The 60,948-nt window shown below is 46.3% G+C and overlaps 1 protein-coding gene and 1 long non-coding RNA gene across 5 annotated transcripts in view; both read right to left on the bottom strand.

Annotated features, from left to right (window-relative positions):
* Window positions 1-627: 627 nt before the first annotated feature.
* ILKAP (ILK associated serine/threonine phosphatase) lies at window positions 628-33,468 on the bottom strand. 4 transcript variants are annotated; one of them, XM_030916416.1, is made up of 13 exons: window positions 33,219-33,468; window positions 25,756-25,821; window positions 25,606-25,653; window positions 25,225-25,281; window positions 20,530-20,649; window positions 18,798-18,924; window positions 16,084-16,190; window positions 14,303-14,396; window positions 13,934-14,021; window positions 12,365-12,486; window positions 3,704-3,823; window positions 1,168-1,249; window positions 628-901 (listed from the first exon to the last, which is right to left on the bottom strand). In XM_030916416.1, the coding sequence occupies exons 1-13, from the start codon at window positions 33,271-33,273 to the stop codon at window positions 761-763; spliced, it is 1,227 nt and encodes a 408-aa protein (XP_030772276.1). In that variant the 5' UTR covers window positions 33,274-33,468; the 3' UTR covers window positions 628-760. The 4 variants fall into 4 exon arrangements, with proteins under 4 accessions (XP_030772276.1, XP_030772278.1, XP_030772277.1 ...); XM_030916418.1 differs by lacking the exon at window positions 3,704-3,823; XM_030916417.1 differs by lacking the exon at window positions 25,606-25,653.
* A 23,240-nt stretch (window positions 33,469-56,708) lies between these two features.
* LOC115893164 overlaps window positions 56,709-60,948 on the bottom strand; it is a 6,682-nt gene continuing 2,442 nt past the window's right edge. The window contains exons 3-4 of the long non-coding RNA XR_004053106.1: window positions 59,259-59,373; window positions 56,709-58,207 (exon numbers count right to left, since the gene is read on the bottom strand). This is a non-coding gene — a long non-coding RNA (uncharacterized LOC115893164). The remainder of the gene's footprint in view (window positions 58,208-59,258; window positions 59,374-60,948) is intronic.

The raw sequence follows: 60,948 nt of genomic DNA, 5'->3' as shown, positions 1-60,948 counted from the left end.
ACTGCAAAGATTAACCTCTTTCCAGCACAGGGCCAACTCCCCACACCTACCTCATGTGGGAAGCAGAATTTCCGGGCCATGCTCAGCAGCAGGCTGCCTGCTCCAACAGGAAGGTGCACACCTACACCCAGGGGGTCCAGATGGAAGCCACTGAACCTAGTCCTCTACAGACTCCTTCTGCCAGACTGCAGTTCTCACCAATGGAATCAGAATCGCTAATTCTGTACTGTTTCTGGAGGGTCTGATGCACAAGTAACCTTGTGTATCAGTCTGTTTCCTGGCTGAGCCTGTACTTATGCAACATTTTCCAACACTATTTCCATAGGGAAAACTGAAAAGAGCTAGAGGGTTCCAAAAGCCCCAGTCTGGTCCTAGCCTTGTCTCTAACCAGTCATCTCCTCGGTCTCTTCACTGCAACATGCCACTTCCCCGACCAGCGTCATCATGAGTGAAAGCACAGCAAAATGCCTGTGAACTATAAAACATCACACAACCAGCAGCTTGCAGGCCACTCTGAGCCAGTCCAAGATGCCTATAATGGTTTTAACAAGGAAAGACAGCATATTCAAAAGCAAACACAATCGCTGAAGGGTCAACAGGTGCTCACAGTGTAATAACTCAAAAGACTAGGAAAAAAAAAAGAAACCTTTATTTACAACCATGGGAGTCCCACAGGAGTACACAAAACACACAATGTGCACACACACAAAATGAACCTTTTAAGTCAACACCATGCGTGCTCCTAGCCGCGCACCACCGCTCAGTGCCCTATCCGCACCACCATCACGGTGACGTTGTCAGCCGAGCCCCGCTGCACCGCCTTGTTGGCCAGCCTGTTGCAGGCTGCTTCGTAGCGGGCATCGACTGCGGACTTCCCTTCCCGGGTCTGGATCTTCTCATCCTACCAGATGAGAAAGGGAATGAGTGAATGGGGTGACCCTGCACCCTGTCACTTTCCTGAGACACTCCTGCCAGGAAGAGGAGCTGCTCTGGTCTCCATCAGGGCTGGCAGGACAAACGGACTAGTGAGTCAGCAGGCAGAGTTCACACTGGAAAAAGGCACAAGGGCTGCTCCACAATGGGAGGACACGGGGTCTCAGGACTTACACTTCTCTGAAAACTAAGACACAGTTGGGACAACCACCACTCCCATGTGAGATGTCTCACCTCGAGACAGGACAAGATGAAGTTCACGGCTTCTTCTGGGGTAAAGACCTTGAAGAGCCCATCACAGGCCAACAAAATGAACCTACAACAACAGGGAGAAATATAAATGGGTTTTAGGTCCAACCAAAAAAATATAAAAAAAATAAAGGCCTGGAGATGGAGATAAAATATTTGTCCAACTATTCAAGGGCTAAGGTTTTTTTTTTTTTTTTTTTTTTTTTTAGATCGAGTTTCACTCTTGTTGCCTAGGCTGGAGTGCAATGGCGCAATCTTGGCTCACTGCAACCTCCACTTTCCCAGTTTAAGCTATTCTCCTGCCTCAGTCTCCTGAGTAGCTGGGATTATAGGCACCCGCCACCACGCCCGGCTAATTTTTTGTATTTTTAGTAGACACGGTCTCACCATGTTGGCCAGGCTGGTCTCAAACTCCTGACCTCAGGTGATCCACCTGCCTTAGCCTCCCAAAGTGCTAGGATTACAGGTATGAGCCACTGCACCTGGCCAGGCTAAGATCTGTTTAAACCCACTTAATTTCTGAGACAAAGGTTTCAACTTCTGAGACAAAGGTTTAAACTACTTACAAGTATTTGTGGATAGGATGTTATACATCAAAACTGAGACTATCTTTCTCTTCACCAATTAACAGCATTATTACCTCAAACATTGGGTCCTATACTTTCTTAGACAAACACAAGAAAAATCACTGAATAAAAACATGGGTGTTATGGTAAATATACAAGAGTTTATAACACCATAGGCCTTCCACCACTTCCAGACATAAAGTTGAGAATGAGCCTGGCCTCGGTGAAACATCCTTGGGCGCACAATGCACACCCTGGGGGGCTGCATGCCAGTCCAAGGCCCAACAAGGGGTAGCTGTGTGTGTTTCTGTGTTTGAAAACCACATGTTCTCCCTTTCTGAATCAAGCCCCTCTAGACTGCCCCTGGAATCTTTCTGAACGCCAATGGATTCCATTTGACAGTTCTAGTTCTCCCAGTATTGGGGGTGGGGAATATGCTTCCCTATGGCTTTACGGTATAAGCCACGTTCCTTTTCTCACTGTAAATCTGTGTCTGTTTTCCTTTCTGTTGTTGTTGTTGTTGAGACGGACTTCACTCTTGTCGCCTAGACTAGAGTGCAGTGGCACGATCTCGACTCACTGTAACCTCTGCCTCCCGGGTTCAAGTGATTCTCCTGCCTCAGTCTTCTGAGTGGCTGGGATGACAGGCGCCCACCACCACGCCTGGGTAATTTTTGTATTTTTAGTAGAGATGGGGTTTTGCCATGTTGGCCAGGCTGGTCTTGAACTCCTGACCACAGGTGACCCACCCACCTCTGCCTCCCACAGTGTTGGCATTACAGGCGTGAGCCACCACACCCAGCCTGTTTTCCTCTTTTGACTAGGCTTTCACTCAGCCACTATTTGCTGAGCATGTTCTCCATGCTAAGAACACAGTGGGGCCTAGTCCTGGCAGGCTCCCGCCCCTTCCAGTGTCCTGAAAGTCAGACCCTGAATAACCAATCACACAGACCCACGATTACAACCCAGGAAGGGGAGCTAGGAAGCAAAGATAAGGTGCATCATTCAGAAAACCAGAGGAGGCGACTGCTGGAAAGGTGATGGAGGACCCCGGGGTATGTGAGAACATAACAAACACACTGAAGGCAGATGTGGAGAATGGGGCAGTGGCTTGAGACAAGGCCAAGCAGGCGAGTGCCAAAGCAAGGCACGTGCTCTTCATCCATAGCACTGGGGCAGGACTCAGAGAACCACCCCGCCACAGTGCCACTAGTCTCTCGCCTTCCCTCATCAACTCAGTGCTGTGAATCCTGCTTCCGGGAGCTTTCCTTGTCCACCTCCTGTTACTACCTTAGTTCCGCCCTCACCATCAGGCCAGGGCTGCTGCACCGCTGCTCCTGGGCCTCCCTAGCTCCAAAATAGCATCTTTAACCATCTTTAACTGTTGAGGCCTTGCCCTCGGCCAGCATGGTGCCATACATTTAGGCATAGAGAACAGGAGATGAACAAGTGAACAGTCTCTTTCTCAACCAATCCTGGCTGTGCAAAAACCTCCTATGATTCTCTACCAATGAACAATTAAAATTCAAACTCTCCAGCATGGGACTGAGGGCCTTCAGGATCTGCCCCTGAAGTACCCTGCTATCACTTTCCCACCACTCCCTCAGTCCTCCAAGCACTGGTCTGGCCAAGCTTTCACACTGTCATATGGTAATGCCTCAGTGTGTGTTCCCTCTGCCAGGAAGGCCCTTCTCCTCTCTCCGACAGGGATACCCCCCTTCCCCTACTGCTAAAGACCCCAGCACATGGCACATGCCTAGGACACACTGGACTGCAGCTGCCCATCCCCAAGTGTGTTCCCAGCAGAAACCACATTCTGTTTATCTCTGCACCCCCAGGGCCTAGCACCATGGACACCTTCCCTCCAACAAAGGCTTGATACAAATTGGAAGAAGTGAGGAAAAGAAATAAAGCCACGTGCACGCACACCTATGCCTCTGATAGGGTCCTTTTACCTGTCATTGGGGGTCAGCTGGCAGCGTCTGATGTCGGGTACAGACGTGACACCGCAGCGCTTGTACTGCCCATCCCCAATGGAGCGAGACACCTCTAGCACGCCCAAAACACGCCCATCCCTAAAATGAAAGGAAAAACATTTCAGACTCTACCTGACAGATTATGGGTCCACAGTACTTAGAATCTCATCTTAAAAGCAGAGAATGAAAGTGTGAAAGATACAGACTGTGGAATTCACATTATTAACCAGTACTGACATTTCTTGGTCTCCAATATGCAGGGGTGTCTAGGCCATTAACTATTGCCCTGGGGTAGGGACCCTGCCCAGCTGCACATGGGTGGGAACAGCACCTCCAGTGGCTGCCAAGCAGTACTGCCCAGCTTAACCTTCGACAGGACTCAGCAGTTCTCATCACGCATCTAGGTCCAAAGTCCAGAATTGGATTTGACTGGACTGGGTAGGGGAGCCTGGTAGTGTTTTTGTATCTTAAAGCTCCTTGAGTGTTTCCCACATGCAGCGAGGGTTAACAATAGCTAGAACAGAGGGATATTTTGCATTTCAATCTAATTAGATTTGGAAAATCCCTGAGAGTGGCTATTCCTGGACTGTGGAGCACATGTCCTTTGCATCAAAGTACAGGGATGGTTTAACGTTAATATAAATGAGAGTGTCCTGCACAGCACCATAGTTTCACCCACTCTATTTTTAGTAAGGGGATATGGGGGAGATGGGGCAGTGATGTACAAATGGGAAGAGACATCTAAGGGACAGTCCTATTGCCAAGGAAAAACCATTTGGGGGAGCCTATTGCCCCAAAGAACAATTCTGGTCTGGGCTGTAGCACTGTCGCCTTAAGCAGCTGCAAGCTCTCTACCCTTCAGGCCGTTGTTTGTAAAGGGAGGGAAGAGAACCATACTCAAAAGTGCGAGAGGGCACTCCACAAATGCCACAGCTGTGCGTGGGTGTTTAGGATCACCACGGGGCTCCATGGACCAAGCAAGTTCAGAAGATGCGGTGCAGATGGATGCACATGGTAGGAAATGCTTCCTGGGCTGCTGTCCTAAAGGCAGAATTCAGCCTGGCCCTTCTCTGGGCCCCAGTTACCCTCTCAGTGGCTCACAGTTCAGTATCCATAACAAACATATTTTTTCTTCTTCAAAGACTTCTGCTGGTATCTGCAAAAAGCCTAGTGATCTTCTAGGATACAAACTGTTAAAACAAACAGCAAGAGGAAACAGAGTGCACAGGGGAAGAGCTGTGGACTGAAGATGGATGGGGGCACTTGGCCTTAAGACTGCCAGTTCAGGAAGCAGCTCACAGTGAAGTACTATGAAAATCCAACAAAGCACCTCTCCCATGACCAGGTGAGAGGGTGGCTGGTGTGGATTCCCCGCATTCCAGTCATAAACCCATCCTGTTTCAACAAGATTAAGATTACAATAACCACCTCTGCCACGGCAGGTCCCAGAAGCCCAAGTAGCCACCAGCAACTTCTGGTACCGCACAACACAGTACAGAAAATGTGAAACAACTCCTAAGTCTAAAGAAGGAAAATATGAGCAGCACCAGAACTGCCATCTCTCATTCTCTACTTTTTTTAAGAGAGACAGTGTCTCCCTCTGTTGCCCAGGCTGGAGGGCAGTGGTGCAATCGCTCACTGGGCTCAAGTGATCCTCCCACCTCAGCCTCCTGAGTAGCTAGAACTACAGGTGCCACCAAGTCCAGGTAATTAAAAAAATCTTTTTTTTTGTACAGATGGGCTGTTGCCCAGGCTGGTCCTTAAACAACTGGCCTCAAGCAATCCTCCCACCTTAGCCTCCCAAAGTGCTGAGATTACAGGTATAATGTGGCCTCATTCTTGTTTTCAAATTTCCACATACAGAGTAGTAATCTTACATTCACTGAACTGCTAGAGTAACAGGAGAAAGCACATGGACAGAATGATGGATCCCAGGAAAAGCGTTTGGTAATGATGCAGCAAGCTGCCCTGGCACTATGCCTACACCCAATGCAATGTCCTACATAGATGTGCACATTCAAAACCTGTCAGTTCAACAAAGGCCAATCACAGAGTCCCAACTCTGAGATCGAGCATCACACAAGGGTAAAATCCATGCCACGTCTACTTTGGAAACTGTTAGTACAAGTTCAAAAGGATCACTACTGATGAGACTGGTCGGGACTCAGCCCCAGAGACACAGGCTTCAGTCCTTTCCAGTCTGCTTTATCCATTTCACCAGAACTCTTCTCTGTTTTGAAGAGAAAGGGTCCTGCAATGTTGCCCAGACTGGAGTGCAGTGGCTATTCACAGACACGGTGGCGCATTATAGTTTCAAGCTCCTGGACTCAAACGATCCTCCTGCCTCAGCCTCCAAGTGGCTGGGACTGCAGGCACATGCCACCAATACATACTCTATCCATGTTCATTTCTTACGAAGTCTGCACTACTATAGACACAATAGAAAGCTGTTTCACAGCAGGTTCTTCCCCATTGCCCAGTTTTCAAAGTTCAAACAAACTTCCCAAAGTTCATTCTCTTTCCCCTTCCCTCAGTTTCCCCCCAGCCCCGTAATTACAACACTTAAGTAGTGGCTTTTTTTTTTGAGACGGAGTCTCACTCTATCGCCCAGGCTGGAGTGCAGTGGCACAATCTCGTTTCATTGCAACCTCTGCTGCCTGGGTTCAAGTGATCCTCCTGCCTCAGCCTCCCAAGCAGCTGGGATTACAGGCGCCTGCCACCACGCCGGTTAATTTTTGTATTTTTAGTAGAGATGGGGTTTCACCATCTCGGCCCGGCTGGTCTTCAACTCCTGACCTCGTGATCCACCCACCTTGGCCTCCCAAAGTGCTGGGATTACAGGCATGAGCCACCGTGCCAAATAGTGGCATTTTAAGTCTCAGCCTACCAAGCCGATCTGCCTGTCCCTTGGTACCAGCCCTCATTAGGACTGTCCTCCTGCCCTTATGCACTTCCAACTTTTGCTTTGTGCTGCTTTATTTCTCTTCTCTGTTTTCTGCCAACCAGAAAACTGTTTTCCTACTGTTTGACAAGCTGTTCAACAGCGTCTTCAGATCTTAGCTATTTTTGTTGATATTTTCTGTTCTAATTCTTTCTCTAGAGAGAGAGACTGGGTGAGACTGAGACATCCTACTACTTGTGTGTTTAAGGCTAATCTGGCTGCTAAAGCAGCTGGAAGCTGCTTGGACTTCAGCTCCTCTTGCATGTCAGTAAAAGCAAGACACAGTTGGTCTCAATAGACTATCCACAAGTGATGTTTGCAAAGTTAAGGTTGGGAGGAGGAAGCTCCATCTCCTGACCATCCAAAGACTGGTGGATGCCTAAATCCAACGTATTCATACAATGAGTGCTACAAAGATAACCAAAGGTACAATGCTACAACAGTTACTTTTAGTTGCGAGAGGCCTGCACTTGATCAAGTTCTAGGCACACAGTACTGACATTTAAATTTAAATGCTGTATGTTAACTTCCCATCTGTTCAGCTGCCTTCCTTGTAAAATAAAAATAAAACTTGTCTTAATCTTCTCAGAAAAATTCACTGCTACATAGCTACTTCAATGTAAGAAAGCAGAAAAAAATAAGAATGCACAAAGATTTACATATTTTTGTTAAGAAATACTGGAAAGAATCAAGAAATAAGATGAAGGGGACAGGGATGAAAGCATGATATCTATAAATGTTTTTTTACTCAATTTAGATTTTGAAGGATGCAATAGGGAGTTTTTCATTTGTTTTTATTATGGTAAAATATACATGAAATTTACCATCTTAACCATTTTTTTTTTTTTTTTTTTTTTTGAGACGGAGTCTCGCTCTGTCGCCCAGGCTGGAGTGCAGTGGCCGGATCTCAGCTCACTGCAAGCTCCGCCTCCCGGGTTCACACCATTCTCCTGCCTCAGCCTCCCAAGTGGCTGGGATTACAGGCGCCTGCCACCTTGCCTGGCTAGTTTTTTTGTATTTTTTTAGTAGAGACGGGGTTTCACCGTGTTCGCCAGGATGGTCTCAATCTCCTGACCTCGTGATCCGCCTGTCTCGGTCTCCCAAAGTGCTGGGATTACAGGCTTGAGCCACCGCGCCCGGCCCATCTTAACCATTTTTAAGTGTACAGTTCAGCAGCATTAAATATATTCACACTGTTGTGTTATCAGCACCACCATCCATCCCCAGAACTTTTTCTGTCTTCCCAAACTGAGATTGTTCCCATTAAACACTAACCCCACAGTTCATCCCCCAACTGAGATTGTTCCCATTAAACACTAACCCCACAGTTCATCCCCCACACCCCCCCAGAACCACCATTCTACTTTCTGTGAACTTGACTGGTACCTCCTATGAGTGAAATGCTAGTGTTTGTCTTTTTGCATCTGGCTTCTTTTACTTAGCATAAAGTCCTCAGGTTCATCCATTTTGTAGCATGGGTCAGAATTTCCTTCCTTTCTGAGGTTAAATAATATTCTGTTATATAGACATCTCACACGTTGCTTATCTATTCATCTGTCAATGAACATCTGGGTTGCTTCCCCCTCTTCCCCATGGTGAATAACGCTGCTGTGAACATGGGTGTGCAAATATCTGTTTGTGTCCCTGCTTTGAACTCTGGAACTGCAGATCATATGCTAACTCTGTTGAATGTTTGAGGAACTGCCATACTGTTTTCCATAGCGGACACCATTTCACATTCCCACCAGTCATGCATAGGGGTTCTCATTTCTTCCTGTAATGTATAAAGGGAAAGAAACCCTTTATAAATTGGATAAACTGAAAACAATGAACTGAGTAAAAATAAACAGAAAACTAACTAATAATAGTAATAACCAAAGTGGCAAAATAACCACAGTAAAAAATAGTTAATTCACTTTTGCACACAGTGCCAACAGTACTGCTTTAGTGAGGTATATTCTAAGGACAAGAGAACAGCAAGGAACACAAACTAAAGTTAGGATATTTTTATTTTTTGAGGCAGGGTCTCACTCTATCAACTAGGTTGGAGTGCAGTGGCACAATCATGGCTCACTGTATCCTAGAACTCCTAGACTCAAGTGACCCTCCTGTCTCAGCCACCCGAGTGGCTGGGACTACAGGCGCATACCACCAGAAATGGCTCCTCGGTGCTATTTTTATTTCTTGTACAGATAAGGTCTCACTGCGTTGCCCAGGCTGCTCTCAAACTCCTGGTATGGAGCGATCCTCCTGCCTCAGCTTCCCAAAGCACTGGAATTATAGGTGTGAGCCCTCTGCTCCCCTAGTAGTGATAATTTTGATACTATGAAACTATTTTAACAAATAAATATACTGTTGTTAAGAACTAAGATTTCTAGCATTAAGAGAAATGAGCTACAAATATTAAACCAAAGAAGAGAAAACTCTGTAATGTTAAATATGAGTAATAAATAGCACTCCAAACTTGCGATTTAAAATGTGTTATGTTTCCTAGTTCTGTATGTCTTGAGTGGACATAGAACTAACGACAATCCAACTGAACTGAGCACCCAAGAACATGGATTTGGGTTCTTTTTTTAAAAAAATTTATTCCCTACACTGATGTAAATAATTTTTTATTTTTTTATTTTTATTTTTATTTTTGAGACAAGAGTCTTGCTCTGTTACTCAAGCCTGAGTGCAATGGTATGATCTCTGCTCACCGCAACCTCCGCCTCCCAGGCTCAAGCAATCCTCCCACCTCAACCTCCTGAGTAGGACCACAAGTGTGTGCCACCACACCTGGCTAATTTCTCTCTCTCTTTTTTTGTATTTCTTGTAGAGATGCAGTTTCACCAATGTTGCCAAATTGGTCTTGAACTCCTAGGCTCAAGACATCTACCCACTTCAGCCCTCCAAAGTGCTGGGATTACAGATCTCTGAGCCACTGCACCCGGCCTGGTTTTTGGTTCTTAAACATTAATATGAAACATTAATATGAAAAGGACACAGGAACCAGCCAGGAGTTTCCACTGGCCATATCTGAAATAAAGTGAGCAGCAGAAAACACTATGACTGTGACTACAACACACTGAATAGTCAATTGGCACACAGCGATTCACAAAGGAAGGATGGAGGGAGAGAAACAGAGGAGTGAAAGAAAAACACTAATTTCCACAACTATAGGTGACTATCTGCCTTTCAAATTGGTAAAGGACAGAATGAAACATTTACTCTGCTTTTTTAGAAGAATCTATGATGTTCTCTTATTGATGATGAATAAGATGTTTCTTTACAGAATGCCCGCTAATACATGTGAAAGGAATCACAGAATATGAAAATCATCTTTGACATACCTGATGAAATAATGATTTAGGGATGCTAAGACCATTAGGTGAAAGGGTGACAGGAAACAGAATATTCACAAGGTACCAGTGAACCTCCCCAGATTACTTGCTGATGACACAAGGTAACAGGAGCATCTGGTTGTTACCACTGGAGCCAAGTGCTGGGATTTGGCAACTTAAGGGTCACATTATGTGCCTACTGAAGTGAAGGACTACTGAGTATACAACATCCCCCATAAAACATCTCATCTGAATCTAAAGAAGGCCTTACACCTAACTTCCAGTTTACAGGAAATATATGGAAATAACACCATAAAAAAAATACACAAGTTCAGAATGTTAGTGACTCTATACAACTGCTGGCCTATAACATGGTTCAAAGCCTGGTAAGAAATTAGTCTTGGCAGGGTGCAGTGGCGCACACCTGTAATCCCTGCACTCTGGGAGGCCAAGGCAGAAGGATCACTTGAACTCAGCTTAGAAAACAGAGACAGAGACCCTCTCTCTACCAAAAAATAAAAAAAATAGCCAGACATAGTGGTACATGCCTGTGGTCCCAGCTACTTGAGAGGCCAAGGCTGGAGGATTGCTTGAGCCTCAGAGGTCAAGGCTGTAGTGAGCTGTGATCGTGCCACTGCACTCTAGCCAACAGAGCAAGACAGTCTCTCTCTCAAAAAAAAAAAAAAAAAAAAAGAAGAAATGCCAAGTCAAGTCCACGGTAGACATGAATGCTGACTAGACCCTGGTTTGAAACAAAGATACTTTGGGGATAACTCGGGAAATAAGAATTTGGACAGGATATTAGATAACCTAATATAACCTAAGGAAATATTATTATCTTAGGTGCGAAAACTCTCATTAATTATGGCAAGAACGTCCTTATCTTCAGGAGGTGCATGCTTAAGCATTTAGGGTGTTATGTCATCATATCTGCACCTTTTAAACAGCTCAACCTGACACACATCTATACAGACTAAACATGTCACAATGTTCACTGCTAGTAGATTTGGAAATGTTTGTTTTACTAATGTAAAGTTTCTTCTGTATGTCTGAAAAACTTAATAATAAAAGCTGAGAGTGGGGGAGCCAGCCCTGGCCTCAGGCACAACTGGCCTTACTTTCAGCCATAGGACTGTCAGTATCAAATTATTTTCAAGGAGTTCAGGCAAAAGCAGAATAAACGTAAAACTTACAGGGGAGAAGAGGTGATGCTTACACTCACGTTAAGAGTCACATCCTCAGGCATGACTGTCCACAGTAGTTACTAGGACAGTAGTTACGGTGGCAAAAACTGGGCAAACAACACTGCTTGAGGCCTGAAAACAGGCCTATAATCCCATCACTGCTCATGCAAACTGCAGCAACCGTGAATGAAACTGCTTCTTACTAATCCAGGAGCTTTTTGAACAAATGCTAACTACTCTCCAGAAACCTCCCTGTACCACTGACTATATTCAGCCTAGAGAAATAAAAGAGGCTTCCCCAAATGAACAACAGAAAAGAAACTACACTTCAAAGGATAGGTAAGTGCAGTCTTATACTAAGAGATGACATCTCTCTTATCTCTGGCAGAAAATAAAATTTTAATAGTCAAACTGTACAATAAACCAGAAAATACTCCTGGTCAAATTCATAATGCAATGTTCTTGAAGCGGAATTCTAAAGAAAAGACTTATGCCCTCCTTTAGCTGCCTTGGATAGAAGCAGATAATAAAACCAAAGTAGACACATGGTTTTCAAAGATTTAAAGAGAGAGTGAAACGAAACTGCAAAAGACAAAGCCAAGTAAGACAGGGTCCTCTGTGCCGGCTGTTCCCAAGAAGTCCAAAGACATTACTTAACCTAACTACTTCAGATTTTCTCTCTGGAGAATTCACCTAAAACTGTAACTTATTCAGTGCGACAAGTGACAGGACAGTGCTTTTTTTGTTTTTTGTTTTTTTTTTTTTTTGAGATGGAGTCTCGTTCTGTTGCTCAGGCTGGAGTACAGTGGCGCGATTTTGGCTCACTATAAGCTCCGCCTCCCGGGTTCATGCCATTCTCCTGCCTCAGCCTCCCAAGTAGCTGGGATTACAGGCGCCAGACACCACGACAAATGACAGTATTTAAGAAACCCCCTAGGCACAGAAAACACTGTGAACGGTAAATATGAATTTGTTCTTTTGCAAATGTAGGGAGGCAAGAGTCCTTCCACTTGGACACATGTGAAATCTACAACAGTCATCCACCTACGTCACCAGTGTTAGATCTCAGACAGAGCCTCGTCACATTGAAGACTGCCTAACAGGGAAAGTTCTACTCCTTCAAGGTCTTAGGATCCTTTTATAGCCAACAGCCCTCCTTCCCATGAGCTCCTCTCAGTCCCCTGGTTACCTGACGTTTCCTCCAGCCTTCTGTATCCTCATCCGCTCTTCATACTGAGTTGGATTATGCTCTTTGCTGAGGCTTAAGGCTGCATGTTTTTGACTCTCCTCATTATAACGACACAAGATTGCCTGGGAAGATGGAGATTATAACAGTCATGAAATTCAGTGGGCCCAGCATCTAAAGGTATCAGTTGAAGAAAACAGTTAACAATGGAGTTTCACATTCAGCCTCTTGCTGATAAACCTAAGTTCAGAGAATCAAGCAGCAAAGAAGTGTCAAAGACACAACAGTTAGGGAGAGGGTCGCCCCTGGTTTTGATATCAACTCTGGTGCAAACTCTGCTGAATAACTACAGCCAAGTGTTCACTCTGGCTGCTGTCACATTTGTGACATGAAAGGAAGCATTCAACAAGTATCAAGGTCCCTTTTGGCCTGGAGTCTACAAGGCCAGAGACATGTCCATGAGCCTATGGAAGGCAAAGAGGAGGGCAAGCGTTGTGCATGCTGGCCGAGTGCCAGGCAGGCCATCCACACCAGTGCCTCCAGGTGTTCTTACCCCTGCCAGGCTCATCGTATCTGTTTTACTGAGGCATGAAGAATAAGTAATGCAATAAAGTCACAGAGCACAGCCAGGATTCAAATTTGAGTCTGACTCCTAAGTCTTTATTTTTTTTATTTTTTGCCAATTTTCCTGTTGCTATTTCTGAAGTCATGTTGTCGAAACACATGTGGGCTAGGGCCAGTCTACTACAGGGTCACCAGAATATAAACTCCACCAGGCAGGGGCTGTAATCTGTTACAGTCCCTGCTATACCCCTAGCACTTAGTATTTGATGAATCATCTCCCTAAAAGTATCAGGGGGAGGGGTCTAAAGATGCTGCTTAAGTGTGGACAGAGTCACTTGATTCCTGTGACAGCTGAAGGAGCAAGGAAGGCGGTTGAAAAAGTGGCAATGCAACGGAACGTATGGTCCTGACACAGAGGCGGCAGGGTCTGCATCCAGCTTTCCACAGCAGCACCCTCTAGGCTTTACAGCATCCCCATGACCGTCACCAGAGGGAACACCACCCTGGGCTTTCTCCCTCAGCTGGGGACTGGGCTCAGGGGATGCATGGCACCTCATCTGTTATTTTCTAGCTACAGCTTTCGAGTTACTCTGAAATCACAGTAACTTTGAGAGGCAGGAGTTAAAGCTTTTCATTCATTACTGTCTAAGGTCAGAGAAATGAAATAAAAGAAGATCTAGGCTACTTACATACTGATTACATTCTGATCCACAGCATCACACACACAAACCACGGGAGGAAAAAAGAAACAAAAAAGACAGGATCTGGGTTTGAAAGCACAAGTCTATCACAGGGCGTTAAGTCTCCCCAGAGAACAAATGGCCTCTAGCTGGGCTGCTGTTCCCTTACCCAGAAGTTGAACTGCAGCAGAACACTCTGCAGCAACCCCGGGAGAAGAAAGGTTTCAACCAGACATCATCATTTTAATCTTATTCAACAAGTACTTGCTAAAGTCTTTTCCCCATACAACATATTGTCATCTAAGTGGGTGGCTCCAGAGCCACATACCCGACTATCTCCGAGGTTGGCAATATAAAGAATGTTGTCTACAGCCAGAACACACGTGGCAGTGGACCCATCTTTCCAGGCAGGCTTCCTGGGGGGAAACATCAGAAACACAGTCACCACCAACAGCCTAGCACTTTGGGACTAATTTCCAGAGTTGAATGGGAAGTATCTTATATTTCAAAATGGACCATTTCCTTGATACTTGCTTTTTTTCTCTTTTAGATAGATTTAATGGTTATAAGGGCTTACTGAGTGCTAGGCACTTTTCAGACAGCGAGCAATAGTGTTAAACCACATCAGAAGACTGAAATGCATTTAGGAAAACACCGCGAACAGTCCACTCAAACTTCTTCATCAAGTTATACTTACTGGCTGGAAGCTTGTTTAAGGAACTCTTCATCCGTATGCTTGAAAGTGTCCAAAAGGCATCTCTTCACGGTTTTCTCTACACTGATTACATCTCCTGTTACAAAAGGGCCAAAAGAAAACAATCTCTCAAGGAGGGAAGATTATCCTCCTCCCACTGTAATTTTGTTTTGTTTTTTGTGTTTTTTTGAGACGGAGTCTTGTTCTGTCACCAGGCTGGAATACAGTAGCGCGATCTAAGCTCACCGCAACCTCTGCCTCCCAGGTTCAAGCACTTCTTCTGCCTTAGCCTCCCGAGTAACTGGGAATATAGGCATGCGCGACCACACCAGCCTAATTTTTGTATCTTTAGTAGAGACGGGGTTTCACCACATTGGCCAGGCTGGTCTCGAACTCCTGACCTCGTGTTCCACCCGCCTCAGCCTCCCAAATGCTGGGATTATAGGCCTGAGTCACCAGGGCTGGCCATTTTGTTTTTGTAATTTCTGCACATCAACTGATTTTTTTTTTTTTTTTTGAGACGGAGTCTCACTCTGTGGCCCAGGCTGGAGTGCAGTGGCCGGATCTCAGCTCACTGCAAGCTCCGCCTCCCGGGTTTACACAATTCTCCTGACTCAGCCTCCCGAGTAGCTGGGACTACAGGCGCCCGCCACCTCGCCCGGCTAGTTTTTTGTATTTTTTAGTAGAGACGGGGTTTCACCGTGTTAGCCAGGATGGTCTTGATCTCCTGACCTCGTGATCCGCCCGTCTCGGCCTCCCAAAGTGCTGGGATTACAGGCTTGAGCCACCGCGCCCGGCCACATCAATTGATTTTTAAGCATGATTAAGAACAATCCCTATTTCTTTAAAAAAAAATTTTTTTTTTCTGAGACTGGGTATCACTCTGTCACCCAGGCTGGAGTGCAATGGTACAATTGTGGTTCACCGCAGCCTCAACCTCCTGGGGCTCAGACAATCCTCCCACCACAGCCTCCTGAGCAGCAGGGACCACAGGTGCATACCACCGTGTCCAGTTAGTTTTTGTTTTTTTTTATTTTTTTGTAGAGATGGAGTCTCCCTATGTTGCCAGGCCGGTCTCAAACTCCTGGGCTTGAGGTATCTTCTGGCCTTGGCCTCCCAAAGTGCTGTGTGAGCCACCGTGCCCAGCCAGAACAATCTCTGTTTCCTCACATATAACACAGTACCATTTGAAGTTGGTTTTACTAGTTTTCCAATAAAGGCAAGACACTAACTGAACCCAAAGACAATTCACAAAAGGTGCCTATCACTCTGAATCATAAGAAGTGCCACCCGAAGTCACCCCGCACGGCCGCTATGCCTGGAAGCCTTGGAGTCCACTCCTCAGCACCACTCTTTTTTTTTTTTTTGAGATGGAGTCTCGCTCTGTCACCCAGGCTGGAGTGCAGTGGCCGGATCTCAGCTCACTGCAAGCTCCGCCTCCCGGGTTTACGCCATTCTCCTGCCTCAGCCTCCCAAGTAGCTGGGACTACAGGCGCCCGCCACTTTGCCCAGCTAGTTTTTTGTGTATTTTTATTAGAGACAGGGTTTCATTGTGTTAGCCAGGATGGTCTCGATCTCCTGACCTCGTGATCCGCCCGTCTCAGCCTCCCAAAGTGCTGGGATTACAGGCTTGAACCACCGCGCCCGGCCGCTTCAGCACCACTCTTTTAAGACTCATCAATGATTCTCTGCTAAAGCCAACATGACACATCTGACTGCTTCATACAGCCATCCAAACAGCAATAACCAAAATGAGTATCAACTGATTTCGTTCTCAGTCTCACCTTTAGGAAATTTTCTGATTAAGTTCTGATGCAAATTCTGTGCGGCAAATTTTGAGGCTCGAATTCCTCCATGTCCATCAAAAACAGCAAAATATGAAACCCGAGTACTGAAATAATGAATTGAGAGTTAATCAAATTCTCACAGCAAAAAACACACTTTTCCATTAAAGCTTTTAAATTTCATCTCAAAGAGTGAACATTAATAAGTCAGAGGAAGTCACATTGGTAAGACACCAGTCACACTGTTATGAATGGGGGAAAAAAGGCTTTAACTGAGACAAACATTTAAGTAACTTTCATAGCATTTTATCTTTTTTTTAAAAAAAAAAATACTTGTGTGTGGGCCAGGTGTGGTGGCTCACGCCTGTAATCCCAGCACTTTGGGAGGCTGAGGCGGGCGGATCACGAGGTCAGGAGATTAAGACCATCCTGGCTAACATGGTGAAACCCTGTCTCTACTAAAAATATAAAAAAATTAGCCAGGCGTGGTGGCAGGCGCCTGTAGTCCCAGCTACTCGGGAGGCTGAGGCAGGAGAATCGTGTGTACACGGTAGGCGGAGCTTGCAGTGAGCCGAGATTGCACCACTACATTTCAGCCTGGGTGACAGAGCAAGACTCCGTCTAAAAAAAAAAAAAAAAAAACACACAAAAAACAATCAAGTCATTTATCGAAAAAAGTCAAAAACAGTTATGCATCACTTAACAAAAATGTGCTGTTAAGTGATTTTGTTGTGTGAACATCATAGAACATATTTACACAAACTGAGAGTGTAGCTTACTACACACCTAAGCTACATACATGGCAGAGCCTATTGCTCCTAGGCTAAACTGTACAGCACGCTACTGCACAAAATACCATAGGCAGTTGTAACACAACGGTAGTATTTGTGTATTTAAGCATACCTTAACATAGAAAAGGTACAGTAAACGTGGTATTATGGCCGAACACGGCAGCTCACACCTATTAATCCCAACACTTTGGGAGATGGCCAAGGCAGGAGGATCACTTGAGGCCAGGAGTTCAAGACCAGCCTGGGCAACACAGTGAGACCCCATCTCTACAAAATTTGTAATCTTATGGGAGCACCATCATATATGCAGTCCATCACTGACTTGATGATGTCATTCAGCACGTGATTGTGTAAGAGCAGCGAGGATATTACAGAATTGTTACTCAAATAAATTTTAAATATCTCATTTTAAAAACCTCTTGCTACTCTTATTCCTATTCCCCTTTCAAGTTTTGCCAGAAAACCCTCATATATGGAATAAAAGACATCGAATAAACTATTTCAAGAAAAAAAAATGCCTATGAGAAATGACATTTATTCTAGAGAGCTGCTTTTCTTTCAAATTTTTTGGAATTCCTTTTCAATTTAGGACATCCTGAGCCATGAGAAAAAAACCTCATCTGGTTTATAACTCAGAGCTGTTATCTTACTGCCTGTTATTTGCGAGGCATGATTTAGTGTTCCCAATTAAATTTACACTCAAAGGATCTGCCTTCTTGGGCTCCAGAGGTCCCTTTCCTGGTTTTAATGCAAATCCCAGGCTGGGTATGGTGGCTCATGCGAGTAATCCCAGCACTTTGGGAGGCCAAGGTGGGAGGATGGCTTGAGCCCAGGAGTTTGAGACAAGCCTGAGCAACTTAAGGAGACACTGTCTCTATAAAAAATTTCAAAAAATTAGCTGGCTGTGTGGTGGCACATGCCTATGGTCCCAGCTACTCAGGACACTGAGGTGGGAGGATTGCTTGAGCCTAGGAGTCAAGCCTACAGTGAGTTGGAACTGTGCCACTGTACTCCAGCCTGAGCGAAACAGCAAGACCTTGTCTCAAAGGGTGTGTATACCGTCCCCTCTACATATGATCAGCTGCTCTGCAGCAGCCATCACCTCATGAGTAGACCTCATCTACAGGACAAACGCCATCAGCCCAAATGAGTCCAGCACACTGTATGTTAATGACCAACTGGTGTCAATAAATGTACGTAATATATTTATTATGTAATTCTGAATCATGTAACCTGTGTAATATATATTATTAAATACGTACTTTAATGTATGTTAACAGCCAACTTCATGTCCTACCTTCTGGTTTCTTTTTCTCCAGGCCCAAGAGCTTATCCAGAAGGCTTCATTTTAGTTTGTATAGTTGCAGCTAATTTTTCATTGTCTGTCATTTCCTTGACATCATTTTGACTTTTGTTCTTCCTGGGCCCTGATTATCTGTACTAGCTCTCCTTGATCACCATGCATATTTTAATTAGTGGCTTCCAACTCTTATCTTCTAGGTCATGGAATAAAAATATTCTCTGCCAGAAGCTGCTCAGTTGCTGGTAAGGAGTAACACACGCTGCAGAGCCCTGCCACGGAGCGTCGTCTCCCGCTCAGCTGCTCAACCGCGACACTACTGACATCCCAGGCTGAACAGTACTCTGTTGTGGGGCTGCCCTGCGCTGCTAAGATGCTCAGCAGCACCCCTAGTCTCTACCCCCAGACACCAGTAACAACTCCCTCCCGCATTGTGACAAAAATGTACCCACTGACAAATGTCCCCTGGGCGGGGAGCAAAATCAACCCCAGCTGAGAATCGCTGATGTACAATCAAGTGATGTGTTAGTCTTTCTAGTAAATACATACTAGCCAGTCCAAAATGCCAGTCAGAACCCAGGAGATGTTAATGCCGGCTGGGCTTCCTACCACATGAGACTCACATGAGGGACGATGGGGGCCTACACTCCTCGGTGATGTCGTTCAGGATGACGTGGGCATCCTGCATCTCCTCCCTCTCACCCTTCCGCTCAGCCACATAGCCCTTCAGACCAAAGATCACCGAAGAGGCTAAGGAAAAGAGAACAAAAAAGCCAATACAAAACTGTGCCCAACCCTCTGGAAACCCTAGTCCCAGAGCAAATGAGAGGGAATTATGACTGTCTGACTCAACAATATCCTAATGGTGCAAACAAATAAGCAATACCCCTTAAGGCATCTTCCCAGCTGCAAATCTGTAACTAAAATCAGAGCACTGTTGGACAGGGTGAGCTCTAAGAGGTTGCACAGGGACACGAAAGAGGAGTCAGTGAGCACAAAACAATTCTGTCTAGGGTATAAGTCAAAGCACCAGGGCAAGGGATGTGCTGCCATCCCAGAGAAGTGAGATTCAAATCAGGGGAAAGGATCACGTGCAAATTAGTCTTGTGATAATTGAACAAGGACAAACGCAAGTCAGCAGAGTTTGTCAAAAGCCCTGTAAGATGCCCTGAAAATACGTATTTCCAAGCTCAAGGCTGGTGAAGAATTTGAACAGTTTAAGACTGGTTGCTTTTACTTCAACTGAGGAAGAAAAAGATAAAAGATTCCAATGCAGGCAGAGATCTACTTACATTTAATGGTTAGGCTCATTTAAGCTCATTTTCTGATAACTAATGCCAAATAATAAACACTGTGAAGAGCTGTCCTCTGGGAAGTGACAAGCTAAACTGAAGATGACATCTTCCCAGCAAAGCTACAAGTGGGTTTTTTCACATACCTCTGCCTGCATCGTACAGCTTTCACTGAGATAATTTATGGCAAAGGACAACGCTGTCAATGAAAATCTCACGGCTCGGGCCGGGCGCGGTGGCTCACGCCTGTAACCCCGGCACTTTGGGAGGCCAAGGTGGGCAGATCATGAGGTCAGGAGATCGAGACCATCCTGGCTAACATGGTGAAACCCCGTCTCTACTAAAAATACAAAAAATTAGCCGGGTGTGGTGGTGGGTGCCTGTAGTCCCAGCTACTCGGGAAGGCTGAGGCAGGAGTATGGCGTGAACCCAGGAGGCAGGAGGTAGCACTTGCAGTGAGCAGAGATCGCACCACTTGCACTCCAGGCCAGGTGATAGAGTGAGACTCCGTCTCAAAAAAGAAAGAAAGAAAATTCCACAGTTCAAGAATACTTTAGTACCACAACTGAAGTATTTATTCTCTTTAGTTAATACTTTTCGTTTCCTTCCCCATTAACTTTGACAAGTTACACAACTGACTACAAATTTCAACGGCTTTTTCCAGGCTTAGGGGAGCTGCCTACAAAGCTAAATCACGTAATTCAAGGCACTAATCGACAAACTGCGAACAAAGATCGGAAGTCAGAGAGACACTAGGTGGTCAAAAACTAACCATTCACTGCAGAAGACTAAGAAAAAAAACCACCTGTATTTTTTAACTCTTGAGGAACAAATACAAATGTAGGTTTCCTATCTCATCAAAGGTAGGATCAGAGATAGATGTACATGAAAAGTAGGAGAAAGCACAGAGAAACTTGGAAATTCATTTGCAAAAAGGGAACCCTACTCATTTCTTAAATACAGACATAAAAAGAAAGTATTATTAGAAAGCTGAAACTGGTTTTGCTCTGGGTTGTTTTAAAATATGAAGTCTAATACATTTGTTTTCAAACTGTCTGAAAACCTTTACAAACTTTCTTTTCCACAAGCTCTTCACTGCCATTCTTCTCTTCCTCGGAGGTTTTTCTCTTTGCTCCTTTCCCTTCATTCTTTACCATCTGGGATATTGACGGGGCAAGAGAACCTGGAAATAAAGTAAAAGCCGGACAGAAACACAGCTGTAGACTGTTGGAAAAAGTCACTAGCAGACTGGGCTTCATCCTAGCACTCAAACACAAGGTCATTTCAAGCAAGGTCTGGCAGAGGCAGGCGGACCCAGGAGTTGTGTCTTCATGGTGGTGCGGGGGTGGGGCAGGCCCCCACAGTGAGAGAACAGAAAGATCTAGGCCCTGAGTCAAACTGACCCTGCTGAAGGAGTTTGTAAAAGACTTTTCCCAGTGGTAAAAATACATATATATTTTTTTGGCCTGTAGCATATACATGTTTTTATATCCACAGGCTCTTAGTGTTAAAAAAAACACTTACAAAATCTGTAAGCAAACTAACATACCCTAAACAAGGTCCAAAAAGTAGTACCCAAAAGGACTCAAAATGAGGTAAATGGCAGCCTTTAAGAACTGTAATACATCCTTTCAAAGGCAAAATAGGGCTGCCACAGCTGTTCCCACTAGCAAAAGAATGAATCTGTACTCAAAGCCAGAGCTAAGGGAATCTGCAGTGCATATGTGTTTGAAATGAGAAAAGTCAAGTTTCAAAAAGGTGTGCAACTTAACCTTTCAGTCTCAGCTGTCTTCACCTATGCGTAACATGGTAAGAATACTGTCATCTCAGAGGGACGTTTGAAAACAGGTGAGCACAGGTAAGAAGAGCATTTGTTACAGTGCCTAACACATCAATCTCCACTAAGGGCAGCTGTTGTCCTAATAAATGACTTGATATGTTATCTGCATTTAAGTATGCAATAGCCAGACGCAGTGGCACATGCCTGTAGTCACAGCTACTTCCAGAGACTGAGGCAGGAGGATCACTTTAGCCCAGGCATTTGAGACCTGCCTGGGCAAAGTAGTGAGACGCTTCTCTTAAAAAAAAAAAAAAAAGGATGCAAGTACTTACGTACTTACTCAACCTACTCTTTGCCAGACATTTCTTTTTGTTTTTGAGACAGGGTCTCATTCTGTCACACAGACTAGATCGCAACGGCATGATCATAGTTTACTGCAGCCTCCAACTCCTGTGTTCAAGTGATCCTCCTGCCTCAGCCTCCTGAGCAGCTGGGACTGAAAGCAGGAACCACCACACCCAGATAATTTTTTAATTTTTTTGTAAACACAAGGTGTCTTTTTTTTTTTGAGACGGAGTCTACTCTATCGCCCAGGCTGGAGTGCAGTGACGCAACCTCAGCTCACTACAACCTCCACCTCCCGGGTTCAAGCGATTCTCCTGCCTCAGCCTACAGGCGTGCACCATCACACCCAGCTAATTTTTCTATTTTTAGTGGAGATGAGGTTTCACAATGTTGGGCAGGCTGGTCTCGAACTCCTTGTGTCAGACATTTCTTAGTGCCGAGGAAAAGGTAATGAAAATGTTCCTGCCCTCAAGAAGAGTAAATTACTTGCACAAGGACCTATTTCTGCAACAGTGTAACATGATACACATATGCACCCTGCATAATGCAACACAGATGTTTCCAACAGTATCTCTCCCAAAGGTCCCCATTAGTGTCCTGTGGCTTACTATGTGGGTTCCAGTTTTCCCCAAATGGATGTGAAACTATCTTCCTTTAAAATTCCAAAACAGATGGCCAGGTGTGGTGACTCACGCCTGTCATCCCAGCACTTTGGGAGGCTGAGACGGGCAAATCATCTAAGGTCAGAAGTTCAAGACGAGCCTGACCAACATGGCGAAACCCGGTCTCTACTGAAAATACAAAAAATTAGCCGGGTGTGGTAGTGCCTGTAATCCCAGCTACTCAGGAGGCTGAGGCATGAGACTCACTGGAACCCAGGAGGCAGAGGCTGCAGTGAGATGAGATCTCACCACAGCGCTCCAGCCTAGGAGACAGAGCGAGCCTCCATCTCAAAAAAAAAAAAAAAAAAAAAAAAAGAAAAAGAAAAAGGCCAGGCACAGTGGCTCATGCCTGTCATCCCGGCACTTTGGGAGGCAGAGGCAGGCGGATCATGAGGTCAAGAGATTGAGACCATCCTGGCCAACATAGTGAAATCCCGTCTCTACTAAAAATACAAAAATTAGCTGGGTGTGATGGCATGCACCTGTAGTCCCAGCTACTCGGGAGGCTGGGATAGGAACTTGAACCCGGGAGGTAGAGGTTGCAGTGAGCCGAGATCGTGACATTGTACTCCAGCCTGCCAACAGAGTGATACTCCATCTCAAAAAAAAAAAAAAAAAAGAAAAGGAAATAATAAAATTTCAAAGACACCTTGCAGCTTTGTTATTGACTTCTAAGCAAATTACACTGTAGTCAGAGAATGTAGTCTGTACAAAAAACAGACTATTGAGGCTTATTTTATGGCTTAGTACATAATTAACTTTTTTAAGTGGTTCCTGCCTGCTTAAGAATGTGTTATTGGGCCAGGCAAGGTGGCTCACACCCGTAATCCCAGCACTTCGGGAGGCCGCGGCAGGCAGATCACGAGGTTAGGAGATGGAAACCATCCTGGCTAACACGGTGAAACCCCATCTCTACTAAAAACACAAAAAAAATTAGCTGGGCATGGTGGCAGGCGCCCATAGTCCCAGCTACTCAGGAGGCTGAGGCGGCAGAATGGCATGAACCCGGGAGGCGGAGCTTGCAGTGAGCTGAGATTGTGCCACAGCACTCCAGCCTGGGCGGCTGAGCGAGATTCCATCTCAAAAAAAAAAAAGAAAAAGAAAAAAGAATGTGTTATCGGCAGGGTGCAGTGGCTCACGCCTATAATCTCAGTACTTTGGGAGGCCAAGGCGGGCAGATCACAAAGTCAGGAGTTCGAGACCAGCCTGGCCAATATGGTGAAATCTCATCTCTACTAAAAATACAAAAATGAGCCGGGCATGGTGGCGCATGCCTATAGTCCCAGCTACTCAGGAGGCTTGAGGCAGGAGAATCACTTTAAACCCGGGAGGTGGAGGTTGCAGTGAGCTGAGACTGCACCACTGCACTCCAGCCTGGGTGAGAGTGCGAGACTCCGTCTCAAGAAAAAACAAAAAAGAATGTGTTATCTTCTCAAGAAATCTAAAACACTAGACCCAAGATTATATATCCAAAAAATCAAGCTTGCTAATCGTGTTATGCAAATCTTCTAAATTGTTACTACTTTATTGTCTTTTGTCCTGTAGATAAGAGACCCTATGCTGTATCTTCATTTCTTTTATTAAATCCCTTAACAGCCTTCTTTAAACATATTAACTTCCTTTTTTTTTTTGGAGACAGAGTGTTGCTCTGTCACTCAGGCTGGAGTGCAATGGCGTGATCTCAGCTTACTGCAACCTCCGCCTCCCGGGTTCAAGCGACTCTCCTGCCTCAGCCTCCTGAGTAGCTGGGACTACAGGCACGTGCCACCATGCTCAGCTAATTTTTGTATTTTTAGTAGAGACGGGGTTTCGCCATGTTGGCCGGACTGGTCTTGAACTCCTGACCTCAAGTGATCTACCCGCCTTGGCCTCCCAAAGTGCTGGGATTATAGGCATGGGCCACCACGCCCAGCCAGAACATCCTAACTTTCATTACAATTAAGGGTACTATCTTTATTGGGAAGGTTTCAGGCTACACTGTGAGCGTGAGGATGCTGCAATTTTTTGGTATGGGTCTACAGCCCTGAAGATTGAGAATTTTTTTTTTTTTTTTGAGACGGAGTCTCGCTCTGCCGCCCAGGCTGGAGTGCAGTGGCCGGGTCTCAGCTCACTGCAAGCTCCGCCTCCTGGGTTTACGCCATTCTCCTGCCTCAGCCTCCCCAGCAGCTGGGACTACAGGCGCCCGCCACGTTGCCCGGCTAGTTTTTTGTATTTTTTAGTAGAGACGGGGTTTCACCATGTTAGCCAGGATGGTCTCGATCTCCTGACCTCGTGATCCGCCCGTCTCGGCCTCCCAAAGTGCTGGGATTACAGGCTTGAGCCACCGCGCCCGGCGAGAATTCTTATGTAAGATGACTATAGTACTTTTTCTAGAATATAGAAAATGTACCTGCATATGAAATGGGACTACCTGCATCCCCCCTGCCCCCACACCATCTATCTCCCAACCTCTCCTAACCCTCACCTTCCCCAACCAGAAGAGCTCCACGTAAGTTCTCATGAGACAGAATCATACCTTTGCCACGATGGCAACGGGAATCTGCTCTACTCTTCCCTTCTATTTAATGAGGACATGTAAAGGAACATGTTCAGGAGAAGGTAGAGTCAATGCTACTAGCCTTGATACATTTGGGTCAAGCGCTCTGTTTAACCAGGCAAATCAGAATAATGAACTCCGAATTTTAAAAAAATGTTAATAACAAAGTTAAGAGTAAATTAGTGAACTCTTAATTCTTAAAGGCAGTTCCAACAATCTGAACCTTAAGAAGTTAATATCACCAGAAAGTAATATAGTATTATCTTATCTTTGTGCTTCCAATTAATGTGCCTGTTTATAGTTTTAGTAAACCTTATACTGTATGACTTAATGGCATCCAAAATCCTGTTAAAACCTATACATAAATTTCACAGAAGGGTAAAATACTATGTATTATTTCCACCAGCACCTTGCATTTTTTTTCCTACCACTTACCTGAATCGCCACTGCTAGCGGGTGGGAGATCATCAAAAAGCAAAGGTCCCCCTGATCCTGAAACACAGCAGAACACTTAGTGAGCCCATAAACAATATGTAAGGCTTACGTTTCAGAATCCATCCCACCAGGACACCTATGTAGGTTACTGAAATAAACTCAAAAGTCTTGCGTCCATCCAGTGGCAACTCACACTGCGGTGAACAGTATCTTGAACCTATTTTAAAGTCCTATTATTTCAAAGGAAATAAAAATCTGCCTTAAAAAGTTAAATTGTACTTCAGGTAGTAAAATAAATACTCAAGTGAACCAGAGAAAACTGCTCCACATTTTCTTGCAGTACTTCTCAGGGCTAGCGACTAGCAGATTTTTCTGCCTTACCTGATGCCATGGATTCAAAACTTAAAGACAGTCCAACACCTAAAACATCTGTGTGTTGAAAATGGGGGAAAGGGAAAAAGATTGAGACAACTACAATCCCAGGATGAGTAGAGACGTTGACACACACCTGGGAGAGCCTGAAGACTGTACCTGAGTCAGTACTGCTGGCCGGAGGGAGGTCATCAAAGAGCAGGGGTCCTTTCTGAGCGTCTTTCCCTAAAACACAGAGCACCTGTTTAGAGAGCACGTGGCCATCATCCAGGACAGATTTTTCAAAGAGGAAGATCATGTGGTCTCCCCTGCTTTGAGACAAGTTTGCTATTAGATTCTAATTTTCTCCTTCCTGTTGGACAAATTTTTTAAAAATATTTTCTTAGCAGCTTTTTAAATCTGGGCATCTGTTTCCAACAGTTGCAGTCAACATAAAAGCAATGAATGATGCCCTAACACGCATTTTCAGGGCCACTGAGTATTTTGAGGAAAATAAGTATTTTCTTGATAATTTCATTATTGAAAGCATGAAAATCTTTCTTTAAAACAGAATCCTGGGAAGCAAAAAACTGATTCTATACCAAGAAAACAATACTTAGGACTTCAAGACGGACGTTCAGAAATTTGGGGGCAGGGGAAGAGGGGAGGGACCTTCAAAGACCTACAAGTTTATAAAAATCCTATTTCAGTAACATTCTGCAAGGGAAGAAAATCTGTTGGAACCTGGTGTCCCTAGCCCCAGCACAGTGCCTGATTCAATAAATAGCTTTGGAGAAAATAAGGAGTTTCAGGTAATCAAAGACAGCCTCAGGAGAAAGTGAGGAAACTCTTTTAACAAAAAATGTGAAGATTTACATTCCAAAAGTATGTCTTAAATGTTTTATGCCCAATTATGTTTTTCCACATAAAATTTAACTATCATTCCTTATTATCCAGCTTTTTCCTGAAATTCTATTTAAGTTATTAGATATCTGAACTGGCACACAAGAATCCAAATTAGAAGTATACATGTTCACCTCCTGCAAAATTCAACACACCAACCAAACACACAGGCTTCATCCCACCTCTTGTTCCTCAGAGTTCAAGTATAAAGATGTGCTCATTTAAACCAGACGCAGTGGCTCATGCCTATAAACCCAACACTTCGGGAGGCTGAGGTGGGAGGACTGCTTGAGCCCCAGAGTTCAAGACCAGCCTGGGCAACATGGCAAAAAAAAATGTCTATAAAAAAGGACAAAAATTAGCCAGGTGTGGTGGCAGGTGCCTGTAGTCCAAGCTACTCAGGAGGCTGAGGTGGGAGGATCACCTGAGCCCAGGGAGGCCAAGGCTGCAGTGAGCCATGACTGGGCCACTGCACTCCAGCCTAGGCAACACAATGAGACCCTGTCTCAAAAAAAAAAAAGTACTCACTTAAAAACCAATTCACTTTTTTTTTTTTTTTTTTTTTTTGAGACTGAGTCTCACTCTGTTGCCCATGCTGGAGTGCAGTAATGTGATCTCAGCTCACTGCCTCCGCCTCCCGGGTTCAAGCGATTCCCCTGCTCCAGCCTCCTGAGTAGCTGAGATTACAGGCGCACACCACCACACCCTAAATAATTTTTGTATTTTTAGTAGAGACATGGTCTTACCATATTGACCAGGCTAGTCTTGAACTCCTGACCAAGTGTTCTGCCTGCCTCAGCCTCCCAAAGTGCTGGGATTACAGGTGTGAGCCACCATGCCCGTGCTAATTTCTGTATTTTTAGTAGAGACAGGGTTTCACCATGTTGGCCAGGCTGGTCTCAAACTCCTGGCCTCATGGGGTCCAACCGCCTCAGCCTCCCAAAGTGCTGGGATTACAGGTGTGAGCTACTGTGCAAGGCCAAACACCAATTCACTTAAACAAATAAATTTATATCTCCCGAGAAGCTCATCCATATCATCTTTTGCCTCCATTTAGAAATGAGCTGGGTATCAACCTTCTTCTTTTAAACACAAAAACTTTAATTAAAATTTATAAACTTAAGGGAATGAAATTTCTCCCAGGGACTTTGGGTCAGAAGTACCTAAAATACACAAGAAATTCCTGAGTTAACAAAAAATAACTATTTTGCTTTATATCCCTAATACAAACGGGAAAATGTATTCTCATCTCTCAGGATGACTCTAAACAAATTAAGTAATTGCAAATACTTTCACTTTTCTTACAAGTGACATAAAGACTCTACAAGTATACAAGAAGCAGAAGAAAGCCATTAAAAAGTATTTAGTATGGCCAGGCGTGGTGGCTCACACCTATAATCCCAGCACTTTGGGAGGCCAAGGTCAGAACTGAGGTCAGGAGTTCGAGATGAGCCTGACCAACATGGTGAAACCCTGTCTCTCCCAGAAAAACAAAAATTAGCTAAGCATGGTGGCAGGTGCCTGTAGCCCCAGTTACTTGGGAGGCTGAAGCAGGAAAATAGCTTGAACCTGGGAGGCGGAGGTTGCCATGAGCTGAGATAGTGCCATTGCACTCCAGCCTGGAGGACAAAACCAGACTCTGTTCCCACCTCACAAAAAAAGTATTTAGGATAACCATTACTCAATGTACTAATCCACTTACAAGAATTCCTAACATCCCGAAGTAGGTCACTTTTGCCCAAACGACACTGGATCTAACAATCAAAACGCCCATTCTCCAGACAGACTCAAAACCACATGAAATGATCCAGACGATCACGCTGCATTCAGTGGGGTCAGTCAGATGTCTTAGGACAAGGGAGGGGACATTTACAGGTAACAGCCCAACCTGAAGAGCAAACAACCCTTCCACTTGTACCAGGTCATATTTTAATTTTTGAATTAACTTGCCCGTCTAAATCAGGTCTTTCCATTGTCACTGTACAATGAGGGAAGTCTTCTTTTACCCAGGTAATAAATACATTTTCAGTTCTTGCAAGCATTCCTCACAATGCAACTTCCAGCTTAGTATTAATAGGAGCCTGGCCCCCTCTCCTTTGGCTACAATTCAGTCAGATGGTGCCCCAAGCTTGAGCTGTTTTTTATACCTCAATTTTCTTTTCAACTATAAAATAAATCCAGGTGTTTTCCAAACACTACACAGGTATTATCAGAAAAAAGGGGGACGGGTTCCACCACTCCTCAACCACAGTATGAGTTTAGTATATCCTTTCCACTTTCCTTAATGCTCATGTACATGGATACATGCATTTTAATTTGTAGAAGACAGAGTCATACTCTACACAATACTCCAGATATATTGTTCACACAACCCATCAAGGCATGCTCCAGGCCAATACACCCGAGTCTAATTCATTCTCTCCAACAGCAACATATGCGAAGCATCTCCACTCCTTCGACCAGATCCTTACGGATGGGTTCAAGCTTTTCCCAGTTCTTCATATGACAAGTGACGCCACAATCAACAACCTGATACATGTATTCCTGCTTAATATGCTAGACTGCTCGTCAAAGGATATTAGTTTAAATCTGATAGAAGCCAAAATTTGTTCCCCAAAAAGTTGTAATTTTCACTCCCAAAACACTTTATGAGACTGTCTGTTTCTCTACACATTCACCAATGTTACCAATTGTTGCTAATCTGATAGGTGAAAAGGTAACTAGTTCCTCAGCAACTTTGTGTTGATGGGCCATTTGTATCCCTCACCTCTGGACCAGTAGAATACATCCTTTGACCATTTTTCTAGTGGGTTTTATTTTTTCCTATTAATTTTGTGAGCCTTTCTCATACCCTTAGTAAGTATATTGTAAATATTTTCTCCGTCTTTTGCCTTTATAGTATCATTTGTCCTGCAGAAATTTTAAATTTTTACATAGTCAAATTCACTTTATTTTTTTATGACTTTTTTCTTGTTCAACCATGTAGTTTTACAATTAATCTGTTTTCCTGTAATGCCTTAACCTTTATTTTATGTTCAAATATTCTTTTTTTTTTTTAATTGTCGAGACAGGGGTCTCACGATGTTGCGCCAGGCTCTTCTCAAATTCCTGGCCTCAAGACATCCTCCTGCCTTGCCCCCCCAAAGCGCTGGGATTACAAGTATGAGCCATCGAGCCCAGCCTCCAATTTTTTAAAAAGTATTTTTAAGATGGTGTGGCAAGCAAATATTTTACTTCATCCTCAACAACTGACCATCATTTTTTAATGTACTGGTGTAGCAACCAAATAAGTAAAAGAACCACCCTATGATAGTGAAACCAAGTCACTGGCGAAGCAATTTTAAACCATGACACCTGTAACTGACGCATACGGATTGTCAAATACAAGCTGCCAATCCTAAAGACATCAAGTTGGCACTTTCATGGGTCTGACATAGAAAAGTTCCATTTCTGCCTGATATGAACAAACACTTTTTTTTAAGGTAAAATATATATATATCTCCTTTTAAAAACTTGATTCACTCAGCAATTAAAACTTTTAAGGGCTTGATAAAACTACTAATTTAGCAAAATACCTGACATGTTTAATGCATTCTATGTATCTTTCCAGATTATAAAAATTTAAGAGGTTTGGGGTGGAAACATTAGCTGCAATGTTTAAAACAAAAATAAAAAGATCTACACAAAATATTAATACATTTGATGTAATATAAGCAGTGCAGTATTCACCCTTTGGACACTTAGTGCTTTCCCATAATTCATTTAAGACTGCATTTTTCCACTTTTAAACACCTGTTAATGGCTCAGCCAGGCACAGTGGCTTACACCTGTAATCCCAGCACTCTGGGAGGGCCAAGGTGGGCAAAACACTTGAGCCCCAGGAGTTCGAGAGCATCCTGGGCAACGTGGCAAAGCCTCGTCTCTACAAAACATACACAAATTAGCTGGCTGTGGTGGTGCACACCCCTAGTCCCAGCTACCCAGGAGGCTGAGGTGGAAGAATCACCTGTGCCCGGGGAGGTCGAGACTGCAGTGAGCTGTGTTTGTGTCACTGCACTCCAGCCTGGGCGACACAATGAGGCTGTCTCAAAAATAATAACCCTGGCTAACATCTATAAAACACGATACATTCTACCCCACACCATGTGCAGCACCATACTGTACTGATTTGTACAGTAACAGTGGGAAGTGTCACCCCTTTTTACAGATGTAGGAATAGCCACAGAAGGCAAGAGTTAGTAAGTGAAGAGTTGGATTCTAAACCAAACAGTCTGGTTACATTTCCTGAACAACTTTTATTGTGCTCTGTGAAAATAACTAGGTCTTTTATTGTTCACTGCATTAGAGATTTGTGATACCCACATATCATGTGTGAGGGTCATGATGCACAGTGTATGCTCATTATTCCATTCACTTTAGCAATCAATATGATTTATTCTAAATATGGTATTTTTTAAAAATCACAGTATTTTCACAAGTATGTGAAACCAGATTCTGTTCTTGTACAAACGATTTTAACCTGTCAAATCTCATCTTGTTTGTAGCTAACTGCCCGCAATGATAACTGTGGATCCCAACTGTCACTCATTTTAGTACTTAATCTCTCTCAGCTTCCAATTATCTACAAATTCTGAGATCTTCTTCGTTTTAAAACTATTTTTAAAAATACACTCAGCCAAGCAGGACCTGTTGACAATTGTCAAGTGTCCTCCTGGCAGATGGGGAGCAGTTAATCAATCCATTCTCGGGGGGTCGGCAGTTTAAACACCATGCACCCCCTCTGCCACCCTTTCAGCTCAGTCGAGGTTGGAAACTGAGTTTAGAACAAACGGCAACAGGACGTACCTTTCCCACTGTATCTGGCAAAAGGCTGCTAGCGCGCCAACTTATGAGATTTTGAGTTGCCAGGTTTTTTGTCAGTAAAGGGAGCCTACCCTCAAGCAGAACCTAACTGCAGGTAAAAAGCAAGGGAGACTTTAAAACTCATAGGTTTACAGGCACACTGGTGAATCCAAACGCTGCTCCAAATATATTGATAGAAATTATACTCCACCAACAGAGAAAAAAGACTGCTACACAAAGTCAATTTTCACCCACAGCTAGAACCGTGGTTATTTTGAAAATGAATGGCTGAGTCAAGTTCAAAGACTCCAGGATCAGTTACTGAGATGCTCTGTACCATCAGAATGGTCAGTGGGGGCAGGGTGCGTTGGCTCACACCTGTAATCCCGGCACTTTAGGAGGCCAAGGCGGGCGGATCACTTGAGGTCAGGAGTTCAACCAGCCCACCCAACACAGTGAAACCCCGTCTCTACTAAAAATACAAAACTTAGCCAGGTGTGGTGGTCGGAGCCTATAATCTCAGCTACGAGGGAGACTGAGGCAGGAGAACTGTTTGAACCCGAAGCTTGCAGTGAGCTGAGATCTCGCCGTTGCACTCCAGCCTGGACAAGAGCGAGACTCCGTCTCAAAAAATAAAATAAAATGTTTTCCTGCCCAGAATTACCGCAAATCACAAGGCTTCTCATCCTTAGAAGCTTAATTCAAACACTGCCTCCTTCCCCAGTCTCTCGGTGCGCGACAATCCCTCCTCAAGAGCCCTCAGCATTTCCCACAGTCATTAACTTTTGCCAGTTTTAATTATCGTAATTAGCACCCTTCAGAAAGCAGCTCTTAGAAAGCGAAGGCTGGGCCTTACTCACCTCCGTCTGCCCTACAACAGCAGTTCCCCAACCACTGGTCTCCAGCCCCTGCTGGGTCGGCCTGGGGGTTCAGTAACAGATTCGGAAACCCCACTCTCAGGGATTCGGATTTATTGGGGCTGAGGTGGGCCTGGAAATCTGAATGTCTTAAGTTTTCCAGGTTTTCTACCCCCAAGTTAAGTTTGGTAATGAGGCCCGAAACTACACCATCAAGCTGGAACTCTTGCATATGAAATATTCACACGTTTTGATAAATGAAACCCGGAGACTATAACCCACGGGACGCAGGGATTAACCTGGGCCGTTTCACGCTGCTAGGATGCTGAGCTCAAACCACAGCCCACAGGGCCTCCCACTGGCAGGGGCCAGGGCTCAGCAGATGAGCGGACCCCTTAACTTTAGGGAAAGGGGGAACTTCCCGTGGTCCAGGGGATAAAAAAAAACACTACTGTTAATTATCACAAAATCATAGGATGGCGGAGGAGGCATCCTGTCTTCCAGGCTTCAAAAACACGAAGGATTAAGAAGGTGATTAATTCAATCGCCTGTGCAAAAAAACGCCAAGCCCCTGAACTTGCACTGGCCCGGAACGCGGCCGTTCCACAGCCCGCGGGTGAGGCGCTGCCCGGAAGCCGCGGGCCGGCGGCACGCAGGGCAGCCCGGGCCGCGGATGGAGTCGTGTGGCACGGGAGTCCGCGGGGCCGCTGGGCGTTCAGAGCTGGTCCCTCGGGTCGGCCCACGCGGCCGCGCCAGCGCCTTCCACCGCCACGCAGACGGGCTGTGGCCGGGGCGGCGCTGCCCTTTCCTTCCTGCGTAGCGAAAATGGCGGAGCGGCCTCCCCGAGCTCCGCAAGCAACTGGGCCTCTCGCGGGGCGGCGTGGGCCGGACGGGGCCGGTCCAGGCAGGAGCAGGTCCCGTGCTGCCCGCGCCGCCCGCCGCCTCCCAGCGCGGGCGCCGCCTCAGCCGCCCCAGGCCTCAGGCCGCCGCCATCCCGCCCGCCCTCCCTTCCCTGGCCTGCCCGGCGGCAACGCCGCTTACCGGCAGCCGGGCGCGGCGAGCGCTCGGGCTCCGGCAGGTCCCCGAACAGGTCCATGGCGGAGGCTGGACGGCGACGGCAGCAGCGGCAGACGCTCAGCCCGCGAGTAGCGGCGGGGCTTCACACCCCGGGCGGGCGGTGGCGGCGGGCGGGCGGCGGGCAGGGGCTGCCGGCGCCGTCAGTCACCTGCGGGGAGAGCCCCGGACGCCGCCAATCGGCGCGCGGCGTGGCCCGGCCGCCCCAGAGGGCTGCGCGCGGGCGGGGCGGGGCGGCGGGAGCGGCGGGGCGGTGGGAGGGCGGGGCAGTGCGCATGCGCATAGACCCCTCCCGCCCGGACTGCGAGCCGGGCAAGCGGCGCCGCCTGGGCCCTACGGTGTTTCCCGCCTTGGCGAATCCCGGGCCCCTCCTGCTTTTTCCTTGGCCGAGGTGTCCGATTTCTGTCAAGTTTCGTTGCGTTCCTGTCCAAGAAGGCCTGTCCTGTCAATCCAAGGGCAGCCCCTGATGCCTGGGAAGGCTTTCTGGAACTCTTGCCATCTCTTCGGCTCGTCCTTTCACCACGTCGTGCCTGGTTCCTGGCCTGTTTTAGAGGCTGAAAAACCGAGGCTTGGATGGAGTGGCCCTGGGCGTCAGGACGGAAACCCCAAAAGATGCTGGAAGGAAAGGAGGCATTCCTTGACCTGTCTGCACCCACTGGTCTCTGTGGGGAGCAGAGAAGAGGGACTCCTCCTTGATGGTGTCCCCCTCTATGGGTATAAAGAGAAAGGCGGCCACTGACATCGGGGCCTGGCCTGGTTCTGCAGCCAGGACTTGGGGTTGGTCTGGCACAAACAGCTAGTCCTGGGTGTTCCCTTTGAATATGGACAATTTCATAAAACACCAACATCAGGCCATAATACAGATCAAGACAAGAAAACAGACCACTGTGTAATCAAGTCTGAACTCAGACAAAACAGGAACACTGTCCAAGCCGCAAAAGTGGCCAAATTTCCCTCGTCTCGGCCAGTAACAGTGATTGCTGCTTCTTTACCATTACATGTTTAGCCTTTGTCTAGTCCTCCTGCCATCTAGATAAGCTTCATCAAGATACCCAATCATGGAATCCTCCTCTTCCTGACATCCAGTCCAGAGCAAAGCCCCGTTTCCATAAATGTTTCCGCAAATCAACTAACACAAACCCAAATCTTACGCATCCGTTCCAATACCCTTTACCCAATTTCCCCAGGTTATGTGGTCTCCCTCTATGCAAAGAGTTCAGCCCAGTTCATTCCAGGTCAGATGCGTTTCTGGCGCCCTCTGGCTGTAGGACAGGGAGGGAGCCCAACAAGGCTTCACGCCTCTCATCTATATGGCGTCTCACTAGCAACTCTGAGATCTTCATGCTGCCTCCTCCATTACAGCAGAAACACTCAAGTAACAATGCTTGTAAGAGTTACAGAGGAAAGGAATACAAAAGCGGCTCGACAGTCAAAGACAGGTTTATTTCAGAGAATAAACCTGAGGGGATTCTGGCCAATTTTATTCAGGAGCCCTCTCTCTTACAGACTAAGCGTTTTCTTTCTTACAGAATAAGGATATTTAAGGGTTTTGGAAGTGGGGGAAAGTTTATTGCAGGGTTGGAATGTCTCTGGTTGGAGAGGAGGCTATTTCGGGGTTAGCATGTTTCTCGTTGAAGAGGGGTTTATCTTAGGGTTGGAATGCTTCCGATTATGCTGACATTAGCCATTAGGCTGATGTTTTGGGGTGGGATTTAGGTGGTTTTTTAATCAAGGGGAACTTAGAGTGGTGGTGTTTGTCCAAGATGGCGATCCTCCTGCTCTGTCAATCCAGTCTCTACAGTTATGAAAAGGACTAGGGGCAGCACGTTTTTTCTGGCTACTTCCTGCTGGGGGAGCGAGCAGAGAGTTCTTTGGTTTCAGATTGATTGTAGGAGTAACGCTGTCTGTAGATATTTTTGGGTAGTTGTCTGTGAGATGGTCATGATCCTGCTGGTTAAAAATCTTTGAAAAAGGTTAATTAAGCAGGTAAGAACATTATTCCTAGGCATATTTTTAGGAGAGGGCCCAGGAATGGGATGACCCATGTTAGGACTTTGTTTTAAAACCAAGAATTTATTTGGTTGTCTTGGTATTCTCTTAGCTTTTTAGCCCTTTCTTTTTTTTTTTTTTTTTTTTTTTTGAGACGGAGTCTGGCTCTGTCCCCCAGGCTGGAGTGCAGTGGTGCGATCTTGGCTCACTGCAAGCTCCGCCTCCCGGGTTCACGCCATTCTCCTGTCTCAGCCTCCTGAGTAGCTGGGACTACAGGCGCCCGCCACCACGCCCAGCTAATTTTTTGTATTTTTTAGTAGAGACGGGGTTTCACTGTGTTGGCCAGGATGGTCTCAATCTCCTGACCTCGTGATCTGCCCGCCTCGGCCTCCCAAAGTGCTGGGATTACAGGCTTGAGCCACCGCGCCCGGCCTTAGCCCTTTCTTTAAGTTTTTTTAGCAGCGTCTCTTATTGGACCTGGTTGGTTGAGATAGAAGCAACATTTTTTACCCAGTGAGAAGCAGAGGTCTCCTTTTTCAGATGTTATAACATCTAATTCCCATCTATTTTGGAGGACTACTCCAGCCAAAGAGTCTAGTTGGTTGTGGACTCTTATTAGGCTTTGGGCCATATCTTCTAACGAACTCTGCAGTTCTGTTGAAAGAACTTTCAAGTATGTTAAACAGGTGGCAAATCCACCTGCTCCCAACCCAAGCCTGGAGATTATACCTAGGGCAGCCATTAAAGGAATGACGAGGATGACCCTCCTCTTCCTAACATATTAGATGGATGGAACAGGTAAAGATTGATTAGGAGGAACTAGTCCAATGGAGGGAGAAAGATAAACTAGGGTACAGGTTCTAGTCTAGTTGGTGGGGAGACTAAGATATATGTGTTGAGGCCACACAAAAATAGCAAGCCTTTGTTGTAAATACAAGCGGAGATGTGGACAGAAAATAAGTGAATTAAAGATGAGGTGTTTGTTCTTTCCTGTGGTTCATTACTCCAAGTGGACAAGGAGGAGGCCAGGGAGACACCTACTATACTAGAGGTATAGGAAGAGTTATTTTTTACAGATTAATGTGGTCGGATGTTGCAGCATTGATATTGAGCCACGGAAAAAGATGGGCACTAGGAGCAGCACAGTTTAGGCCAGAGGCATTGACTGAGGAAGAGGCTGTCAAAGGAGCCAGCTGCAGAAATGCTCCATTTGCTTCAGGTGATACTTGGTAGTTAACCTGGTTAGTTTGATGGTCAGAGGGGCGTTTAACAATGATAGTTCAGTTGCATAGGTTAGATATTAAGGACCCTACAGGGAAATTTCCTTCCGAGGCTGAAAAGCGAAGTGAGGCTTGTTGTAAGAGGGGGGTGTGTTTAGTTAGGACCCTTCGAGGGGAGGGCCCTGGGGCTTAAGGCACTGTAGGGAGTTATCATAGGTTTGAAATGATTTGTTGGCCTGATTGGCCCTGGAAGTGGGATAATCGCCGACCAGAGTGTCAGCTCTTTCAAAAAAGGAAGCTCCTTTTTGGAGTTTGTAAAGTAGGGTTGTATTTCCTGTTCAAAGGTCATGAAGGAATATAGGAAGGGCTGTGTAAGCTGAGGAAGACAGCGATAAACATCCAGCACTCCAGAGCAAAGGAAGAGTTAGCTTGCCTCAAGAGAGATTGTGTAAGGTTTATAGAGCGTTCTAGTTTGAAAGCAATGAAGAGTGGTTGTATTGATGAGGTTGATGTGATTAGGGAATTTATATTGGAAGAAACAAGCAAAAAGAGAAAAATGTTATTTGGGTAGGAGTAAAGTCCTGGAAAGTTCCTCGAACTTAACCAGCAGGATCATGGCCATCTCACAGACAATTACCCAAAGTTCCCATAGAGCAGTAATGAGCTGATCAGGATGTATAATGGGAGCTTTGTAAGGGTACCACTGAAGGTGTGTAACAAGATTAGTTAGGAAGTGATGAAAGTTTGGGAGAGAAAGAGACATAAGCGGCTTATGTGGATTTCTCTTCCTTTTTCTCAGGGATTCGGGTGAGGCGAAGGGAAGTGGGTCCTGGGAGACACAAGAGAAGGCTGAAGGGGTTTCAGACTTGGTTGTTTGGGCATGTGGTGAAGGGAAGTCTGTTTTCTTGAGAGAAGTACAATGAAACCAGTTGGGGAGTCCCTGGAGTTTGCTGCTGTGGATGTGGTAAGGATGATCTGGTAAGGTCATCAAACATTTAGGTGTGAAGGGGGAATTTAGGGGTAGGACTGGGATCTTTTACCAGAACCCAGTCTCCTGGCTGTAGGAAGGGATTAGAGGAATCGGTGATGGGTTGTGGCAGGTATTTGTCAGCATATTCCCAAATGAAATGGCAGATGGTATGTACAAGAGGGGAAATGAGAGGGGTTGGTGGAGGTGGGGCCTGACCCTGAGGTGGAGCAGAAGGGGCAAATGGTCTCCCATACATGAGTTCAAAGGGGCTGAGCATTAGAGATTTACGTTGGAGCACCCGAATTTTTAGAAGGGCTAAAGGCAAAAGTGTATCCCAGTCTTTATGTGTTTGGTGTGGGTACCTGGTGAGGGTGTTTTTGTAGAATGCCATTCATTTCTTCAACCTTTCCTGAAGATTGAGGTGGAGAGGGGAGGTGCAACTTCCAGGCGATTTGTAGGGCTTGTGCAAGTGTTTGAATAATTTGAGAAATGAATTCAGGGCCTTTATCAGATTGAAAAGACAGAGGTACCCCGAAGCTGGGGATGATTTCTATTATCAATTTGTACAGTAGAAACTCGTTTGTTGGTTGTGGGAAAGGCCTCGACCCATCCCAAGAAGGTATCAACCAGAACTAGAAGAAATCGAACACTTTTTACTGGGGGCATACGGGTAAAACCAATTTGCCAGTCCTGTTCTGGAAGGTGTCGCTTGGCTTGATGGATTAGGAAAGAAGGGGGTCTAGTGTTGAAGTGGGGTGAAGCTTTTTTACAAATAGAGCATTGACGGGAAATGGCTTTTAACTGTTTCTTTGTATCTGGGGTTATGTGTATATGGGAACTTAAAAAATGCTGCAGAGGGGAATGGCTAGTGTGGAAGAGGTTGTGAATGACCAATAGAAGAATTGTTTTTTCAGGGTCAAGTAGGACTAATTTGTTTTGTATTAACCAGTATGGGGGTTTAAATTGTGCCCCCACTGTGATTAGTTGTTGTGTTTGGTGTTCTGGATTAAAGGAAGGGATATGGTGTGTGAGGAGAAATAAGTGTTGGGGAATTGGGTGGTTGGTTGAGGTGTGTTTTGCTCAATAGTCAGCCTCACGGTTCCCTAAAGAAATGTGGCTTTTGTCTGATTGATGTCCTTTGCAATGGATAACCACAACCTTTTCTGGAAGTATAGCTGCCTTTAATAGATGATGGATACGTTTTTCATTAATGATAGGGGTTCCCTTAGCTGTGAGATAGCCCTGCTCACTCAAAATTTGGGCATTGGAATGGATAATGTTACAGGCATACTTAGAAGCGGTGAATATATTCACTTGTGTGTTTTTTGCTAGAGTTAGTTCTCTTATTAGGGCAACTAATTCTGCTTGTTGGGAGGATGTGCCCAAAGGCAAGGGGGCAGCCTCTACAGCTTTCTAGGTGGGAGAGAGTGGATATCATCATGATATCCTTTCAATGATGGCATATTCTGCTTGGAGGGGAGAGTTTTTTGATGTGCTCCCATCTATAAACCAATCTGGGGCTCTTTTTATGTGAGTACAAGTAAGGCGGTGATACATAGAGAACTTTCAGTTAGATCAGAGCGTGACTGTTGATTGGGGTCTAAAATCGGTGTTGAAAGTAAAGAGTGGCGGGGTTAGTCAGGGACCATCTATGAAGAGAGTTAGAGGGTTGAAGGAGAGTTGAAAATAGGGTTTGCATGCAAGAGGATGAGCTGGAGGTGAGCACCTTATGGCTGAGCATATCTTGTAGACTGTGAGAAGAAAATACCTGAAGAGGTTCATAAAACGTGAGATTTTGTGCCTCAGAGATAAATATTGATGCTGTTGTGGCCAAAATGTTTAAGCAAGGGGGCCAGGTTTTCTAAATGGGGTCTAGTTGTTTTGAAAAACATACCACTGGTTGGAGGGAGTTTGCCATGGGTTGGGCTAATAGTCCAAGGACCTGATTATGAGAACTGTGTAAATATAGATTAAAAGGTCTTAGGGGGTTTGGAGGGCCTAAAGCGGGGGCCTGTAATAACACACGTTTTAGGTGAGAGAAAGCATGATAAAGATCTGGGTGGAAGTGTGGAGTTGATCAAGATTTTCTTTTGTGTGTTCATAAAGGGATTTAGTGACAATGGCAAAATTTGCTATCCATATTTGGAAATATCCCTCTAATCCGAGGAAGGAAAGTAAGTCCCTTTTTGTTTTAGGAAATGGGATTTGTTGAACACCTTGCTTTCATGCTGACAGAATTTGGAGTTATGATTAGTCCTAGGTATGAAACTTTTGAACCTTTCTTTTGGATACCCAGTATCCACATTCAGCCAAAAAATGTAAAAGCCTGGTGGTGTGTTGAATACAATATTCTAGGGAGGGGGTGCAAAGGAGTAAATCCACATATTGAAGCAAAATGCTGGGTTGTAGAGGTAGTCGGGAGAGGTCTAATTGAAGTGCCCAACCGAAATAGTGAGGGCTGTCCCTAAACCCATGGGGGAGGACAGTCCAGGTGAGTTGTTGGGAGTAGCCTGTGTCAGGATCAGCCCAAGTGAAAGCAAAAAGGTTTTGAGAGAAGGGATGTACAGGGATAGTAAGAAAGGCATCTTTGAGGTCTAATACAGAGAAGTGGCTAGTGTTGAGAGGAATTCGTGTAGGAGGTTGTAGGGGTTTGGGACAACAGGACAAACAGGAATAATGGCGGAGTTAATTTGTCACAAATCCTGAACCAGTCTATAGGAGCTGTCCAGTTTTTTAAATTGGAAGAATAGGAGTATTGTGGGGAGAATGGGTGGGGATTAAAATACTGGCCCCCCAAATCAGGAGATGATGGGCTTGAGTCCCCGCAATCCGTCTGGGTTGAGGGGACAATGTTGGAACCACTATATAGTGCTTAGGATTCTTCAGTGAAATTTGGGTTGGAGAATGGTGGGTAGCTATTATGGGGAAGTTAGCGTTCCATATGATGGGGTTTACATGGCTGAGAAATTTGAGATTTTTTTTTTTTTTTTTTTTTTTTTTTTTTTTTTTTTTTTTTTTTTTGAGATGGAGTCTCGCTCTGTCGCCCAGGCTGGAGTGCAGTGGCCGGATCTCAGCTCACTGCAAGCTCCGCCTCACCGGTTTATGCCGTTCTCCTGCCTCAGCCTCCCGAGTAGCTGGGACTACAGGTGCCCACCACCTCGCTCTGCTAGTTTTTTTTTGTATTTTTTTAGTAGAGACGGGGTTTCACCGTGTTAGCCAGGATGGTCTCGATCTCCTGACCTCATGATCCGCCCGTCTCGGCCTCCCAAAGTGCTGGGATTACAGGCTTGAGCCACCGCGCCTGGCTGAAATTTGAGATTTAAGTCTGTTTGATGTGGGGTGTCTGAGGAGGGCTTCTGTTCTTGACATAATAATAAATAGAGGTGTCTTTGGTGTAGGGCTGATAAATGAATGATTCCCCCTGTTTGTGTAGAATGTCCCTTCCTGATAAAGGAGTGGGACAGTGAGGAATGACCAAGAAAGAGTGAGTGAGGGTGACTCCCTGAAATGAGTAGTATAGAGGCGGGTTTTTGTATGGGGTTTCTTGTATGCCCTTCATGCCAACAACAGAAATGGATGAACATTCTAATGGGCCTTGATAGTTAATACCAATAGGCTTGCCCCAGTATCCAAAAGAAAGGAAATAATCTTACCAGATAACACACCAATTACCCTGGATTCTGTGGACTCACTAGACATGGGGGCAAAGAATCCTGGGTTTTTTCAGTCCTCTGCTGTCAGCACCAGCAGTGAAGAGATTTCTTCCTGTGATGGCCGGGGGCTTCATTATGAGCCACACCCAGATGGGGAAGGTGTCCCCATTGGGGGAGGTCCATTTTCCAGTGTCCCCAAAGACCACAAGTTGGGCATGGCTTGGTGGGGGGCTGGGAGTTAAGACAAGCCTTTGCCCAGCGTCCAGGGTTGCCACATTGGAAACAGACCCCTAGAGAGATGGCAGAGTTTCCTTTTGGGTTATCAAGAGGCTTTTGGACAGCAGAGGTGAGCATCTGGTATTTTAAACAGAGATGCTTGTCTTTTTGAATTTTTTGTTCCTCGTCTCTTGTTAAAGACACAGAAGGCTGCATTTAGGAGGTCCCACCGAGATGTCTGGGGACCCCTCTAGTTTTTGTAATTTTTTTCTGGATATCTGGGAAATAAATTGGAGGTGGAAAAAGTTTGATCTTCTCTAGATTCTGGGTCCAAATTGGTATATTTTAGCATAGCTTCAGTGAGGCGTGATAAGAAAAGGGCAGGATTTTCCTGGGGCTCTTATGTAATTTAAGTTTTTCTTTTTCTTTTCTTTTTTTTCTTTTGAGACAGGGTCTCACTCTGTTGCCCAGGCTAGAGTACAGTGGCGTGATCTCAGCTCACTGTAACCTCTGCCTCCCAGGTTCAAAGCGATTCTCTTGCCTCAGCCTCCTGAGTACCAGGATTACAGGTGCCCGCCACCATGCCCAGCTAATTTTTGTATTTTTAGTAGAGATGGGATTTTTTTTGCCATGTTGGCCAGGCTGGTCTCAAACTCCTGACCTCAAGTGATCTGCCTGCCTCAGTCTCCCAAAATGCTAGGCTTATAGGTGTGAGCCACTGCACCCAGTCTTTTTACTTCATTGATCTTTTGTATTGTCTTCTTCATTTCAATTTCATTTCTTCCTGTTCTGATCTTTATTGTTTCCTTTCTTGTACTAACTTTGGCTTTTGTTTGCTCTTGCTTTTCTTTAAGATGCATCACTAGGTTATTTATTTGAAGTCCGTCCTCCCTCCCTCCCTCCCTCCCTCCCTTCCTTCCTTCCTTCCTTCCTTCCTTTTCTTTCTTTCAGACAGAGTCTTGCTCTGTCACCCAGGCTGGAGTGCAGTGGCATGATCTCGGCTCACTGCAGTTGCTGCCTCCCAGGTTCAAGCAATTCTTGTGTCTTAGCCTCCCAGGTAGCTGGGATTACAAGTGGCCACCACCATGCCTGGCGTTTTTTTGTATTTTTAGTAGCAATGGGGTTTTACTGTGTTGGTCAGGCTGGTCTTGAACTCCTGACCTCAAGTGATCCACCCGCCTTGGCCTCCCAATGTTCTGGGATTATAGGCATGAGCCACTGCGCCCAGCTTGAAGTTTTTCTTCTTCTTCTTCTTTTTTTTTTTTTTTTGAGACAGAGTCTCGCTGTGTCACCCAGGCTGGAGTACAGTGGCGCAATCTCGGCTCACTGCAACCTCCGCCTCCCGGGTTCCCACCATTCTCCTGCCTCAGCCTCCCGAGTAGCTGGGACTACAGGTGCCCACCACCGCTCCCGGCTAATTTTTTTGTATTTTTAGTAGAGACGGGGTTTCACCGTGTTAGCCAGGATGGTCTCGATCTCCTGACCTTGTGATCCGCCAGCCTCAGCCTCCCAAAGTGCTGGGATTACAGGCGTGAGCCACCGCGCCCGGCCTCTTCTTCTTAATGAAGGCATTTATAACTATAAAATTCCCACTTGGTATTGCTTTTGCTGTATCTTATAGGTTTTGGTATGTTGTATTTCCACTATAATTTCTTTCAAGATATTTTTCAATTTCCTTCTTAATCACCTCATTGATCCACTGGTCATTCAGAAGCATATTGTTTAATTTCTATGTGTTTGTCTAGTTTCCAGAATTCCTCTTGTTATTGATTTCTAGTTTTATTCCCTTGTGGTCAGAGAAGATACTTTACATTACTTCAATTTCTTTGACTGCTTTAAGTCTTGTTTTGTGGCCTAACATGTGTTCTATCCTTGAGAATGATCCATGTGCTGAGGAGAAGAATGTGTTCTGAAGCTGTTGGATTAAATTCTCTGTAAATATCTGTTAGGTCCATTTGGTCTGTAGGGAAGATTAAGTGTGATGTTTCTTTGTTGATTTTCTGTTCGGATGGTTTGTCCAATGCTGAAAGTGTTGTTTTTTCATTTTTTATTTATTTTTATTTTTTGAAATGGAGTTTTGCTCCTGTTGCCCACACTGGAGTGCAATGGCGTGATCTTGGCTCACTGCAACCTCTGCCTCCTGAGTTCAAGCGATTCTCCTGCCTCAGCCTCCCGAGTAGCTGGGATTACAGACATGTGCCATCACGCCCAGATAATTTTGTATTTTTAGTAGAGATGGGTTTTCACCCTGTTGGTCAGGCTGGTCTCAAACTCCTGACCTCAGGTGATCTGCCTGCCTCGGCCTCCCAAAGTGCTGGGATTACAGGTGTGAGCCACCATGCCTGGCCTCCAGCTGTTACTGTATTGCAATCTATCACTCTCCTTAGCACTAATAATATTTGGTTTATATATCTGGATGCTGCAGTATTGGGTACATATATATTTACAATTGCTATATCCTCTTGCTGAGTTGACCCCTTTATCATCATATAGTGATGTTGTCTATTTTTATAGTTTTTGTCTTGAAATCCATCTTATCTAAGTATCACTACTCCTGCTCTTTTTTTTGGTTCCATGCATATCTGTTTCCACCCTTTTATTTTCAGTCTATGTGTGTCTTTATAGGTGAAGAGTGTTTCATGTAGGTAACAGATCATTGGGTCTTGTTTTTTAATCCATTCAGCCACTCTGTGTCTTTTGATTGGAGTGTTTAGTCTATTTACATTCAATGTTATTATTGATAAGGACTTACTCCTGCCATTTTGTTGTGTTCTGGTTGTTTTTGGTTTTCTTTTCCTTCTTTCCTTCCATCCTTTCTCCCCATGGTGCCTGGTCCCCTACACCCTTTTTTGGAGACAGTCTTGCTCTGTTTCCCAGACTGGAGTGCAGTGGTGCAGTCATGGCTCACTGTAGTCTTGACCTCTTGGGCTCAAGTGACCCTCTGTCTCAACTACCTAAGTAGCTGGGACTACAGGTGTATGATATCACATCTGACTAACTTTTTTATTTTTCTGTAGAGATGGGCTCTTGCTTTGTTGCCCAGGCTGGTCTTGAACTCTTGGGCTCAGGCGATCCTCCTACTTTGGCCTCCAAAAGTGCTGGAATTACAGGCATGAGCCAACACACCCAGCCCTGTCTTCCTTTTATTACCAGTGAGTGTTGTGCCTTCAGATGATTTCTTATTGCTCATTACTGTTCTTTTCTTCAACAAAAGGGATTGATGAATTCTCTTTAGCATTTCTTGTAGGACTGGTCTGATGTTGATGAAATTCCTCAGCTTTTGTTTGTCTGGGAAAGTCTTTATTTCTCCTTCGTGTTTGAAGGATTTTTTCACCAGATTTTACTATTCTAGGGTAAAAGGTTTTTTGTTTTTGTTTGTTTGTTTGTTTTCTTTCTGTACTTTAAATATATCATGCCATTCTCTCCTGGCCTGTAAGGTTTCCACTGAAAAGTCTGCTGCCAGACATGTTGGAGATTCATTGCATGTTGTTTGTTTTCTTTCATCTTGCTGTTTTTAGGATCATTTCTTTATCCTTGACCTTTGGGAGTTTGATTATTAAATGCCTTGAGGTAGTCTACTTTGGGTTAAATCTGCTTCATGTTCTATAACCTTCTTGTACTTGAATATCCCTATCTTTCTCTAGGTTTGGGAATTTCTCTGTTGTTATCCCTTTGAACAAGCTTTCTACCCCCATCTCTCTCTCTACCTCCTCTTTAAGGACAATAGCTCTGACATTTGCCCTTTTGGGGCTGTTTTCTAGATCCTTTAGGCACACTTCATTCTGTTATTCTTTTTTCTTTTGTGTCCTCGGACTGTATTTTCAAATACAGTCTTGTATTCAAGCTAACGAATTCTTTCTTCCATTTGATCAGTTCTGCTATTAAGAGACTCTGATACCTTCTTCAGTCAGTCAACGGTATTTTTCAACTCCAGAATTTCTGCTTCTTTTTAATTATTTCAACTTCTCTGTTAAATTTGTCTGATAGGATTCTGAATTCGTTTTCTGTGTGATATTGAATTTCTTTGAGTTTTCTAAAAAATGGCTATTTTGAATTATCTGTCTGAAAGCTTACATATCTCTGTCTTTCCAGGATTGGTCATGGTGCCTTTTTAGTTTGTTTAGTGAGGTCATGTTTTCCTGGATGGTCTTGATGCTTATGGATGTTCATCCGTGTCTAGGCATTGACTAGTTAGGCATTTATTGCAGTCTTCACATTCTGGGCTTGTTTGTATCTGTCCTTCTTGGGGAGGCTTTCCAGGTATTTGAAGAGACTTAGGTGTTGTGATCTATGTTTTTGGTCACTGCAGCTGTAACTTCATTAGGTACTGCTGTAAGGCCAGTAACATTGTGGTTCTTACAGACTCATAGAGGATCTAAGATCTGAAGAATTCCCTGGATTACCAGGTAGAGACTCTTGTTCTCTTCCCTTACTTTTTCCCAAACCAAAAAGTCTCTCACTCTGTATTGAGATGCCTGGGGCTGAGGAAAGGTAACACAAGCACCCCTGTGGCCACCACCACTGGGAGAGTACTGAGTCAGACCTGAAGCCGGCACAGCACTGGTTCTTGCCCAGTGCCTGCTATAACTGCTACCTAGCTACCATCTGTGTTCATTCAAGGTCCTAGGGCTCTATGATCAGCAGGTGGCAATGCAAGCCAGGCTTGTGTCCTTCCCATGAGATTGTGAATTCCCTCAGGCCCCGGGTGAGTCCTGGGATCCAGGGCCTGGAAGCAGAAACCATAGAAATCTACTGTTGCTCTATACTACTGCAGCTGAGCTGGTGCCAAAACCATCAAACAAAGGCCTTCCCACTCTTCTCCAGGCAGAGGAGTCTCTTCTTACGTCCACCACCACCACAGGCTCACAGCGGGTACTGCCGTGTTAATTTAAGGCCCAAGGGCTCTTCAGTCAGCTTGTGGTGAATGCTGCCAGCCCTGGAACTCATCCTTCAGGGAAGTGGGCTCCCCTCTGGCCCAGCGTAGGTCCAGAGACGCAATCTCAAGCCAAGGCCTGGAATCAGGGACCCCAAGAGCCTGCTTGGTGCTCTTCCCCATTGTAGCTGAACTGGTACATAAGTTCAAGAGAAAGTCCACTTTACTCTCGCCTCTGCTTTTCCCAAGCAGCAGGGGACCCTCCTCATAGTCGCCACAGCTGCGAATGTCCTGGGTCATACCTGAAACCAGCATGTCTCAGTCTCACTCAAGGCCCATGGCTGTACTGGTTACCACTGCTGATTATTCAGGTTTCAAGGGCTCTTTCATCAGCAGATGATAAATCCTGCCAGACTGGGTCCTTCCCTTCAAGGCAGTGAGTTCCCTTCTGGCCCAGGGTGTGTCTAGAAATGTCATCTGGGAGCTAGGGCCTGGAATGAGGTCCTCATGACTCTGCCTGGCGTCCTATCCTACTGTGGCTGAGCTGGTATCCAAGTTGCAAAACAAAGTCCTTTTTGGTCTTCCCTCTCCTCTCCTTAAGCAGAACAAAGGGGTCTTTTTTGGAGATGTGGGTTGTGCTGCCTGGGGTTGGGGGAGGGGTGATGCAAGCAGTCCCTTAGCTGCGCCATCTGGTGTCTCACTAGGTTGTGTGTCCTCCATGTTCACCGGCTCTCAGCCCAGCACAGCAGCAGGACTTGCCCAGGATTTACAGTCCTTGTAACCTAGACTGCCTTTCAAGTTTATTTAGGATCCCATAGCACTTCAGCCCGCAGCGGCAAGGCTTGCTGAATCTCAAGTTCCAACTGCTGGGATGAGTGATTCCCCTCTGGCCAAGGCTTGTTTAAGTGCTCCCTCCATGGGTGCCAGCTGAGTTCTGCCCAGTGTTGGCAGCACTGCATGCCAAGGCAAAGTCCCACAATCACTGTGTTCTCTCCCCTCCGGGGGCACAGATTGTCTCTCCATGCTACATGGCCAGCTACTTCTGGGGGCACTGGCCAGGAGTGTTGTTGGCAATTCAAGACGGTCTTTCCTACCCTTTTCCTTGCCTCTTTCAGTGATATGAAGTTAGAACTAGGTACTGTGATTGCTCACCTGATTCCTGATTTTTGGCTCTTATGGGGATAATTCTCTGTGTAGACAGTTGTAGAATTTGGTGTTCCTGTGGAGAGAATGGTGGCTGGAGGCTTCTATTTGGCCATTATGCTCCACCTCCTCAACCAACATCTGACTACAACCCGCTGAGTGACCCCAAGGAAGGTCTGCCCAGCTAAGCCCTTTGTGAATTCCTGACCTACAAAACCACAAGAAAAAAAAAATCAGCCTTGCTTTTTTTGAAGGTGCTGAATTTGGAGGTAATTTGTTACACAATAGTAACTGGAAGATAAATTTGGTACCCAGAGTGGGTACATCAAAGACTCAAAACAGGCTGGGCATGGTGGCTCACACCTGTAATCCCAACACTTTGGGAGGCCAAGGTTGGTGGATTGCTTGAGCCCGGGAGTTTGAGACTCACCTAGGCAACACAGTGAGACCCCCATCTCTACAAAAACTAAAAACATTAGCCAGGCATGATGGTGCATGCTGTGTTCCTAGTTACTCAGGAGGCTGAGATGGGAGGTTTGATTGAGCCCAGGAGGCTGAGGCTACAGGAAAGCATGATCGCACCACTGCACTCTAGCTTGGGCAGCAGAGTGAGATCTTGCCTAAAAAACAAAACCCTGGGATTGTAAACTAGTTCAACCATTATGGAAAACAGTATGGCGATTCCTCAAGGATCTAGAACTAGATGTACCATATGACCCAGCCATCCCACTACTGGGTATATACCCAAAGGATTATAAATCATGCTGCTATAAAGACACATGCACACGTATGTTTATTGCGGCACTATTCACAATAGCAAAGACTTGGAATCAACCCAAATGTCCATCTGTGACAGACTGGATTAAGAAAATGTGGCACATATACACCATGGAATACTATGCAGCCATAAAAAAGGATGAGTTTGCGTCCTTTGCAGGGACATGGCTGCAGCTGGAAACCATCATTCTTAGCAAACTATCACAAGAACAGAAAACCAAACACCGCATGTTCTCACTCATAGGTGGGAACTGAACAATGACATCACTTGGACTCGGGAAGGGGAACATCACACATCGGGGCCTATCATGGGGAGGGGGGAGGGGGGAGGGATTGCATTGGTAGTTATACCTGATATAAATGACGAATTGATGGGTGCTGACGAGTTGATGGGTGCAGCACACCAACATGGCACAAGTATACATATGTAACAAACCTGCACGTTATGCACATGTACCCTAGAACTTAAAGTAAAATAAATAAATAAATAAATAAAAACAAAACCCAACCCAAAACATGATATTGTCTTCGGGACTGGGCAGCAGGCAAAGGCTGGAAGGGCCTTCAGAAGACTGTTAGTAGAACCTCAATGGGCCTCGAGGCGGTTAATGAGTGCTTAAAAAGAGAGAAGAAAATGTTATTGAAAGATTGAGGCTGGGCACGGTGGCTCATGCCTGTAATCCCAGCACTTTGGGAGGCTGAGGCAGGTGGATCACAAGGTCAGGAGTTTGACACCAGCCTGACCAACATGGTGAAACCCCATCTGTACTAAAAATACAAAAATTCGCCAGGCATGGTGGTGTGTGCCTGTAATTCCAGCTACTCGGGAGGCTGAGGCAGGAGAATTGCTTGAACCTGGAAGGCAGAGGTTGCAGCGAGCCGAGATTGCAATCTCAGCTCATTGCAACCTCCGCTTCCCAGGTTCAAGAGATTCTTCTGCCTTAGCCTCCCAAGTAGCTGGGACTACAGGCACCTGCCACCATGGCTGGCGAATTTTTGTATTTTTAGTACAGATGGGGTTTTACCATATTGGCCAGGCTGGTCTCGAACTCCTGACCTCAAGTGATCCACCTGCCTCGGCCTCCCAAAGTGCTGGGATTACAGGTGTGAGTCACCACACCCAGCCCGTTTTCAGTTCTTTTGGGTATATACCTAGGAGTGGAATTTCTGGGTCATATAGTAATTCTATGTGTAGTGTTTTGAAGAACCACTAAACTATTTTCCATGGTGACTGCACCATTTTACATTCCCACCAGTTGGCTTCTGTATTTTTTTCTTTTACTCTCAGTACACACCAGAGATTTCTGTATTTTTGATACAAAATTTTATGTATACCTACTTGTTAAACATTATAGTTCATATTGTTAATTAATGTAAATCAATATTATAATCTCTACAATTAAATTCTATATTAAAATATATTTTAAATTCATACTAAAAGTTTTTAGATAAATACGGTATTGAGACTGGGCATGTTACTCACGTCTGTAATCCCAGCACTTGGGAAGCCAAGACAGGCAGATCACTTGGGCTCCCAAGTTGGAGACCAGCCTGGGCAACATGGAGAAACCCCAACTCTACCAAAAAAATACAAAAGTTAGCCAGGCATGGTGGCATGCACCTGTAGTCCTAGCTACTTGGGAGGCTGAGGTGGGAGGATTGCTTGAGCCCGGGAGGTGGAGGTTTCAGCATCTAAAAAGCCAAGTGGCTGAATGCAGAGGCTCATGTCTGTAATGCCAGTACTTTGAGAGGCCGAGGCAGAAGGATTGCTTGAGGCCAGGAGTTGGAGACTAGCCTGGACAACATAGCAAGATTCTCTCTACAAAATAATTTTTTAAAATAAAAATAAATAATTAATAAAAAGCCAAGAGGTATAATGTTCAGGAGAAGAAAAAAAATACATGCAGAAATATATAAAAATTATAGGAGACCACTATAAGTTTGGCTAGAAAGACAGTATTTTGGCTACTGAAAATGACTGAGTCCTCTAATGTTGACATTATCAGAACAGAGTTGTCATCAAAGTCAGCTAACTAAAGCATCTGCTTCAAAACATTAAAGAGAAATTTTAGAAGTTTCAGAAACTAGCGAATATGAGATTAAGCAAAAAAGTGAGAAGATGCCGGCAGGGCCCAGTGGCTCATGCCTGTAATCCTAGCACTTTGGGAGGCCAAGACGGGCGGATCACCTGAGGTCAGGAGTTCGAGACCAACCTGGCCAACATGGTGAAACCCCGTCTCTACTGAAAATACAAAAATTAGCCGGGTGTGGTGGCGCACACCTGTAATCCCAGCTACCCGGGAGACTGAGGCAGGATAATTGCTTGAACCCGGGAGGTGAAGGTTGCAGTGAGCCAAGATTGCGCCACTGCACTCCAGCCTGGGTGACAAGAGTGAGACTCCATCTCGGAAAAAAAAAAAAAAAAAAAAGATGAGAAAATGCCATTTGAAACGAATTGCAATAATTATCCACTGTGGCTGCTACTTTGTGATAAAGTAAAAATGATCTGAATAGAGCACATACCTGAATAGATCACAAAGGAAAAGATTTAGATTTTAGGGAATCTACTTCACACAATGGACATTTCTAGAGTTTTCTTTTTTTGTTTCAGAAATGGGGCAGGGGAGGGGGCGTCTCACTAAGTTGCCCAGGCTGGTCTTGAACTCCTGGCCTCAAGGGATCCTCTGCATTGCTGAGATTATAGGCATGAGCCACTACACCTGACAAAACATTTTTCTTTAATGTTCTAATGGCAAATGAATTCATTGTGACTGCTCATGTATTCCAAAAAAGTTGTCCTTATTTTTCGTGCATACTTTTCTGTAGTAATGCAATAAAATCAAATTTTTGCAACTTAAAAAAAAAAAAGGTTCCGAAGATTGGAAACAGTTAAACAGTATTCGTGACCATGAAAATATTGTTTTATTGTGAGGCTTTCTTTTTTGTCTTCTTTTGAGACAGGGTCTTTTTCTGTCACCCAGGCTGAATGCAGTGATGCAATCAATCATAGCTCACTGCATTTGTGGCTTCAAACTCCTGGGCTCAAGTGATCCTCCTGTTACAGGATCTTTGGGGTGTCACTTTTATGGCTGGAAACCTCTGTGGCCGGTGGCATCTTTGCCTGAGTTCTCGTTCCGCATCCAGGAAGAATGAGAAGCGCAGACAAGTAGAGGGTGAGCACCACAAAGAGGAGCTTTATTGACTGTTAGAACAGCCTGAAGAAGCCCCGCAGTGGGTAGCTTCTCTCTGTAGGCAAGTCGTCCTGTTGAGCGTTCATCTCTCAGCAGAGAGGAAGCCCTGGAGTGGTGGCTCCTCTCTGCAGGGGGATTGTCCCAATGTCTGCCCAGCTCCTAGCAGAGAAGAGGCCCTGGAGTGGGTTGCTCCTCTCTGCCACTGGTAGTCCCAAGGTCTCTAAATTCTCAGCAGAGAGGGTAGCTCCTCTCTGCAGCTGGTCTTCCTGTCATGTGCTCAGCTCTGGCTGAGCCAGGGCTTTCATTGGCCTTAGAGGGGAGGAAGTGCATGCTGATTGGTCCAAGGGCAGCCATGGGCAGCCTGGAGAAAGCATCACAAGTTCCCATTCCAATGCTCCAGGACTGGCAGCCTGGCCTCTAACCTTCAGGCCCTCCGTGGCCTGAAGGTGGGGCCTCACCAGGGACCTGTCCTCTTTTGCCCAGGAATCTGTCTGCCTTCTGCTGCCGTTCATGGCACCAGAGCTCACCCCCGATTTTGCTCTGAGATTGGAGCAGGCACCGGGAACAGGGAGAGGCCAGGCAGTGGGAGCAGGCAGTTCTGGGCCTGTGAGGGCAGGGGGGCCTTCCCGGGCCCCCAAGAGTGCAGGGGTGCCTGAGTCTGCAGCGTGCTTTGGGCAGCTGCTGCCGGGCAGGGAAGGGGCCAGTGGGGTTCCTGCCTGCTCTGTAGAGTGGGAGGCCCGGGTCTGCAGGCGCAGTGTGGGCAGCTGCAGTGGCACTGGGGAGCTGCTCCTGCCCCATCGCGGAAGGGGCAGGGGCCCTGCTGGTCGCCGGCTCCTGGCAGCAGCGGGCCGTCTGGAGCAGTCACTGCATCACTCCCTCCTCAGCCTCCCAAGCAGCTGGAATTTCAGGAGTGAGCCACTGCACCTAGCTGGAATTTCAGGAGTGAGCCACTGCACCTGGATCATGTGATGCTTTTCTAAAATGAAAGTGTCTTTTTAAAATATTCAAATTGCCGGGCGCAGTGGCTCAAGCCTGTAATCCCAGCACTTTGGGAGGCCGAGACGGGTGGATCACGAGGTCAGGAGAACGAGACCATCCTGGCCAAAACGGTGAAATCCCGTCTCTACTAAAAAAATACAAAACCTAGCCGGGCGAGGTGGCGGGCGCCTGTAGTCCCAGCTACTCGGGAGGCTGAGGCAGGAGAATGGCGTGAATCCAGGAGGCGGAGCTTGCAGTGAGCCGAGATCCGGCCACTGCACTCCAGCCTGGGCCACAGAGCGAGACTCCGTCTCAAAAAAATAAATAAATAAATACAATATTCAAATTGACAGTTTAATAAATGATGCTTTGCAGAATACAATAAAATAAGTGAAATAAAAATAGATTATTTTGAGTCATTTTAGGTATTACATGTTATGCAAAAAATATTTTACATCTTAGAGGATCACCAGACATTACTGGAGGTCCAAATGGTGGCATGTTTTTAATTTTAGGTGAGTTTATAGCTAATCATAAAGAAAGGGAACCAGGAGCAGTGACTCATGCCTGAAATGTCACTGTTTTGGGAGGCCAAGGTGAGAGGATCACTTGGGGCCAAGAGTTCCAGATCAGCCTGGGCAACATAGCAAGACCCACTCGGGGAAAAAAAAAAAAAAAAAAAAAGCCAGGTATTGTGGCATACACCTCTAGTCCTAGCTATGCAGGAGAATTGCTGGAGCCCAGAAGTTCAAGGTTAAAGTGAGCTATGATGGTGCCCCTGCACTCCACTCTGGGCAACAGAACAAGACTCTGTCTCCAAAAGAATAAAATAAAAAAGGATGTTGTGTCTAATAACATTAAAACAAATGTGTACTGCTACTAGAAAATTATATTTGATTTGAGATATTATTAAGAATAAAAGAAGCAAATACGTTTGCTTCCTTTTTTAAAGAGACAGGGTCACATTCTGTCACGCAGGCTGGAGTAATCACAGCTCACTTCAGCTCCACCTCCTAATCTCAAGCAATGCTCTTGTCTCAGCCTCCTAAAGCACTAGGATTACAGCCACAAGCTACCACATCTGCCACCCCACTTTAAAAAAATTTTTTTTTTTTTTTTTTTTGAGACGGAGTCTCGCTCTGTCGCCCAGGCTGGAGTGCAGTGGCCGGATCTCAGCTCACTGCAAGCTCCGCTTCCCGGGCTCACGCCATTCTCCTGCCTCAGCCTCCTGAGTAGCTGGGACTACAGGTGCCTGCCACCTCGCCCGGCTAGTTTTTTGTAGTTTTTAGTAGAGACAGGGTTTCACCGTGTTAGCCAGGATGGTCTTGATCTCCTGACCTTGTGATCCACCTGTCTCGGCCTCCCAAAGTGCTGGGATTACAGGCTTGAGCCACCGAAAAAAATTTTTTAATTTTTTAAAGGAGATGGGGTCTTGCTGTCTTTGCCAGGTTTGACTTGAACTCATGGCCTCAAGTGATCCTCCTGCCTCTGCCTCTCAAAGTCCTGGGATTACAGGCATGAGCCACCAAGCCCAGCCCCTCACTTTTGATTGTGCACCAGATGTAGCCCATTGTGAACAAGTGTGTCAGACTGTGAGCACGCTCACATGAAGAATAATGCCATTAACAGTAAAATAAGTTGCATTGACTTTATGAAATCAAAGAAAAAACTAAGTCTAGCCTATGAAATTAGAGGTTGGAAAAAGGTATTAACATAAAACACGCTTTTGGCCCCGGATGTGATCATGGAACAACTATGGCAGGTTATCCAAGGGTGTATAAGCTACCATTTCCCTCCAAAAATGATTATGGCAAATTGTGTCTTCCTCGGCTCATAATTCTTTTTTTAAAGAGACAGGGTCTCACTCTGTTGCCCAGGCTGGAGAGCAGTGACATGAACATGGCTCACTGCAGCCCCAAACTGCTGTGCTCAATCAGCTCTTAATTCATATGCAAAAATTCTGCTTCTGTGAAATGAAATTTGATGACCTGTTTTAACATTGTATGTTTGTGTTTGTGTGTGAATTCAGTGAACAGACAGAATATTCTTACATCTGTTTTAAAAAACTATTCCCCATGGAGATCAAGATCAAATGCAACCAAGGCACTTCACAAACTAAAACTAAAGGTATTTGTAAACACTGAACTTTTTTTTTTTTTTTTTTTTGAGACAGCGTCTTGCTTTGTCGCCCAGGTTAGAGTGCAGCGGTGTGATCACCTGGCTAATTTTTAAACTTTTTGCAGAGACAGGGTCTCACGTTGTTGCCCAGTCTGGTCTTGAACTACCGGGCTCAAGCAATCTTCCAGTCTTGGCCTCCCAATGTGCTGCTGGGATTACAGGTGTGATCACCGCACCGAGCATGAGAAGCTTTTTAATACTACTAGTCATGGTGGCATTTTCTTTTCTTTTTTTTTTTTTTTTAAAGACAGAGTCTCACTTTGTCACCCAGGCTGGAGTGCAGTGGCGCCATCTCGGCTCACTGCAAGCTCTGCCTGCGGGGTTCACGCCATTCTCCTGCCTCAGCCTCCCGAGTAGCTGGGACTACAGGCATCCGCCACCTCGCCCGGCTAGTTTTTTGTATTTTATTAGATGCGGGGTTTCACTGTGTTAGCCAGGATGGTCTCGATCTCCTGACCTCGTGATCTGCCAGCCTAGGCCTCCCAAAGTGCTGGGATTACAGGCATGAGCCACCGAGCCTGGCCACGGTGGCATCTTTTAAAGAAATTTTGGTCAGCTGAACTTAGTGAAAAATTATTTAAGATCATCACTTGGTCAAGAGAAATTCACATGACAATTCTCTCAACTGAAAAACGAGACAGTAGATTTTAGAAATATTCATGAGTTTGGGCCGGGCGCAGTGGCTCACGCCTGTAATCCCAGCACTTTGGGAGGCCAAGATGGGCAGATCACGAGGTCAGGAGATCGAGACCATCCTGACTAACAAGGTGAAACCCCGTCTCTACTAAAAATACAACAATTAGCCAGGCGTGGTGGCGGGTGCCTGTAGTCCCAGCTACACGGGAGGCTGAGGCAGGAGAATGGCGTGAACCCGGGAGGCGGAGCTTGCAGTGAGTGGAGATCGCGCCACCGCACTCCAGCCTGGGAGACAGAGCGAGACTCCGTCTCAAAAAAAAAAGAAATATTCATGAAGTTTGTTTCCATTTACGTAAGGAGAGTAAACTTACTGTTTTTGTATAAGTAAAATATTGAAACTTAAAATATTTTGAGTTTTAATATACACATTTTCCTTTTTTTTTTTTCCCACTTACTGAAACATTGTGGAAAAAAAATTAACATTAAAAAACACATTTTTCGACCAGGTGCAGTGGCTTACGCCTGTAATCCCACCCGGCACTTTGGGAGGCCAAAGGCAGGTGGGTCACCTAATGTCAGGAGTTTGAGACCAGCCTGACCAACATGGTGAAACCCTGTCTCTACTAAATATAAAAAATTAGCCAGATGTGGTGGTGGACGCCTGTAATCCCAGCTACTTGGGAGACTGAGGCAGGAGAATCGCTTGAGCCCAGGAGGCAGAGGTTGCAGTGAGCTGAGATTGCGCCATTGCACTCCGGTCTGGGCAACAAGAGCGAAACTCCATCTCAAAAGAAAGAAAGAAAACCACATACACAAAAAACACATTTTTTCCTTTTGCCTCAGGCTCCAGCATCACTCTCCTGCACAGGAGGGTACTGGTTGGAAGGTATGTGAGGGAACCTTCTGATGGTCATGCTCAGGACCTTGAGAAGGGTCTGAGGCACAAACAGCACACACTTGTCAAAACTCGGCAGGTGCTCACCCGTGAGCAGGGCATCGCACTGAACGCCGAGCTTTCCATCTGAAGGAAAACCCGGTGGCAAATGGATTCTAATGATGTGCGCACTGGAGTGTTAGGGAAAGCCGCCCGAGGTCTATAATTTACTTGGAAATGCATAAAAAATAAAATGGATCAATGCAGGGAGGATTAACTAGATGTGACAAAGTCTGGTAACATGTGAATAGTACACTCAGGTGGTGGGTATATATTCAGATGTGCAATATAAAATTCGTTCATCGCTGCTGTGAGCCGGTAAATGTCTGTCGCCAGGTGTTGGGGGCGAAAGGAGGTCTAGGCCTCTGCTCCTGTGCTTCAGATGCTGGCACGTCCCGGAGGAGCTCCTGCCACTCCTTGGAGGCTCTCCAGGTGGGGCGGCTGGGGTAAAATACAGTATCCTGAGGGAGAAGTAGCCAAGCCTTCGGGGGATGGGTCAAGTTGTGGCAAGAAAGGGCAGAGAGCAGAATGTGGCACTGGGTGAAGGGAGACACGGAGCATCCTCAAAACAGCGGAGGGCCTGGCCCGGGCCTTCCTCACCCACCCCTGCCCCCCACCGAGTCTGTCCTCCTTTTCCCTCCACTCTGTCAAGCACAAGGCAAGGCCGAGGCTGACGGATTTGCCGGTAAAGACATTGAAGACTTTCTCAGATTTGGTTTATTATTTGCACAGACAACCAAAGAAAGAATGGCCGGAGGTGCCCAGTCCCCATGGACCTTGTGCAGGGCAGTGCCGAAAAGTGACCAAAAGTGACCACATGACTGCCACATGGATGACAGGGACACCGGGCCGCAAAGAGCTGCAGCCACGCTAAGTGCCCAAGGTGACCTCAGCAGAGCCTGGGAGGCATTAGGAGCCGCAGGGAGGCGAGAGGGCCCGGCTGTGCCCAGGAGCATGGCGAGGTGCTCTGCTGAGAGCAGGGTGCAGCTGTGGCCCATATGGATATGTGCAAGGGCGCCAGGGCAGAGCTCTCCCCTGACTCGCCCCCGGGACTTTCCCTCAGGTTCCTCCACTCCCAAGACGACACCATCAGGGCCTCTGGAAACAGATTGGGGGTCCCCTCTGTCTCTCAGGAAAACACAAGTCACTCAGAAGCTTAAGATGCTCTGTGTCATTCAGGTAATGGGACTTAAAAATGGTCAGACCGCTTGGAAAGGCTTAAGAGAAGGAGGGGCGTCGCAGAGGCCCACGCAGGGTGCAGCTATGTCAAGGGGTAACAATTCCAGTTTCAGTTTTTAAAATCACAGTGAAACACCAGAGTAAGGAGAGAGTGAAGAGAGCGCCGCCCTCCCTGATGAGACCAGACCCACTCCCTGAGGGTAGGGACAGTGGCAAGAACACAGACACAGGCGGCCACGTGGGGGCTGTGGTGGGCAGCCTGGGAGATGGCCCTCAACGCCCCCAACTCCTGGTGTCTGTCCTGTGGAACCTCCTCCCCTGGGCTGAACCCACACAAACAGAACACAGCAGAAAAGGGGGGGAACTCCCTTTGGCTGCAGGAGCCTGCCTTTACGGCTTGCTGAGCTATGCGGGAGCTGTGCCAAGGAAAGGTCCGTGAAGCAGAGAACTGAGTGAGGCCTCCAGCCACAAAGCAGAAAAGATCGAGGCCCTCACTCTAATAGCCCGTGAGAAACTGAATCCTGCCCACAGCCGCGGGGCCAGCAGAGACGCGGAGCCTCCCCGCCCGGAGCCTGCAGTCCACTCACAGTCCGGCGGGGTCCTGACAGAGGCCTCGCGAGGGACCTTGAGGGAGAGGCTAATTCACCGGGCCCGGATGTCTGACCCACAGACACTGTGCAGCTACATTTGTCTGAAGGGGCTAAGCTGCGGGGCAAATTGTTACACAGCAACTGACAACTTTCTGTTCCCTGTTTCTGTTCTTTTTCTTCAACAGGGCTGGGTGTGGAGTGGCCCTCTCCTGCCAGCCCTGCTCTGCGCACCCTCATGGGCTGAGCTGTGGGGTGAGCCGGGCCCTGTCTTCCTCCCTGCCCTGGCTCTGTCCCCCCAATGCCCACCCCCGAGAGCGGGGAGGGCGGTGGGGCTACGAGGACTCTGAGAAGCCTTCCAGTTCCAACTGCCAGGGAGCTGCTGCCCAGGGAGCCGCGAGGAGCGAGGTCGGGCATGCGCGGGCTCTGCCTCTGATGGTAAGAAGGGGAGAGAGGGAAACGGAGTGAAGCCAGCGGAGGCAGCACGCGCCCCAGGGCAGACCCCACGCACCAACACAGCCCCTGCGCTTCACTCCTGCCCAGTCACTGGGAAATTCCCAAGTCAAGATGGGGAGCATGGTGGCGCCTGGCGTCTGAAAGGCAAACCCCCCTCCTCTGTCTCATCCTCCAACCTCTCCCTGTCCTGCGGGGCTCACATGCCACCTCCTCCAGGAAGCCTTCCTTCAGAAGCCTGCCTGTCAGAGGTCATCTCACCTTTTTCTCAGATCCCATGCCCTGTTCATTGTTCTCTCATTGCCTTGTTTCCTATATACGAATGGTCAGGAAATGTCTGTCCCTCTGAAATTCCACTCTCCTTAAGGCAGAGGCCCTGCTCCATCAGGAGCAGCTAAAATTTCCTATTGAGACTCCTCCTGGTTACAGGGGCACAGGTTGCCCCCAGGGATCTGTTCTCAGCTTCCCGAGGGCAAGGTGTGCCTCCTCTCGCCTTCCCGCATGCTGCCGGTGCCACAGAACCTGTCCAGGGCCAGGGGAGGCACCCACACACTTTCTGCACTTGTAGGGCACAAAGGGACAGCCCTCTCTCTCCAGAAGTCCAGGGACTCAGCCTTGGTGCAGACTGGGTCTTAGGCAAGGCAAAACCAGAGGACAGGGTCTGCAGGGACTTCTGGACGGGAACCAGCCAGCAGCCAGGCTCCTCAGAGGCGCTCGAGGTCTGGGGGTTCTCACTTGATCCTTAACTAGAAAACTAGGGCTGGGTTCAAGGGCCCCCCCAGGGCTATTATGTTCCATGCCATGTGCGCTCCCAGGGCAGGTGGCACTTCTCCTCCTGACTCTGTCCCCACCTCCCTAAACAAGCCTGTGGCCCTCTAACAAAGCCCAAAGTCCCATTAAAGATCCTGCCTGGTGCTGGTCCTCAGCTACATGGACTGGGTAGCCCTTTTTAACAGGAAAGACAGCATCTGGTTCCCCCCTCTCCAGTGGCCTTCTCCACAGGGCTGGCCTGACTCCCCATAGCACTCACCTGGACAAGTGGGGGCCCATTTCCCGGCTGGCCTCCTGCTGTCCCCTGAAGGTCTCTCTCAGCATGGTGAACATGGGAGCCAGGGTTCTGCCTGTGTGAGGGAGGTGCTCAGACCCTGCAGGGAGGGAACAAGGTGGAGGAAGTCGCTGGCCCTGCAGAAGCTGGACAGTCACCCCCTCCACACCCACTGCCAGGGAAGGGGCAGGAAGCATCAGGGGAGTCACCTGCTCTTGTCTGAGAGGGAGGTAGAGGCAGAGGGAGGCTAGAGAAAGACAAGGAAGGCAAGGCAGAGGCAGGGAAAGCCCAGCAAAGGTGGGCTGGAGGAAGAGACAGAAGTGGGGATGAAAGAATGAAAGAAACAGAAAAGCAGAGAGACAGGGAAGAGAGGAGAGAGGAAGGGAGAGCTGGTGAGATGGGAAGGGAAGGATATGAAGGCAGGGGAGGATGAAAACGCAAAGAGAATGAGGTGGAAACAAAGAGAAAGGGAATTCCAGCCAACAGTAGGTACTGAGAAAGGGACCTTCCACACTATTTCATTCAACCCTCAAAACAAGTAGCTACTACTGCCATTCCCATGATGGAGATGAAGACACAAAGGTTTAAGAGATAAAGAGTGAGGGAGAGAAAATAGAGGCAGGAGAGAGAAAATATGAGGCAGGAATACAGATGAGACAGAGACTGCGTATTCAAGATCAAGAGACAACAGGCTGGGCCTGGTGGCTCACGCCTGTAATCCCAGCACTTCGGGAGGCTGAGGTAGGTGGATCGCCTGAGGTCAGGAGTTCGAGGCCAGCCTGGCCAACATGGTGAAGCCTTGTCTCTATTAAAAATACAAAAATTAGTTGGGTGTGGTGGTGGGTGCCTGTAATCCCAGCTACTTGGGAGGGCGAGGCAGGAGAATTACTTGAACCCAGGAGGCAGAGGTTGCAGTAAGCTGAGATCGTGCCACTGCACTCCAGCCTGGACAACAAAGTACAAACTCTGTCTCAAAAAAAAAAAAAAAAAAAAGACAAACAACAACCCAACAGTGTATCTGCCCACAACAGCATAAACTTGAGAAGAAGGGCTGTCTGTCTCCAGCAACTAGAAGAATGCCTGACAAAGAGCAGGTGTCCAGTTAACAACTGTGGAATGAACAAGCAAACATTATCTGGACTATGCCGTCAGGCAAATAAAAGAAGCCTTGGAAACTGCATAAAAACGGGGTGACCAGGAAAGGCTTCACGCAGACAGTCTATCTGAGCCAAACCTGGAGGCATGCAGGAGGCAGAGCAGCGGCTTTGGTCATGCAGCAACAGCCAAGTATCTGGCAAGGGCATAGAAACAGAAGGTGGCAGAGGGGGTGTGGAGGCAAAGTCAGTAAGTTCTGAGGACCAGGTCTGCTCTTCTTTGAGAATCTGCAGTGTTGGGCTTTTGAAAGGACTGAAGCTCAGGGTGTGACCTTCAGGTAGGGGTTTTCTTAATGACCACTGCCATTCTCCAGGTGAGAGACACGAACCTGAACTAAAAATGCAGGAGCCGGACAGTGGGAAAGGGACAAGGTGTAAGATTCATCCACTTATTCATTCAACCTGCTGAAGAGGTAGGATTGCCAGTTCCTGGACACCACCTGCAGGGCTCCAGTGTCCCCTGGAACCTGGGAGGTTAAGGTTGCCCAGGCAGGGCTCCAAGGAGGTGTCTCCATGGACTG

This window comes from Rhinopithecus roxellana, chromosome 14 (assembly GCF_007565055.1).
Source record: "Rhinopithecus roxellana isolate Shanxi Qingling chromosome 14, ASM756505v1, whole genome shotgun sequence".
NCBI lineage: Eukaryota > Metazoa > Chordata > Mammalia > Primates > Cercopithecidae > Rhinopithecus > Rhinopithecus roxellana.
This window is presented reverse-complemented; position numbering and strand designations above follow the sequence as displayed.

Bases quoted from the DNA above. Each gene is read 5' to 3' on its own strand.
- ILKAP (XM_030916416.1), bottom strand. From the start codon at position 33,273: ATGGACCTGTTCGGGGACCTGCCGGAGCCCGAGCGCTCGCCGCGCCCG. The intron at 25,654-25,755 runs GTACAGTCTTCA...TTCAACACACAG, and splicing joins GGCCAGCAGTACTGACTCAG to ATGTTTTAGGTGTTGGACTG. The intron at 14,397-16,083 runs GTGAGACTGAGA...CTTTTGTAACAG, and splicing joins AATCAGAAAATTTCCTAAAG to GAGATGTAATCAGTGTAGAG.